Below are 72,089 nucleotides of genomic sequence, written 5' to 3'. Positions count from 1 at the left end.
AATTATCTGTCCATGCAGCAAGATAATTTTATTCTGGTTTTATGTGGTTTGAACTGGTTTTATTCTGTTTTTAACTGGTTTTATTTAAGAAATCTCTTGGTTTTATTCTGGTTTGAACTGCTTTTATTCCATTTTTAAGTGGTTTTAACTGGTTTATTCTGGTTTTAACTGGTTTTATTCCGTTTTTAAGTGGTTTTAACTGGTTTTATTCTGGTTTTAACTGGTTTTATTCTGGTTTTAGTGTATATAGTTCAATTAAAAAAATAAAAAAAGTAAAGTAAAGTTAGATTTAATGAACCTCTTACATGTTAATGGTGAGGAAAAATGCCAGGATATAGTAATGCTGAGGACCGAGTGCGAGCATGACGGCTGCCATCGCTGCCTCCATGTAGAAGGTGTAGAGGATGATCCTGTAGTAGCCGAGACTCTGGAGCAGATTCTGACAGCACAACACCAACAGCTGGGAGGGAAACAAGGGGACAGACACAACACATAGTCAGGCCGAGAACTTAAAAGTTTCTTTATTCAAAGAATGCAGCAGGGTAAGTCCTCACAGAGTGAAAGAAAAGGGCTATGAAACACCTGACTCTGAGTAAAAACTAGACAAAGGAAAGTTGCTCAAAAGGAGGATAAACACTGAATCTATCTACACTAAAAACTAAATATATCTAAAAATCCTAATCTAAGATAAGGGGGGAAAACTAACTAAACTCTCTGGGGGAAAACTATTAAATAATAACACCTACAAACTAAAAGCGCTCCAAAAGGGAGGAACAAAATCTGACAGGAAAAATAAAAGAATCTACTTAAACAGTATGAAAAACTGGATCAGGACTAAAGGGGGGAAAGAACACAAAATCACTCCACAAGGAGGAAAAACAAAACAGTTGACTCAAAAAAACTAAGAACTGCGCTAAACTAATAAATTACAAAGTAAAATCATAGATAACTGGCTGGTAAGGTGGAGTTTGGAGTCAAACACTCTGGACCAAGACAAGGAAACACAGACTATTGGAACACATGGATATAAAGCATTTCTTGTTAGTGCATTAAGGTGCTTGTACAGAATTCTGACAACTGAGTGAGTTTTGAGAGTGAGTGCTGTTTTCATGTTGTAAGTAACAATCAGTATGGTCCTTTGAGGTTATGGGAGGACAAAAAGACTCAAACCACTGAGGAATAATACCTGTGGGCAGATGAATCCGGCTCCGAACATGACGCTCTTGGCCAGTGATGGAAATGCATCTGGTGGAATCAGCTGCTCAGCAAATATGATGGTAAAATTACTAAAGAAAGTCAAAATGAAAACCTGGAAGAAGTTCATGAAAACAAAACTCTGGAAGTCCCTGTTTGTCAGAATTTGCCACATCAACGTTTTGAACGTGGAGGTGGAGAACGCTGGTTGATGAGGAGTCTGGTCAGCTGACTCCAGTGCATCAGAATCAGCCAGTTTGTTATCAAAGCGAGTCTCGACGTGGAAGCCTGTGTAGAGCATGCAGCCACAGCTGAGGACAGCGATCAGCACGGTGAAGGCTTGGAAGGAGGCAAAGTCCTCCATGTTTTTAGACAGCACACCACAGAAGAGGACACTGGAGGAGCCAATGAGAGACGCCACCTGGGAAATTAAAAGAAAGGGATATAAGAAGGATGGACAGTTACCCTGCTGTATGGTTTTCACCGTCGCTAACTGTGCACAACGTCAGCAGCTGATCATAAACAAACCAGCATGGCTAATTATGCACAGCGTCTCCACTGATCATGAACATAGTGATGGTGAATTAACCGGCATCACTAACTGTGCACAGAGTGTCTGGTGCTTGTTGTAAACAAACAGAGATCGCTAAGTGAACACCTCCTGCAGCAGCAGCACATACACACTGTACTGCTACAGAGCTAACTGTTAGCCTGTTAGCACATACACACTGTACTGCTACAGAGCTAACTGCTAGCTAACTGCCGCTAACGGCTGTTAAGAAGAGTAAGAATCTCTGGATTTGTCTCCAGTCGCTTTCTTGAAAAATAGTCGCTAAGGGGGTCTGAAAAGTCGCTAAATATGGCAACAAAGTCACTAAGTTGGGAACATTGCTTCGCCGGCTTTTACAAATGGCGCGTGTTGTTGTCGTGTAGAGCAGACATTCTCAACCTTGGGGTCCTGACCCCAATTGGGGTCGTGAGGGGATTTCTGGCAGTCGCCAAGTCATTTTGGAAAAAATATAAATGCAAAAGATGAATATTAAATTACATAATTTCAGACAGGGAGATGTTTTAGTTGTTGTCTGCTTCATTATTTGTCCAAAATTCATCGTATCAACTGAGTTTGTATGATCTGAACTGTGCGTGTGAGATTCTGTTATAAAAGAAATAAACAAAAAACTGGCGCGTTGTTGCTTTACCGCAGCTACAGTTTGCTAGCAGCTAGCTCTAACTGATGCTGGAAAAATGGCAAACGAAAGCTTGAAACCAGTAACATAAGTGATGCACTAACTTTTAATTGCTCTCAATTGTTTTGTTTTTTCTTTTCTTTTGTTATTCTATGTTTTAACTGCATTCTCAACTGCTGAATGTTTTTAATGAAATTCTGTATCTTTACGGTGAGCCAAAGGCAAATTTCCACCATGGTGGATAATAAAGATTTATTGTATTGTATTGTATTATTGTAAAACTGAAGAGACAAGAGGGGGTGGGGGGGGGTTCGTGGACAACATGGCTGTTAAATTGGGGGTCATGATTCGCCTCATTCTGGGTATTGGCTGGTAATGGAAATAGCCCTTTTGTTTTTGGTGTACAGTGTACTTACCTGGTTGTACTTTACAAGTCTCAGTCGGCTCTGATGGTGGCTGGAAATCTCTGCAAACAGCGCAGATTGTGCCAGCAGCACAAAAGTCAGCATGCCGTCAAAAGCACACAGCGCCACCATCAAGTGTAAACCGCTCAGCCAGTCACCGGGGGCGTACGTCTGCCACGGGAACCACGCCAGGAGGAACGTGAGGCAGTAGAGCGGAGCGCCGTACAGGATGGAGAGACGACGCTGAGAGCAGCAGCGAACCCTGGAGTTGTCTTGCAGGTAACCAAAGAGAGGGTCGTTGATCGCGTTCCACACCATGTACACCACCTGGAGAGAAGGTTCATCATTCAAATGATTCAAGTAGTTCTGAAACAATTAATAGATAGGTCAATCAACAGAATGTTATTGAAGCATGTCTAGGGCTGGGCGATATATCAATAGAAAAGAAATGTCGATATATTTTAAAATGTGATATGGAATTAGACCATATTGTATATATCGATATAGTTAAAAAAATGTTCTTATATATTTTTTTCTTACATTTATAAATATAAATGCTGCCCTTACTAGGGTTTGTCATATTGAGCTCTTTTGTAATGTTCGTTATTCTTTTCTCAAATCTATTTATTTCAGAAAAAGATTTGGCTATTTTATTTCATAGGCTATTTTTATTTAAGATATTTTTTTATTCAAATGTGCGCTTTATGGAGCTTTGATTTAAATAAAAAGGTTCTCCTGTTGTTATACAGTATTTATGTTCACTTAAATAAACAGTTTCAATAAAACTACTTGTGACATGTTATATTTGACTTATATTTGACTGATATATATCATATATCGATATTCAGCCTAAATATATCGGGATATGACTTTTGGTCCATATTGCCCAGCCCTAAGCATGTCCAGCTTCTCAAATGTGAAGATTTGTTGTTCTTCTCACATTTGCGTGACTGTAAATTGGGTATTTTTGAGTTTTTCACAGTAATAACATAGACTTTGTAAAGTAATAAGACAGATTAATTATCATTTTTCACTCATTTTATTGACTAAACACTTAGTGAATAATAGCGAGAATTGTAAGCGACACATTAGATAATGAAAATAATAAGGATGCACAATTTATACCTGTACTGAAAAATCATGGGCCAGTAATGGGAAATGTACATTATTATTTATTATAGCCGATAAATCACTGGCTGATAATACAATGCCATGTACAAATGTGCAAAAGGACAAGAATATTGTACAAATATGATATATAATATCAATATCATTTATACACATATCACATATGATGTGAAGTAAATGTTCCAGTATTTGGAGTGGAGTGTTGAACAGGTGCACAGTGCAAAAAGTGACAGTAGATGAAAAGCAGGTATTTCTCGTTTATCAGTATTGGCTGATGTAAATCCATCCCTAAAAATAATAACTTGCAGCCCCAAAGATGTCATGTTTCCTCTTGACTCTACTGATATACATTTGCATACCAAGAAAATCCATATGTCAGGATAAAATACTCACTTGTGATTGGTGGAAAGCTGCCTCTGATACCTTGTATTTATTGAGAAAGAGTTTGACATAGTAGAAGCTGAATATGTTGTTGATCATGCCAGCTCCCAGTGAAGTCATTGAATAAGCCACAGCTACAGGGTTGAGCCCAAAGTGTCTCAGATGTGCGACTACATTCATTCTTCCGGGGGTAGTTTTCACCTCCATGGCCGTGACAGCTCAGGTAACCGCTCACAACCAACTCACCTGTCGGTCTCACGAGCTGTAACGAGCAAATGCTGTCACTTAATAACCATGTTACGCTGTTGTTGTTTAGTAGGATTGCTAAAAGCAACAACAAAAAAGTTGGTAAATATTCCAGAGCAGAAAAATATCCGGTATTGAGCTTATTCTTGTTCCAGCGGAGTCCACATATCACGACGTTAGTTCCGTTAAAATGATTTGGTAAATGTTTTGTCACATTTTACAAAACTCAAAAACAGGAATCCTGTCAAACTCGATTTTTTTGTGTGGCTGTGTAGTGGGGGCGGGGCAAACATCTGATTGGCCAGAAGACTTATTTCCTTCAACCTACTGCTTCGTGATTCGTTAATAAAAATATCTGTCACCAGAAGTAGGAAGTTACGACAATAATGATATTCAAAACATATTTAACTTTTTTTTTTAAATGTAGACCCTTAGGTTATAAATAGTAATAAAAGTTAATTTTAATATATATATTTTTTTATTTAATTAAAAGTCATTTTCTTATGGTGGTTTAATGTGCCACCTGCCGGTTGCTAGGGTGTAGCTGCCACGTTGCTATAGAGACAAAATATTCGGTATTGAGCTTATTATTCTTGTTCCAGCGCTTTCATTTTCATTAAGTCCACATATCACGTCCGTTCAAATGATTTAGTAATTGTTTTCTTGAAGCGGTATCACATTTTACAATTAAACTCAACAGGAATCCTATGTACCAAACATGATTTTTATATCGTGGTTGTGTAGTGGGGCGGGGTTTCTGCGTAACAAACATCTGATTGGCCAGAAGACTTCTTTCATTCAACTTGCTGCTCCGTGATTCGTTAATAAAAATGTCTGTCACCAGAAGTAGGAAGTCAGGACAATAATAATACTCTAAACATTTTTAACATTTGTTTTGTTTTTTTAATATAGATCCTTGGATTATAAATAGTAATACAAGTTAATTTTAATATATTTTTTTTATTTATTTAATTAAAAGTAATTTTCTTATGGTGGTTTAATGTGCCACCTGCCGGTTGCTAGGGTGTAGCTGCCACGTTGCTATAGAGACAAAATATTCGGTATTGAGCTTATTATTCTTGTTCCAGCAGTTTCATTTTCATTAAGTCCACATATCACGTCCGTTCAAATGATTTGGTAAATGTTTTCTTGAAGCGGTTTCACATTTTACAATAAAACTCAACAGGAATCCTGTCAAACTCGACTTTTATTTTGTGGCTGTGTAGTGGGGGCGGGGTTTCTGCGTAACAAACATCTGATTGGTCAGAAGACTTCGTTCCTTCAACTTGCTGCTTCGTGATTCGTTAATAAAAATGTCTGTCACCAGAAGTAGGAAGTCAGGACAATAATAATACTCTAAACATATTTAACATTTGTTTTGTTTTTTAATATAGATCCTTGGATTATAAATAGTAATACAAGTTAATTTATATATATTTTTTTTTTTATTTAATTAAAAGTAATTTTCTTATCGTGGTTTTATGAGCCACCTGCCGGTTGCTAGGGAGTAACTGCCACGTTGCTATAGAGACAAAATATTAGGTATTGAGCTTATTATTCTTGTTCAAGCGGTTTCATTTCATTAAGTCCACATATCACGTTCCGTTGAAAATTATTTAGTAAATGTTTTCTTGAAGCGGTATCACATTTTACAATAAAACTCAACAGGAATCCTGTCAAACATGATTTTTATATCGTGGTTGTGTAGTGGGGGCGGGGCTTCTGCGTAACAAACATCTGATTGGCCAGAAGACTTCTTTCCTTCAACTTGCTGCTTCGTGATTCGTTAATAATAATGTCTGTCACCAGAAGTAGGAAGTCAGGACAATAATAATACTCTAAACATATTTAACATTTGTTTTGTTTTTTAATGTAGATCCTTGGATTATAAATAGTAATACAAGTTAATTTTAATATATATTTATTTAATTAAAAGTAATTTTCTAATGGTGGTTTTATCTGCCACCTGCCGGTTGCTAGGGAGTAACTGCCACTTTGCTATAGAGACAACAGACTTGGTCAATATTCCAGAGCAGAAAAATATTCGGTATTGAGCTTTATTATTCTTGTTCCAGCGGTTTCATTTTCATTAAGTCCACATATCACGTCCGTTAAAATGATTTAGTAAATGTTTTATCACATTTTACAATAAAACTCAACAGGAATCCTATGTGTCAATCATGATTTTTATTTTGTGGCTGTGTGGTGGGGGCGGGGTTTCTGCGTAACAAACATCTGATTGGCCAGAAGACTTCTTTCCTTCAACTTGCTGCTTCGTGATTCGTTAATAAAAATGTCTGTCACCAGAAGTAGGAAGTTAGGACAATAATAATACTCTAAACATATTTAACATTTGTTTTGTTTTTTAATATAGATCCTTGGATTATAAATAGTAATACAAGTTAATTTATATATATATATTTTTTTGTTTAATTAATTAAAAGTAATTTTCTAATGGTGGTTTTATCTGCCACCTGCCGGTTGCTAGGGAGTAACTGCCACGTTGCTATAGAGACAAAATATTCGGTATTGAGCTTATTATTCTTGTTCCAGCGGTTTCATTTTCATTAAGTCCACATATCACGTCCGTTGAAAATGATTTAAAACTCGATATTTATATTGTGGCTGTGTGGTGGGGGCGGGGCTTCTGCGTAACAAACATCTGATTGGCCAGAAGACTTCTTTCCTTCAACTTGCTGCTTCGTGATTCGTTAATAAAAATGTCTGTCACCAGAAGTAGGAAGTCAGGACAATAATAATACTCTAAACATTTTTAACATTTGTTTTGTTTTTTAATGTAGACCCTTAGGTTATAAATAGTAATACAAGTTAATTTTAATATATATTTATTTATTTATTTAATTAAAAGTAATTTTCTTATCGTGGTTTTATCTGCCACCTGCCGGTTGCTAGGGAGTAACTGCCACGTTGCTGTAGAGACAGCAGACTTATTAACGGCTAACCGGGAGGATGAAGTTTACACTTCTCTTCAGTCGGTGGAGGAGGGCGGGAAACTTCACGCTGCCAGACTCACACACAACACCTGTGTGACAGCTTTCCTTCAGGTGGAGCCGCTCGCGGACTGTAAACATGTTGACTGACGTGATTTTGGAGGAAGAGTTTGACACAAATGGAGAGTGTTGGTACGACCCGCAGGACCTGGAGCACGGTGAGAGCTGCTGGACTCTGAGGTCGCACCCTAAACCGGGTCCGGCTGTCTGAGCTGCTGTGTTATTACCTTCCTAGACAGTCGTAAACAGACTTTTTATACAGTTTATGATACAGACAGGCAGCGGAATAATGTAACTGAGTTATTATCACATCAGCTGTGTTGCACGTTTGTTGTTGTTGCTTGTTTTTTTTTTTTTTTAAACAATATGTTTATTGATTTTCACAGCGAAAAACAAACAAACACAAAGAACAATCAAACAAATAAAATAGAATATATAAAAATAAAATAAAATAAAAAGAACCCACACTGGGCTATACTACTACACTACAACTCGGCTCACAGACACAGAGAAAAAAAATAAATAAATAAATGTAAAAAATAAAAAAAAATACATATCGACAGATGATTCAGAAATTATATAGATACAAAAATAACTGACAGTTAAGCACATGTTCCAGTCCTATGTTGTTGCTTGTTAATAAGTGATCATATGGGTTTTCTCTGGGGTCACAGAAGGGGTGAGATTGAAATCTATAGTCTATTCTTGTGGTCTAATCATCACACTAGTCATGGGATGAAAGCTGGTGTCCTGAGGCTGTTGCAGGTCCTGTGCTGACTGTTTTCTGGTCTTTAATGCATGTTGTTTTTGCGCTGCTGACAAGAGAAAAAGAGATGGATTTATTCTACATTCAAAAAAGTAGAATATTGTGAAAAAAGTTCAATATTTGAATCAGTTATTTAAGAAAGTGAAACTCGTATATTATATAGATTCATTACACATAGAGTGAAATATTTGAAGCCTGTTTTTCTTGTAATTTTGATGATTCTGGCTTAGAGATAATGAAAACACAAAACTCAGTGTCTCAGAAAATTAGAATATTACACAAGATTCATTTTTAAAAAGGATATTTTAAACGCAAATGTTTTTCTTGTAAATTTCTGAGTTTTTTTCTCATAAATTTGTCGTTTTTTCCTTGAGAAAAAAACCCTCAAATTTACAAGAAAAAAAATCACAAATTTAAGAGGAAAAAAATACAAAATTATGAAAAGAAAATCTAAAATGTATGAGAAAAAGACAAGTTTACAAGGAAGAAATGACAAATTTAGCAGAAGAAAATCACAAATTTAAGAGAAAAAAATCTCACATTTGTTAGAAAACAAAAAATACAAATTTGTGATTTAAAAAGATCTAAAAATTCATGAGAAAAATACAAATTTACGAGGAGAAAAAAATCTCAAACTTACTTGTAAAACAATATTCTAATTTTATACTGACACACTGAGTTTAGTGTTTTCATTCTCTCTAAACCAGAATCATCAAAATTACAAGAAAAACAGGCTTGAAATATTTCACTCTATGTGTAATGAATCTATATAATGTATGAGTTTCACTTTCTGAAATGATTGACAAAAATATTTTTCATGATATTCTATTTTTTTAGATGTACCTGTATAGTAGTAGTGTATGGCAAGGGCTTGGAATATGCTGATATACTGTATATAATCTAATGAAAAAGGTGCATATTATACATTGTTAGTATACATTTTGTATGTATGTACTCACAAATAGAGGCATGTTACAATACAAGGAAATTTGATAAAAAGCTAGATGTTTAAAAAATGTGATATAACAATGAACAGTATTGTAAAGATAAACAACAAATGCATTATATAAATATGGGAGGAAATTTTTTGAAATATATATAGTGCATGTGTGGGAGGTTTAAGTGGATGTGCCACTAAAAGGAAAGGTCCCTCTGTCCCAACTTTTCTTGGGACACCCAAAACATTTGCCGTTTTTTCTCCAAGCTGTTTTTTTCAATTCAAAATGCCAAACATTTTATGGTGCTAGTTTTTTTTTACTGTGGAATTTGTTGCTTTTGTTTCACACACATTAAAGAAAGTGAATTATTTGGGTTTTGGCTTGTGGGACAGATTAATCTGTTGTGGAAATTTTCCTTTGCTGCTGGTGAAGAATGAAATAGAGACTTCTGCCGGCCGACAAATGTTTTATTTCTTTGCAAAGAAAGGTCGATCAACACGCGAGCGGTCAAAGTGGAGAAAGACCCTGAACAGAGGAGAGATAGCCCAATTTATACCTGGAGAACGCCCACTAGGGTGTGGGGCGCACCTATATGCAAACCAGGGGTCTGGCTACGATATCCTGCCCCCCTCCCAGGGTGTAGGACATATGACAATTTACAACATAAAGAGGACCTTGCTAGGTGTGAGAGCTTCGTCTGGACATCCCATTTGAAATACAAAAGGGGACCCTTTCAGGTGTAAAATCTCATCTGCATATCAAATTTGAGACACAAAGGGGAAGTCAAAGTGTTGGCAGGAAAGGGGGAAGGGAGTATTGCATTTCAAATGGGCTGAGATGAAAATTACTATTACAATCCCTCCTTTTGATTATTGATTAATCACTAACAGTAAATAAAAAATAAAAACATAAAAATAAAACAAGGAATATAAAAAAAATAAATAAAATAAAATAAAATAAAATAACATAAGATAAAGTACATAGTCACAACTTAAATATCTGACACATTAATTCACCTAGATTTTAAAATGTATCATCATGGCAGTTGTTTAGAAGAGGAAGGAAACAAAATAAAAACAAAAATAAATAAAAATGAAAATAAAAATAAACATTATCAACATTATTTAAAAGATGTCATCATCAGAGTCCGATTCTGAGCTGGGGTAATGATGGGGATCAGAAATGTCAAATGAGTCTTTTGATTGTCATATTTGGTATAATACGAGTGAGTTTGTCCTGATAGCCAAATTTCTGGTTAAACAGTGCAGGAGAATGTTGCATTTTGTCCTTCTGTCAGGGTGGTGGTCTTGGTGGGTTTGTAGATGTAGGTTTCTATCAGCCTCGTCCAACATGATAGAATAACGATCAAGTGTTACATGGTGTAGTTTTGTTGGGGGGGGGGGGGGGGTCTGCGTTGTTAATCCTGTTGTCTAGTTGGTTGGAATTTATGGTGTTACTCCTACAGTTGTCCTCTCGCGCTGTCAGTCTCTGCATTGTTTGTCCTTGCGTTGTCTGCGTCTGGGTCGGGTGTTCCCGTGTCACCCGTGTCCGTCTACTTCTGGGGTCTCCTGACCCTGCGGTGGTGACATGCCAATGTCACTTCTGCCCTCTGTATCCTCCTTCGCCCTCGATGATAATGTATCCTTGTTATTCTCTGGTCGCCTGATGACCAGGGCTGGAACGGGTAGTCCGATGTTGGGGAATGCAGCCACGATCCCACGGCCAAGGTGTTCCTTCTGGTCCCGCTGGTTAAGCCGTCGTCTGGCTGGTCGAGGAGTCATCAGTACTGGGAAACATGGAAGCAGGAGTCCCTCTCAGCTACTGGGACAGCAGTTGGTTGGTTGTCGGTGGCACCTCATGGTCCTCTCCACCTGGGTTGGCACCAATGCTTCCTCCTGACCCAGTTTCCAGGCTGGATGTTGTGGAGTTGCTGGTTGGTTCTGGAAAGGCAGCTTTCATCTTTGGAAAGATAAACTTGCAGAGCATGGTTAATTGTACAAAAAAAAATTTTTGCATACCACAATCTATTGACAATATCCATCATCAAATGTTCAAATGGTCTGTCTGGTGGTGGGTGAGTAGCGTGTGTGATTGTTTTGGTTTTATCTGTGTTGTGTGTTGCGCAGACCATACATGACTGACAATATTTCTGCGCATGAACCGAAAAACCTTTGGTGAACCAATGTTGAGTTACTGCATCCAATATCCCCCCTTTTGACACATGGTCCAATCCATGTGTCAATTTTGTGAGGGAAGAAGTGGTAGGGAAGAAGGGAAGAAGTGTTTGGGTAGGCAAGGTTTTGTTATCTGGTCCCCGCCACACTGCTTCCATCTGTGTGGCTCTGCAGCGTCTCCACAATGTCTTTCCTTGTGGTGTGGCAAAGGACTGTATTGCTGTAAGGGAAGTGGGAATAGATACTGGAGTAGAAACAAACAAAGGATGGGTGGTGGGTTGGATGGTGGGTTGAAGAGCTGCTGTTTTTTGCAGCAGCACCAGCTCTTGCATTTCCTAGAGAGACAGAATCTGAGTTTTTAGTATGGGCAAGGCAGTTACACACAGCAACAGATGCTGGCAGTCAGGAATAATGCAGACAAGAGGTTAATGGTGAGAGGTTTATGAGCAATTGACTTTCCTGTAGATGTAAGAAAGCCACGGTTTTTCCATAAAGCATGAAAGTTATGACACACATTGAAAGCATACTGAGAGTCAGTGTAGACTGTGATGTTCTGTCCTGTTCAATGAAAGCATGTTAATGCAGATAATTCAGCTGCCTGTGCATCCACATACAACATAGCATCAGAATTAGGAAGGTGTGTTAGAAGAAATCATTGCATGGTTTTGACAGTGTTACACTCCTCCAGACAGGACTGTGGTCCTCATCAGGAGACTGTAGGAAGCAAAAATGATTGGTTTTTAAGAACAGTACATGTAATAATCACGTTTCTGAAACGAAAAGGGTTAAAAAGGTTTTGTCGGGTCTGGAAGTCTTTAAACAAAGAGAGGTAGACAAAGCTTGTTTAGGTCAGTGAAAGCAGCGCCCGCTGCAGTAGTCCAAGTCAAAAAAGTCAGTCATGGCCAAATGTTTTTCCCCATGTGTGATGTCACACAGGGGTTGGGAGATCTCCACAAAAAAAATGTTTTAAATCCATGGACGGCAATAGCCTGCTAAATCTATAGAATGCATCGTTTGTTTGTTTTGTTTGTTTTGTTTGTTTTGTTTGTTTTGTTTGTTTTGATTGTGATACGAGTCGCAACCTTTTGTTTGTGATAGTTTTGTAGTGAGCTCTATATTGTGGAAACTTCTCGAAGTTATCGGATGTGTAATGTATATATGTTAAAGCAATCTGTTCAATATGTTTGTGTGAATGAGGTGCAGTACCTTCTACTGGTCCCACAGGTTGGTTTGGCTCGTCAGCAGGAATCCATCTCTCTCCGACAACCCCCATCCATTTTCAGTCCGATTTGTCCATTGTGTTTGGTGAATTATTGGGACATTCACGTTTCCAATGTCCACGTTGACCACAGAGGGAACAGGTATCCCTTGGAATTTTCTCTTCCCATTGCCTGTGTCGGCCACGTCCTCCTCTTCCTTTTTGTCCATGATTTGGTTGTCCATATCCTCGTACTGTGTTGGGACATTCACGTTTCCAATGTCCATGTTGGCCACAGAGGAGACAGGTATCCCTTGGGAATTTCTCTTCCCATTGCCTGTGTCGGCCACGTCCTCCTCTTCCTTTTTTCTTTTTCTTTGAGAGCATTTGGTCATGTGCATGTATGGCGTGTCTGCGAAGTTCAGGCAGACGTGCATCATTCCAACCAATGCAGGAAATTTTGACAGCTGAAGCAATGTCTGGTTTTAGTCCGTTTAAGAAATGATTACAGAGATGAATTTCCCACACATCTGGAATGTTGGTTAATTCATCAGGCAGTTGAAGGCCACTGTAGGTGTTGCAAACCTCTGCTGTTGTTGGGTCAGGCAGATGTTGTGAGGCTGCTGTGATGTCAACAGAAGTACATGGGCGGAAAACCAACGTTACACCTTCTGGTCCTGATACTTCAACCATGGGCATGTTGAAAACTGCATCTTGGTTTGGATGGCGCAGTCTATGTGCTATTGGAGAAGGTGGGGTAGTCGTAGGTTGTTGTGGTGAAGCAGACACGTCAGTGGCACAGTGAGCTGCTCCTGGAATGGTCGTTGGAATGGTCATTTGTGGTGGCCTGGTGGAGTAGTCTTTCCTTCTTGAGCTGGTGGGTGTTCCATATGGTGGTGGGGCTGATGGATGAATGGAGGGATTGCCATCGAGGTCTGGATCCAGCTTCAAAGCCGCCAACTGTGGAAACAGAGAAGAAATCTGCGAGTCTGGTGTTCTTTGTCTGTGTGACATTTGTATTTCATTGTTTTCAACTTTTTCACATGAAAGAGGGAGTTGTACTGTTTTCCTATTTTGCGCCTCTGCTTCCCCCTTCCACAACTGAAAACATTCTTTCTGACCTTCCATATCTTCTAATTTTCTTACAGAAATCTTATTTTTTTTCTTCTCATTTGTTGTTCTTTTTCCTTTAGTTTTTCTTCTAATATCGATATATTTTTTAAACTGAGGGATCCACCTATTGGGAATCCAAACTCAGCTGTCCAGACGTTTAAATATTTTAGACTTTTAACCCCACATTTCTTTCTCATAATATCCACAATCACCCCCTCCATTTCCAATGGAGACCGCGCGACTATTGAACAATACAGACGTCTCTATATTGCTTCGCTCTGTTTATGCTACAAGCGAAGAAAAAAGCAGGGATATTTCGTAAGGAAAGAATCAGTCGCTTTATTTATGTTACAAGCGGCAGATTATTTCATAAGGAAAAAACCAGTCACTTCGAATTCCAGGGGACTAGTGATAAAAGAACCCAATCGCTTCGTTTTGATATGCTACAAGCGAAAAAAAAGCACGTATTGTGAATAAGATGAGAAACAAAAATGTTATGCCAATTTTAAACCCAATTTTTAAAGTCAAGATTCAATATTTCAGTGCTCACCAGATGAATTTAGCTGAATCGCGTTCTTGGAAATCCCAGCGGTGACGATCCGGGGCGTTTGCGGTCAGCTCTCCCTTCTCAGAAGATTTTTGAGGTTGGGGACTGAAAGTTTTTCTGCCAGGATGGCTCATCACTGTCCGCGTCCCGTCCCAGACGATCACACGAGGGATCCCGCTTCTGACACCAAATTGTTGTGGAAATTTTCCTTTGCTGCTGGTGAAGAATGAAATAGAGACTTCTGCCGGCCGACAAATGTTTTATTTCTTTGCAAAGAAAGGTCGATCAACACGCGAGCGGTCAAAGTGGAGAAAGACCCTGAACAGAGGAGAGATAGCCCAATTTATACCTGGAGAACGCCCACTAGGGTGTGGGGCGCACCTATATGCAAACCAGGGGTCTGGCTACGATATCCTGCCCCCCTCCCAGGGTGTAGGACATATGACAATTTACAACATAAAGAGGACCTTGCTAGGTGTGAGAGCTTCGTCTGGACATCCCATTTGAAATACAAAAGGGGACCCTTTCAGGTGTAAAATCTCATCTGCATATCAAATTTGAGACACAAAGGGGAAGTCAAAGTGTTGGCAGGAAAGGGGGAAGGGAGTATTGCATTTCAAATGGGCTGAGATGAAAATTACTATTACAAATCAATAACTAGAAAATCTCTAAAGAAATTTTGAGTATCTATCCATACATTATTAGATTACAATTTGATCTGTTTATGCCCAAACTATAACTCTGACAGCTTTACCACACCAATGTGAGTGAGAAGACCAATTTTCCTACGTTTCTATCTATAAATTATTTCTGTAGAGTGGTATCTGCCGCCTCGAGCACAGTTTTTTTTTTTTTTTTTTACACATTTTTCTCTCCCTCTGCACTCTAGCGATGATGTCATCCACTCTAGCCTCTCCATAGGGTAACATTGGGGGGATTTTTTGTCGTTTTTTGCCGAATAATTTGAAAACCGTTTGCCGAAACCCTTAGAAAAGTCACAGCACACTTGTCATGGCCGAGCCGGTCGATTTGACACCTCTTTACTGTATGTGAGACCAAAACTGTGTGAGGAGTGGTCGACCGAATAAGCCCGGTGAATAACATATAGTGTGCTTTTTCAAGCACACCCAATTAAAAGATTTCTTAGTTGCAGCCCTGTTGAATTACGATTATAAACAAAATGATGAATGTAGAAGTAGATGACTAAGTGAGCAGGCTGTGAGGGAAAAAAACCCTTTTGGTTTATGGACAGAAGAGCCTCAGTCTTGATCCAGAGGCGGCTCGTTCTACAGAGTGATGGCAGCAGGAAGGAAAAGCTTCCTGTAGCATTCCTCAGTGACTTCCTCACTGAATAAAACTGTTTTACTGCGTCTACATTTAGGTTTGTGCAGCATCCTCCTCTACAATACCAACTGTAAAGCAAGGTTATAATAGTTTTGGATTTTTCATTAGTTGTAGTTTTAATTTCGTTGTCAATTTTTGTTTCCAAATTCACTTAGTTTTAATTAGTTTGTATTTTTTGGAAAAGCTTAGTTTAAGTTTAGTTTTTATTAGTTGTAGTTGTTTTGTAATGGGGTATTTGTTGCGTGCCAGATTAAAAAAAAGTCACAATAAATGTTCCTTTATTTCCTTTGTCTGATCCATCTCAGCCCCAATAAGTTTATTAAGTCATAAAACCAGATAGATGAAATAGATTTCATATCAACCAAAAAGGTTTACGGATGAAAAAAGTTGACAAAGACGAAAACGAAGGACATTTTCACTATAATTTTAGTTAGTTTTAGTTGTTTTTACTTTTATTACACTTAACGAAAATGTTCATTCGATTCTAGTTTCCGTTATTTCGTTAACTATAATAACTTTGCTGTAAAGGGCATCAGAGTAGAGCTAAATGTCGTTATTTGGTTGCCACGTGTCATGTTTGAGTTAAAATTAAAAAAAATCACTGTGCATAAACTGCTTATTGCGTGAAACATGTTTTGTTTGGGTGCTTTGTTATTAAAGCTGCCCCACATAATTCACATCCAGAGGACTAGTTATCCCTGTTTCTGGACAAGATCCGGACTTTAAGAGACTTTAGTGGGAGAAAAGGTCACAAGGGGATCCCAAGGCATGCCTTACATTCCTCTGTGACTCACCAGAGCCAGATACTTAATACAGACACTTAATAGTGTGAGACAATGAGGTGTGTGTGTGGACATGTACCCTTTACCCACACCTAGTCCTACCCATTGCCTGTGTTTGGGCATAGAACTGTTCTCCTATCTTGTGTTTACATGTTTTACATGTTTTGACAGATCTCCATTTGGCAGCGGAGCTCGGGAAAACCCTCCTGGCCAGGAACCATGAGCTGGAGCAGGCGCTGCAGCAGATGTACTCCACCAACCAGGAGCAGCTGCAGGAGATAGAGGTGATAAATGTTAGGGAGGAACTAATGGGAGGACTGGAGCCTCTCTCTGAGGACAGTGGTACGCCTTCAGAAAAAGGCTATGTGTGTGCAAGGCATATCCATCTCAACATGCAAAACATCTACAGTCCTACAGTATGAACTCTGAGAAGCACTTTCACTGGAAGGGAGGTGTCATTGTGAATTTGTCTCAGCTTTAAATAGGATGGAGTAAAAGCTGATCCTGTAGAGTCTGGCCTAGTGAGCCTTTGGTGGATGGCAGGATGTTTAGACGTGTTTCCTTTAGGGGAAATGTGTCCAAGAGAAACACCAGAGTGGTTCTAGAGAAACACCACTACGCTTTGTGTTTTGCTACTCGGATATTAAACTTTGCCATAAGCAGACCGTGCTGATCTGTTTGAGTGAGAGGACTCGGCGTTCAGTAGGCCAACGAGATAAGAGCATTAATTTGTTTACGGTGTGAAGGCTGCAGCTTGAGGATTTCTAGAGGTTGATCTGGTTATATATGGTTATCTCCATACGTCTCTCTGACCCTCATCCTCATGCACATATATCCCCTCTACACTAATCACATTCACAGCTCTGTGTGTGTGTGTGTGTGTGTGTGTGATGCAGGGTTGTGCTGCTGCACAGAACAAATGGTTTCATCAATTTGCACCAGAGAAAAGTAATTCAGTAGAAAGAAGATAGTGAGCTATTGCAGAAATGTCTCAGTAGATAATGACTGCATCACACATTTCCGTGCCATGTTTTTTTAAAAATATTTTCCCTGAGTCTGGAATGTGTTGATTATTGGTCAACAAAATGTTCATTATATGTTTGTTTTTCATCCAGTAGATTGTGACAAGGAATATTTTGATCTAATTTATTTTATTATTATTTTTTTATTCATTTTTTATTTATTTATTTTATTTCATTTTTATTTTTTTATTTATTTTTTTATTTTATTTATTGAATGTACAGTTTTAATTGTGGAAGTGCCATAACATTGCAACATTGATCTTGTTATTTAGATTTTCTTAAATATAATTAATTTTATTTATTTAAATGTATTTATATATATATATATATATATATATATATATATATATATATATATATATAAATTTTTATTAAAAAAGGATTGATGTTTTTAAAGTCAACAAGTAATCACGTCAGATAACTATGATCTCATTATTTACCAAAATATTCCTAATTATGAATTCTGCCATATTCGAGCAGCCCTGGTCCAAAGAATCCTCTTCAAATTTCATATTTTTTCCTTCCAACAGCTTAAAAACCAAAAATTCAGTTTGCAATCGTCACATTGGAGAAGATGGTGAATACACAACAGTTTAACCAGCCCTTTGGACACTAATTCACCTATACACGTTATTTATTTAATTGTGCTGCTGCACGGAACAAATAGTTTCATCGATTTGCAGCAGAGAAAAGTAATTCAGTAGAAAGGAGATAGAGAGCTATTGCAGAAATGTCTCTGTAGATAATGACTGCATCACACATTAACATGCCACAATGTTCAGAGTCCTTTAAAGCCTCTTAATCAGCAGCTCGTTGCTACAAAGAAGCCTTTGTCTGTTGGCCGAGGTAGGAAATAAAACCAAATGTTAGAGTGTGTAAAACCTCTCTGCCTTTTCTATGGTTCGGATTAAAAAAAGAACATTTTAATAAACTTGCATGTTGTAATATGTGATAATTAAGTGCCTGAAACAAATATGCTACAGGAACTTAAGAGTCTTGTTTGTATTTTTCTTATGAAAATATGCAATTTTTTATTTTTATTTTCCCTGAGTCTGGAATATGTTGATTATTGGTTACCAAAATGTTCAGACGATGTTTTTTTATCCAGTAGATTGTGACAAGGAACATTTTGATGTAATTTATTTATTCATTTTATTGAATGTATAGTTTTAGTTGTGGAAGTGCCATAACATTGCAACATTGATCTTATTATTTCGATTTTCTTTAATATAATTTATTTTATTTATTTAAATGTATTTTTTTTTTTTTTTTCAAATTAGTTTTCGGGTATATATATATATATATATATATATATATATATATATATATATACAATATTACGCCGTTCGGTTAGCATTAGCTGACAATTAAAGTTGTTTTAATCACAAAATGCTAAACGGTGGCTAACTTTATGAATCACTTCCTGTCGCTAAACACATGCTGCTTTCAAAATAAGAGCACAGTGTGTTAACAGAATCCACCACAGAATTTACATGAAGACTGTCAAAATAAGATGCCTTAAATAAAACATACAAGAACCTTTATTCTCCTTTACAATAATTAATTATTTACTGATTAACATCAGTGTATATAATTGAATTGTGGCATTAGAATCTGCGAGACGGGCCACTAAATTTGGGCTTTTAATAAAAAAAAAAAAAATTCTCAGAGGGAGGGCCAACCCCCGGACCCCCCATCCAGCTAACAGCAGCACCGTTACAAGTAGGATAACAAAGTTAATTCTATTCTATTCTATGTCACGGTATCTCCTGACTGAAAATGTAATGTGAGGTGTTTGCTCACATTTAGCTCAAAGTGCACAAGATCAATGCATTTTACTTAAAAATGTACAAAATTTATGATATGTGGTCCCTCCCCAAAGCTGTAAACCTGGGGGAAACACTGCACGTTTTTTATTTAAGAGTCAGTTTAACGAAACTAAAAAACCCAAATGAAGCTTCATCGTTTGTGGTTTCCCTCTCTTGTTCCCCAGTACCTGACGAAGCAGGTGGAGCTGCTGCGACAGATGAACGACCACCACGCTAAAGTGTACGAGCAGCTGGACGTGGCCACCAGAGACCTGGAGCAGAGCAACCAGAGGCTGGTGCAGGGCAACCGGCTGGCCCAGCACAAGATCCACAGGTTGGTCCACAAGCTCTCACTGAATCTGACTTTTAAATGATGTTTTAAGTGCAGAAACTCATGCACTTCTTTCCCCTGCAGCCTGACAGAGACCATTGAGGGGCTTCAGACCTACATCGAGGACCTGCAGACTCAGGTGGACGAGCTGAAGACCGCCCAGAAAGAGAGGAACAGAAGAGAGCTGGCAGAGCAGCGACGCAACCTCGGAGCTCAGAGTGTTTCCTGTCTCAAAGAGCTGTACGACTTACACCAAGACAGGTATAGTAGATGAGGACAGCACAGTGACATAAAGTCATAGTGGTATCTGTACATTTGACACAGATTTACTGAAAACACATCCAGGTGTATCTGTCTGTTAGATTTTATCTTTCCTGGACCTTTACAGAAGTGTAGGGTAAATATCTGTGTTTCCTTTAGGGGGAAGAGTGGCTGCTGGGAGAGTCTAATTCCTATATGACAAAGAAAATACTCAGCCCCAAATTCCACCTCTCAGTCAGCCCAATACATTTAGTAAATACATTAAGTGTCATAAACAAACCAGCATGGCTAATTATGCACATTGTCTCTGCTGATCATAAACATCGTGATGGTGAATTAACGGCATCACTAACTGTGCACAGAGTGTCTGGTGCTTGTTGTAAACAAACAGAGATCGCTAAGTGAACACCTCCTGCAGCAGCAGCACATACACACTGTACTGCTACAGAGCTAACTGTTAGCCTGTTAGCACATACACACTGTACTGCTACAGAGCTAACTGTTAGCCTGTTAGCACATACACACTGTACTGCTACAGAGCTAACTGTTAGCCTGTTAGCACATACACACTGTACTGCTACAGAGCTAACTGTTAGCCTGTTAGCACATACACACTGTACTGCTACAGAGCTAACTGTTAGCCTGTTAGCACATACACACTGTACTGCTACAGAGCTAACTGTTAGCCTGTTAGCACATACACACTGTACTGCTACAGAGCTAACTGTTAGCCTGTTAGCACATACACACTGTACTGCTACAGAGCTAACTGTTAGCCTGTTAGCACATACACACTGTACTGCTACAGAGCTAACTGTTAGCCTGTTAGCACATACACACTGTACTGCTACAGAGCTAACTGTTAGCCTGTTAGCAATTTGCAGACTGGACGCTAAGGGGTTAACATCCCCTCCGGCTCTGCAGCTGGGAGAGACTGCTGTAGGAGGACTGTGCCGATTCGACTCGTTCTTACTCTTCTCTCCTCTCGGCGGCTCGTTAAGAAGAGTAAGAACGAGTCTCCAAGAGTCTCCAATAACATTAGAAAGAGTCGCTAGATTTGTTGCTAGTCGCTTTCTTGAAAAATAGTTGCTAAGGGGGGGGGCTGAAAATTCGCTAAATATAATATAGCAACACTGTTTCTCTGGCTTTTACAAATGTTGCGTGTTGTTGTGGCGTAGAGTATAACGTCACATCCTGCTTAGTATTCTATCCAATCAGCAACCAGGCTTTTTACAGGGGAGAAAAAAAACAAAGACCGCTAGGACGGCTCATATTCATATTAGGGGCGTTTCGGCGAGTGAGACCCGCCTCATTACGGCCTTAATAACTGCCTTCTGAAGTGTGTGTTGTCTGATCACCTCTTACCCTCGGTGCTCTGCTGTCTCAGCGTCTTGTGTGCTGACTGGACACATCCAGGTCACCCAGAGACAGACCTCCTGCTGGAGACATAATCCAGAGGAGGAATGAGTTAATCCTCCTCCTTTGTGAGCAGAGTGAAAATACATACGCACAACTGTCGGTTTAACTCGCTACGTGTCATTGGAGTAAAAGTAAATTATGACATTCTAGTTTCCATCTATATTTAATAGAAAATCCTCCTTAATTTTTCATTTTAAAAATAGATTTAAAACATTTGGAGGAGGTGAATTAGTTTTTTCAGCCCAGAGTAGTCTTCCTCTCATGTTGCACGTGACCTCCACAAACTCAAAATGATGTGGTAAAAATCTAAGTTACCTGAAAAACACAGGAGAAACATTAACACAAATTACTAACTACTGCACTGCAAAAAAACAGATAAAAACACTAAATCATCATTTTGTGATCAAAAGGGAGATGTTAAAAGACACAAAATGACTGAAAAAAGACACAAAAATTACATAAATTGACCAAATAAGAAACAAAAGATGTAAAATCACAAAAAAGACATAGAAAGACAAAAAAAGACCAAAAAAAGACACAAAAGATGTAAAATCACAAAAAAAAAGACATAAAAAGACAAAAAAAACACCCAAAAAAAAGACACAAAAAGTTTTTTTTATCAAGAAAGAAACAAATAATTGTCGGGTCACTCTGCTAGTTCATCGCTGCTGGCAGCTTTAATTTATCTCTTTTGTACATTTTTTTTTCTTTTTTGGTCATTTTGTGACCAAAAGAAGATGTAAAAAGACACAAAATGACAAAAAAAAGACCAAAACAAGACACACAGCTTTAATTTTTATCTTGTTTTAAGAGATAATTTCTTATTTTAAGTGTTCAACATGCTTATTTCTAGATTTAATAATCTTAATTTAAGAAATCTTGTCAAGGAAAATTATCTGTCCATGCAGCAAGATCATTTCCCTCAGATTTACTGTTTGATCTGGTTTTTAGACTAAACACCTTTTTTGCAGTTTGTGCCTTATTTAAATAGATTTTAACGTGTGATGTCCACATCCCCAGGGAACACGTATCCCCTCTCTGGACATTTAAATGCTCCTATCTATGTATTGTTAGTTAATTTAATTCTAAAAGTGCTTTTATTTCCACCCATGTACTGATATTTCTCTCCCTGGCTCAGACATGCAGCCCCTGATGGCGTGCGCGTGGACGGCCTGTGGTCCCCGCAGGGCTCTCTGTGTGAGCGGGACCGAGGCCAGGACCCGGAGGAGGAGAATGCGGCTCTTCAGCGAGCCATTCAGACGCTCCAGAGCCAAGTGGCTGCAGAGAGAGGCCGGCGGGAGGCGGCGGAGCGTGAGAGCCAGCTGACATTGAGGGAGAACTCGGGCCTGGAGCAGCGTCTGGCCCTGCTGGCCGGCTGCCGGACACGCCAGAAGGAGCTGGAGGCCGAAGTGGAGCAGCTCAGGCTGCTGTGGAGAGCCGACTGTGCCAACAGGTAGGCATCAGTTAGATATTTATACAGCAAAAAAAGGTGTCTAAAAACCAGATCAAACAGTAAATCTGAGGGAAATGATCTTGCTGCATGGACAGATAATTTACCTTGACAAGATTTATTAAATTAAGATTATTAAATCTAGAAATAAGCATGTTGAACACTTAAAATAAGAAATTAACTCTTAAAACAAGATAAATTATCTAAAACTTTTAAATCTAAGTTTGTTTTTTTATCTTGGTAGGAACCAAATAATCATCAGGTCACTCTGCTCGGGCCAGTTCATCACTGCTGGCAGCTTTAATTTATCTCTTTTGTAAAAAAATTTTGAATGCCATTTTGTGACCAAAAAAGACACAAAAAAGACAAAAAGAGACAAACAAAATGACAAAAAGACAAAAAAAGACACAAAAAATGACAAAAAAGTCACAAAAAGACACAAAAAATACACAAAAAAGACACAAAAAGACGTAAAAAGACAAAAAAAAGGCAAAAAAAAAATTCGTGCTTGTAACTTTAATTGTATGTCTTTTGTAAATTTTTTGTCTTTTTTGGTCATTTTGTGACCAATATAAGATGTTAAAAGACACAAAATGACAAAAAAAAGACACAAAAAAAGACAATAAACAACAACAAAAAAGACACAAAAAAACAAAAGACGCAAAAAGACAAAAAAGGAGACATAAAAAAAGACAGAAAAGACAGAAAAGACACAAAAAGACGTAAGATGAACAAAAAAGACAAAAGAACACCAAAAAAAAGACACAAAAAGTTTTTTTTATCTTGGTAAGAAACAAATAATCATCAGGTCACTCTGCTCGGGCCAGTTCATCACTGCTGGCAGCTTTAATTTATCTCTTTTGTACATTTTTTGTCTTTTTTGGTCATTTTGTGACCAAAAAAAGACACAAAAAAGACAAAAAGAGACAAACTAAATGACAAAAAGACAAAAAAAGACACAAAAAAGACACAAAAAGACGTAAAAAGACAAAAAAAGACAAAAAAAAAATTTGTGCTTGTAACTTTAATTGTGTCTTTTGTAATTTTTTTGTCTTTTTTGGTCATTTTGTGACCAATATAAGATGTTAAAAGACACAAAATGACAAAAAAAAGACACAAAAAAAGACAATAAACAACAACAAAAAAGACACAAAAAAACAAAAGACGCAAAAAGACAAAAAAGGAGACATAAAAAAAGACAGAAAAGACACAAAAAGACGTAAAATGAACAAAAAAGACAAAAGAACACCAAAAAAAAGACACAAAAAGTTTTTTTTATCTTGGTAGGAACCAAATAATCATCAGGTCACTCTGCTCGGGCCAGTTCATCACTGCTGGCAGTTTTAATTTATCTGGTTTTAAGAGTTAATTTATTATTTTAAGTGTTCAACATGCTTATTTCTAGATTTAATAATCTTAATTTAATAAATCTTGTCAAGGTAAATTATCTGTCCATGCAGCAAGATCATTTCCCTCAGATTTACTGTTTGATCTGGTTTTTAGACTAAACACCTTTTTTACAGTGTACTAAACCTTGATTGTTCCCCTCTTTCCCTGTTAGTCTCTTTGGATAAAAGCGTCTCCTAGATGACTAAATAAATGTGACTTGTGTCTCCTGTCCCTTCCCCTCTGACCAGTGTAAGGAGGGCGGAGCAGCTGCTGTTGCCAGATACGATCTTCTTCCCCTCAGAGGAGAGAGCTGGTCAGGATGAGGAGGAGCAGCAGCAGGAGAAGGAGGAGGAGCAGAGGAGACGCAGCAGACAGAGGTCTAACAGCGACAGCGTCCTGAGAGGAACAAACCCAGAGGAGTTCCTCCGAGGACACGATCAGCTGTGTATACGGAGAGCAGAGGCAGTGAAACAGAGAGGAATCTCTCTGCTCAACGAGGTGGACGCTCAGTACAGCGCCCTGCAGGTGATCTCTCTATATTTAGATTTATATTTATATTTATAGCTCCTCTGGTACAGTTAATGCATAGTAAACATTCAGATAAAAGCTGCAGAATTCTATCTTAAAGGGACAGTTTGAAAGATTCGACGTGGGGTTGGATGCAAAAGGTAAATTGCACCCCTAACTGTCCAAGCACAGTGGCCCTCATTTATCAAACAAACCTAGAAACGAGCTCAGATCTGATTGTATATTTGATCTTACGACAGGGACACGGTCGCAGAGTGTATTTATTTTAAATTATGTTTTAATGATAAATAATATAGCCTAAACATGCTTTGGTTTGTCACCATTAAAAAACAAAACACAGCAGAGTTTTATCAGCTCCAAACTATAAACTATATAGTTTATAGTAGTTAGTAGTTTGCACAATATATATATAGTGCAAACTATAGTCTAAGATTAATTCTCAGACTCAGACGTGTGGACTTCACGCTGACTCAGATTTGCGTACACGAGCTGAGAGCAGACTGAGATCTGATCCTTCAATCACGTCCAAATTAATAAATGTCGAGCCTTGTAGAAATGATCGTACGCCCACTTTACACTCACTTTCTGTCGTACGCTCGTTTGATAAATGAGGGCCGCTGCGTCTTGGTGCACCAGTTCTATTTGCACATTTTAAAATGAGATAATATGCATACATTTGGTGCAAAATCGTCCCCTTCTATGCAATTCCAACTCAGAAACACCAGCACTAATAGCCACACGCAGTTAAAGTCAAATTATGACCATTTTCAGAGAGCTGGTGGTTAATGAAGCACAATTATAAGATCGACTCAAACTCCTTTATGTTGGGAATTAGTGACAGGATGGTCCTCTCCGTTCCCCCATGTGCCATTTTTAAAAATGCATGAGAGTGATTTTTTTATTTTTTTTTTATTTACTTTTTATTCGTTTTTTCTTAGTAACATACACATAAGTGCCAGTGGGCACAAGAACATACAACATAACATAAACATAAACATAACATAACAAGGGGAGGATTGTGCATTAAGTAAAACAGCAGAGTCGACATAAGCGCATCATACATAAAAATATAAGGATGCTGCTTGAAAATAGCGAAGTAATTAAAAAAAAAAAAGAGTGATTTTTTAAAAACTTTTTTTGCTGTCATCTAAAAATTAACAATGCTTTCAAAACACAAGTTTCACTAAAAGTTGACATAATCTACTCTGTGCATTCCCATCAAGAAATTATTATTTCACTATGACTATTGAAAAAAACATTTAGGTTTTCTAACTTTTTTTTCTCTTGAAATGAGGCCTAATTTTATTATATATATATATATAATTTTGTATATTTGGCTAAAATTGACCAATAATAATGAAAAAGATATGAAGATCATATATCAATGTGTTGGTCATGAGTTGCCTTAAAAGGTGAAAAAAAAAAGTTGTTCATAATTTTTTTCTACATGTCCTAAAACCAGTCTAATGTCATGAGGTCCTTTTTGACCCCTGAGGACCAGTACATAAGGGTTAAGACTTTAATGTTTTCCTTGACTGGTAATATAAACCGTTGTAATAAAACATATTCACGTCCCTCTTTAAAACGTGTTTGTCGTCCAGGTGAAGTACGAGGAGCTGCTGCGGCGCTGCCAGCAGGAGGACGGCTCCAGCCATAAAGCCGTGCAGACGTCCAACAGTCCGTTTGCGAGCAGCCGGACACGCCGCCGCCGCTCCTCAGCAGCCGCGTCTGATCAGACTGTTGTCCTGGAAGAGCGCCAGCAGCCGGAGTACAAGGCTCTCTTCAAGGAGATCTTCACCCGCATCCAGAAGACCAAAGAGGACCTCAGCAGCAACAGAAGTCCAGCCGAGGACAGAGACGTCTGCAGCGCAGCAACATGATTGTATTTTACATTTTCCTGGGACTTTCACTCACTTTGACAAAGGAGAAACCAGGAGGTTGTTTTAGTAAAAAGAGAGCAGATGCAGCATCTTTGACCTGCTGCAAACCTCTTGGAACGCCTGCCAATGTAATAATGCCCACGAACATAATAAACCATAAACGTAATAAAAATCTAAGAACTATATTTGGTAATTTCGGTGGAATATTTTGAGACAAAAGTTGGAAATTTACTAGATTAAAGTGGCAGATCTACAAGAAAAAAAGTTGGAAATTTACTAGATTAAAGTGGCAAATCTACAAGAAAAAAGTTGCAGATTTACTAGATTAAAGTGGCAAATCTACAAGAAAAAAAAGTTGCAAATTTACTAGATTAAAGTTGCAAATCTACAAGAAAAAAAGTTGCAGATATACTAGATTAAAGTGGCAAATCTACAAGAAAAAAGTTGCAAATTTACTAGATTAAAGTGGCAAATCTACAAGAAAAAAGTTGTAGATTTACTTGATTAAAGTGGCAAATCTATAAGAAAAAAGTTGCAGATTTATTAGATTAAAGTGGCAAATTTACAAGAAAAAGGTTGCAGATTTACTAGATTAAAGTGGCAAATCTACAAGAAAAAAGTTGCAGATTTACTAGATTAAAGTGGCAAATCTACAAGAAAAAAAAGTTGCAAATTTACTAGATTAAAGTTGCAAATCTACAAGAAAAAAAGTTGCAGATATACTAGATTAAAGTGGCAAATCTACAAGAAAAAAGTTGCAAATTTACTAGATTAAAGTGGCAAATCTACAAGAAAAAAGTTGTAGATTTACTTGATTAAAGTGGCAAATCTATAAGAAAAAAGTTGCAGATTTATTAGATTAAAGTGGCAAATTTACAAGAAAAAGGTTGCAGATTTACTAGATTAAAGTGGCAAATCTACAAGAAAAAAAAGTTGCAAATTTACTAGATTAAAGTGGCAAATCTACAAGAAAAAAAGTGGCAGATTTAGGAGATTTAAAGCAGCAAATCTATGCGAAAAAAGACGCAGATTTACGAGAAAAAGGTGGGGAAAAAGCAACTTTTTCTCGTAGATTCACCACTTTAATCTCGTAAACTTTTTTCTCAAAATATTAGCCCCGTCCCCCTGGTCCGTATGTTGTTTTTTTTTACACATTCTGGCTGTATGTAATATCCTCCAATGTTCTCTGGGGTTGAAATTTGGAATTTGCAAGTATTTTAATGAGTGTCCTATTAAGGGTTAATGCAATATAGGCAAAAAACAACAACTATTATTCTTTGCGTTATTACATTTGTGGGAACTTATTACAATATTAAAAGTTGAAGATTTTCACTTCCCCACGAACCCACAAATCCCACAAATAATTATTACATTTGTGGGAAATCGCGTATTACGTTTATAGTGGGCAGCAGCTACTACGTTTGTGGAAAATGTATCATGTTTGTGGGATTATTGCATTAAAAGCTGCAGATTTTAATTACGTTTGTGGGCATTGGACATTGGTAATAACACCTCTTATCTCCTCTCGTTTTTATGCTTTTGTTAGTCAGCACTGTTCCTTTTATTCCGTCCTTTTCAAAAAGTGTTACATAAAACTGCTTTGTGATTTAAAGAATGAATTCCAATGTTCAACAACAAAATTTGACATAAAAGATGGCAAAAAAATGATATTTATGCTAAGAATAACACATACTATCATAATAAATACACATCAGGTATTCTGTCCACCTCTAACAGTATTTAATGTTTATATTATTAATGTTGACCCTGTGACCACTTGATCATTTGGTGTTTAAGAGAGAAATACACACATGGAATATTGTTTGTGTGCTGATATAAGATGGAGATGTAGCGGTTATGTTTGACTTATGTAAACAGAAATGTTGGAATGTTGTAATAGGATGAAAACTGTATTTATGCAATAACTAAAGTCTGAGGAGTTTATGATAATTAGCTTAACGGCTAATGCCGGTTGGTTCGTGTAAGTCGGTAAAAGTTTGTTCACCAGTTGAGGGTCGTTGGAAAAGTGTTTAAACTAGTCTGTGCACTTTTTATTACTGAATCATATTTTTATTTTATTTATATTTTTTGAAAGAAGTTTAGTAAAAACTATAAATTATATTTATTTTCCTTGTTAAATATGCAGCACAAGATTGGTCCAATGAGAGGAAGTGGAAGTAATTGTACACTGGTGATTGGAGGAAAAAAAAGCAATGTTTCCTTGTTTATAAACAATCTTCTTTGCCTCAAATTGTCGTAATATTTCTTCTGACTTCTTACAAAATAAGTGTTTGTCAGTTCACAATTTTTCACTGCAAAAAAGGTGTTTAGTCTAAAAACCAGATCAAACAGTAAATCTGAGGGAAATGATCTTGCTGCATGGACAGATAATTTACCTTGACAAGATTTATTAAATTAAGATTATTAAATCTAGAAATAAACATGTTGAACGCTTAAAATAAGAAATTAACTCTTAAAACAAGATTAGCTTTAATTTATCTTGTTTTAAGAGTTCATTTTATCATTTTGTCCTTTAAATGGTCATTTTTACATCTATTTTTGGTCAGTTTGTGTCTTTTTTGGTCATTTCACGTCTTTTTTGTTCATTTTGTGTATGTGGAATGGTCATTATATGTCCTTTTTGTGTCTTTTTTGGTCAATTTGTGTCTTTTGTCATTTTTACATATATTTTTGGTAATTTTTATCTCTTTTGTTTGATTTTTTGTCTTTTTTGGTCATTTTGTGACCAAAATAAGATGTAAAATGACAAAAAAGACACAGAAAGACGTAAAATTACCAAAAAAGACATATAAAGACAAAAAACACCACAAATAAAAGGATACAAAAGACGTACAATCATCAAAAAAAGACACAAAAAGTTTTATCTTTACCAAGTTTATCTTGGTAAGAAACAAATAATTGTCAGGTCACTCTGCTCGGGCCAGTTCACCACTGCTGGCAGCTTTAATTTTATCTCTTTTGTTTGATTTTTTTGGTCTTTTTTGGTCATTTTGTGACCAAAAGAAGATGTAAAAAGACACAAAATGACAAAAAAAAGACCAAAACAAGACACAGCTTTAATGTATCTTGTTTTAAGAGTTAATTTCTAATTTAAGTGTTCAACATGCTTATTTCTAGATTTAATAATCTTAATTGAATAAATCTTGTCAAGGTAAATTATCTGTCCATGCAGCAAGATCATTTCCCTCAGATTTACTGTTTGATCTGGTTTTAGACTAAACACCTTTTTTGCAGTTTAATAAAGTGTAATTTTACTTTCACTTTCCTTGTGATGTGATTCTCATGTGGAGGAAGATGCTTATGATGTACTAATATACAGTGTAGTATGGCAATTAGCAATATGCTGTTTTGAAACTGTGAAACTTTTCTTCTAACTGATTATTAAAAGCAGTGATCCAAGAGCCTGTTAAATTTATCGGTGCCCTGATGTCCAAAACACCAACTCCAGCATCATCAGTGCATTCATGCATTCACTCCTATAACAGATCATTACATTTAATGTGGAAGCAAGCAGCAACAGTTGCCTTTTCCAGCTGCAGTGTCTGTGTTGTGGAGGGATTAAGATGGCCACCATGCATTTCATTATACAGAGTTGATCTGTAATCTTTTATTTTTACACTTTCCACTCTCTAGATCAGGGGTCTCAAACTCTAATTACCTGGGGGCCACTGGAGGCAGTATTAAAACGACTGAAAAAAACACTAAATTACTTTAAAAAAGACACAAAATGACAAAAAAAGACACAAAATTACAAAAAAAAATACACAGAATTACCAAAAAAGACACAAAATGACAAAAAAGACACAAAATGATTTTAAAAAGGCACAAAATGACCCAAAAAAGACACAAAATGACCAAAAAAAAGACACAACATTACTAAGAAAAGACACAACATTACTAAAAAAGACAAAATTATTTTAAAAAGACACAAAATGACCAAAAAATACACAGAGTTACTAAAAAAGACACAAAATTACAAAAAAAAGACAAAATTATTTAAAAGACACAAAATTACTAAAAACAGACAAAATTATTTTAAAAAGATACAAAATTACCAAAAAAAATAATTACCAAAAAAGACATTAATTGTTTAAAAAAGACAATTATTAAAAAAGACACAAAATTACCCCCCCCCCCCCCAAAAAAAAAAGTAATTAAAGCATACAACAAAGCAGTAAAATGCCCCAAAAAATAAATAATCTTTAAAAATGGTCAAATTTTTAAATGCCTAAAAATGATAGAAATAGCCTATTAATACTCTGTTGATACATGGTCTAGTATAGTTTGTCCAAAAATAGCGGAAAAAACACCATATTATGGGATGTCCAAAAATGACCCCGTCAGAAAAAAGTCATACTATAGTATGTCGATTTTTGTGAAAAATGGTCAAATTTGAAAATGCCTAAAAATGCTTAAAATGGGTCAATTATAGTCTGTTAATACATATTAGAGCATAATGTATAAATATGCATAAACATCTTTTGGGATGCACAAAAATAACCCCCTCAGAAAAAAAAGTCATAGCCTACTATAGTAACTATAGTATGACTTTTTTTCTCACAAAAAAGGTCACACTTCTTTTCTTCAGTTTTTGGACATACTAAAATATGGTGGGTTTTTGTAAATATATATTAGACAAAAATGACAAAAATGATGACAAAAAAGACAAAAGTATGACAAAAAAGACAAATTATGACAAAAAACAAATTATGACAAAAAAGACAAAATAATGACAAAAAAGACACAAAATTATGACAAATTGTAACAAATAAAGACAAAAAAGACACAAATTGTAACAAATAAAGACACAAATTATGACATAGAAGACAAATTATGACAAAAAAGACACAAATTATGACAAAAAGGACTGGTTTCCACAGCAACTGGTTTCCGTACGCGTGCGTGCGTCAGCAGATTCGTCACATATTTATAAACATAATATCTGGCGTTTTACGAGTCGCATCTCCTATCTACTGTGGGGAACATCATTGAATAAGTGAACACTACATCACAGCTGCCTATAAAAAACAGAAATGTATGAAAATAAAATGTTTATGAGATCGGTCAGAGCTGGATTCGAACTCACCTTAACATATTGTGACATAAATACTTTTTGAAAGTGAAGTTCTAACGAGGCAAAGCTCAGCGCTACTTCTCTGGCCAAAACACTCTTACTTTTAAATGCCCATGCTTTTCAAATGCACAATGTCCACGCACACTTTAAAAATGATGTTTATTCTATTAATCATAAACAGGATGGAGCAATTAAGGAGCTAATCACTAACATTAAGCTAGGAGAGTATAAAAGAAGCATAGAGCAGGTGACACTTTTTTTGCTCTGATGCTAAAATAAAGTAGTTTAACGTTAGTAATCGAACAATTAGAAACGAAAGAAAAAATTTAAAAAATTTAAATAAAATGTTTGAGAGATCGGTCAGAGCTGGATTCGAACTCACCTCAGCAAAAGGAAGTAGCACATTGTCCATCAACTACACGTCAGTGTCCAGGTAACATTTTGTTATGGGTCGATCTAAAACAACTGGTTACCTTGAGCTGAACAAAAAAAAATACCGAACATATTTATCAAGTTTCTCCCTCTCTCTCCGAGGCTACTGTCACATTAACCACTTTATGAGTCCCATATGAAACATATTGTGACAAATAAATACTTTTTAAAAGTGACGATTTAACGAGGCAATGCTCAGCGCTGCTTCTCTGGTCCTGTGTGTAGGTATCTTATGAAAATGTTCTACACATAAAACAAAGGCATGGACATAATGATCTACAGTCATTGCCCTTTATGTAGCTATATTATATTCCCTAATATAAGCTTCAAATAAGGTACAAAATAATAATAATAATAATAATAATAATAATAATAATAATAATAATAACTTCCTGTCCTTCGTTTAAGTACATAACGCTGATTTTTTTTGTTGCTTCTGGAGGGTAGATATTTTTTAGCTTAAAATTCAAAATTCCCTCAACTTTCTGAGGGTCCATCGTTTCTTTGGGGGGTTTTTAAAAAAAAAAATTTTTGTAGGTTTTTTTCGTTTCTAATTGTTCGATTGCTAACGTTAAACTACTTTATTTTAGTATCAGAGCAAAATACGTGTGACCTGCTCTATGCTTCTTTTATACTCTCCTGAGCTTAATGTTGGTGATTAGCTCCTTAATTGCTTAATTTATGATTAATAGAATAAACATCATTTTAAAAGTGTGCGTGGACATTGTGCATTTGAAAAGCATGCACATTTAAAAGTAAGAGTGTTTTGGTATTTCTTTATGTTCAGCTCAAGGTAACGAGTTGTTTTAGATCGACCCAAAACAAAATGTTACCTGGACACTGACGTGTAGTTGATGGACAATGTGCTACTTAATTTTGCTGAGGTGAGTTCGAATCCAGCTCTGACCGATCTCGCAAACATTTTATTTTCATACACTTATTTTTTTTATAGGCAGCTGTGATGTAGTGTTCACTTATACAATGATGTTCTCCACAGTAGATAGGAGATGCGACTCGTAAAACGCCAGATATTATGTTTATAAATATGTGACGAATCTGCTGACGCACGCACGCGCACGGAAACCAGTTGGGATTTAACACCGGAAATCGGTGGATATATATATATATATATATATATATATATATATATATATATATATATATATATATATATATTAAAGTTTTCACATTTCGGTCTATTAAATTGTGTATTATGGCATCCAAAAGTCTACGTTCCGGCACCTTAACCTCTAAATTTTGCCAACTTCAAGTGAAGTTTTGAGTTTTCCATAACTCGACTAGCTTTTGTTTCCACATTTGCACTTGGATCCTGGCTGCATTCTGATACAATAATATTAATAAATGCTCATTATGACCTGTTAATAATGTGTGAAGGCTAATTTAGACTTAGTAGGCAGTTTCATCTTCATTGTAAGGCTCAAAATAAGGTTTGTGGCTCCATTCCAACATGTTTTCTCTCTTTTTGGGCAACAATAGCTCTTTTGTCACTATATTATTACATTTATCAACGTATTATTCTGGCATAAAACCGTGACCAAGGACGTTTTTAGGTCTGGACATTGGTGGGAAATCACTAAAGTCAGCAGGCTGCTTTACAGTATTCAAATACAGGTGTTAACATGCTAAAACATGCTAATATTACTTATTTTAGTCGCAATCTAAACCGAAATACAAAGCGTACGGTACTACTGATATATATGTGAAGTGTTTCGTCTGCACACTGTGGTAGCGTGGCCGAGTGGTCTAAGGCGCTGGATTTAGGCTCCAGTCATTTCGATGGCGTGGGTTCGAATCCCACCGCTGCCAGTAATCTTTCGATTTTTGTTCATTGACGACCATTATATTCACCCATCATGAGTCAGCAGAAATTTACATACTTCTTTGAACACACCACGCACAAACGCCTGTCAGGTTCATTTTGCTGAGACAGATCCCCACATACCAACACCCACCACCGTCTTTCTCAGTGCAAGCGCGCCCCCTTGTGGCAGCATGTAGCATTTAGCTGAGTCCTCAGATGTGACTGTGTTGGATCCATAGACTGTAACTCTCTGGAATCCACGAAAGCACCGGAGCAAGACTCCTTCATGACGTTGCGACGTAAAAACCAAGCAGCATGGAGTCCTGCTGTCAGCTTTTTACAAGTTTCCATGTCCAATTTAGTGCATCAACCTTTTTTCAGCAAAGGTTAAAAAAAAAAATCTTTTGAATATTTTGTCTTTAATGTTTTTTGTGCGATTTTTGTCAATTTTTGAGTGTGTTTTATGTGTGTGTTTTGACATTTTTTGGGGTGTTTTTTGAAAAAAAAAAATTTTTTATGTGTTTTCGGTGTGTTTTTATGTATGGCTTTGTCATTTTTTGTGTGTCTTTAATGTGTGTTTTTGTAATTTTTTGCGTGGTTTTTGTAAAAAAAAAAAAAAAAAAAAAAAGTATGTATTTTCAGTGTTTTTGTGTGTTTTAAGTTTGTTTTTTTATGTGTGTTTTTTGTTTTTAAAAAAGGAGAAAAAAGTTTTTGTAATTTTTGTGGGTTTTTGTGTGGGTTTTTTTGTGTTGAAAATGTTGATCCAGTAAATAAAAAATGAAACAAATAATAATCAGGTCATAACGGTGATGTTGTGCTGAAAACAATACCAACATTGCATGGTGAACACTTAAGTCTAGTTTTATACAGACAGAATGAAAAGGAGTCAAAAACCAACAGATTAGCCCCAAACTCCAAAGGGTTAATGTAGTTCATGGAAATGGATTTTCAACTAAAAGTGATGCTTTTCATTAAAGAAGAGGAAAGAGGGAATTTATAAATGAATTTAGGCATTCATTGTTAATGTTTTTATTTCTAAAAGCGTACAAAATTACTAATTAAATACTACATCAACCACAACAAATCTTTATCATAGAACCTGGGAACATGCATACAATCAGAGTTCAAATATTTGCCATACAGAGTAAAATATTTCTTCATTTTAATGAAATTATAGTAATTTCAAACTATAGAGAAATTACATTCACACAACTCGGGTTTTTTTTCATCATCTGGGAATTAGACACACATACACCAACATCAACAAGGTGGAAGAAGCTGTGATATAACCTGATTTTAGGGCATATTTTATTGCATAATAATGGTTTCTATAAACTTCACATAGCTTATTGTGCAGGTTTCCATCCAGGACTTTCCAGCGAAAAATGTTTAATTTTGACAGAATATGCAGGACAGCATGAGCAGGCTGAGGCCCATCAGCAGCAGGAGGAGCAGGAGGAGGTGCTGAGGCAGCTGGGAGGTCCAGGAGGAGCTGAGGAGAGCCGATCTGGATCGAGGAGGTCTGGTCTTCAGGAACTGGTCCACGCAGTCGGCCAGGCTGTAGGTCTTGGGGCAGTAACCCAGCTCCCGCCGAGCCTTGTCGATCTTGAAGGTGTGGCTCATCGCGATGGTTCTCATCTGGAACAACGGAGAAGATATTTATGTTAAAACCTTCTGAGAAAGAAAGAAAGCAGCGGAGCAAAAACTTCTTCATGATGTTAAAAGGTAAAAACCAAGCAGCATGGAGTCCTGCTGGCAGCTTTTTACAAGTTTCCATGTCCAATTTAGTGCATCAACCCATAAAAAACACCTCGACCAAGTGTACGTTTTTGCAGGTTTTTCAAGTTTTGCAGTTTGCATTCAGCATTTTTAATGCAATATTTTGTCTTTAATGTTTGTTTGTTTTTCTGTACTTTTTTGGGTGGTTTTTGTAAAAAAAAAAATGTATGTGTTGTGTGTTTTTGTGGATTTTTATGTGGGTTGTTCTGTAAAAACAAAAGTGTTATTTTACACGTGTTTTTGTAATTTTGTGTATGTTTTTGTTTTAAGTGGGTTTTTATGTGGGTTTTTTTGTAAAAAAAAAATGTTTTTTAAGTGTGTTTTTATGTGTGTTTTTGTAATTTTTTGTGTGTGTTTTTTGTAATTTTTTGGGTGGTTTTTGTAAAAAGAAATTTGTTTTTTCGGTGATTTTTTGTGGGTTTTTATGTGGGGGTTTTTGTAAAAAGAAATGTGTTGTTTTTTTTGTCATTTTTTGGGTGGTTTTTGTAAAAAAAATGTTTTATGTGTTTTTGTGTGTGTTTTTATGTGTTTTTTTTGTCATTTTTGTGTGTGTTTTCTTTAATTTTTTGGGTGGTTTTTGTAAAAAAAATGTATGTGTTTTCCATGGATTTTTGTAGATTTTTATGTGGGGTTTTTTGTAATAAAAAAGTGTTTTTTATGTATGTTTTTGTAATTGTGTGTGTGTGTGTGTTTTTGTGTGTTGAAAATATTGATCCAGTAAATCAAAATGAAAAACATAATAACCAGGTCATATCTGTGAGGTTGTGCTGAAAACAACACCAACATGACATGGTGAACACTTTTTAAGTCTAGTTTTATACAGGCAGAATGAAAAGGAGTCAAAAACCAACAAAATAGCCTCAAACAAATGTTTCATCAGGACATAAATAATCTCTTAAAGCTCCTATAAAGCTGCTTTAGAGAAGTCGGATCCTAAAAGACGGAGTTAAAGGTTAAAGGTCACACTGTCGGACTAATAGTTCACATTAACCTCCGTTTGGTTTTACATTCTGCTACCTGAGGACTGATGATGACTCTGATTACTGCGTCTTCTTACCGTGTGGGATCAGGTTCAAACAGACACCACAGAGACAACAAGAGTCCTTAAACGCCTCCTACCGTCTCTTCCTCCTCCCACAGGAACCAGTTCTTCTTCTTCTTCTCTTTAATGACGTCATTCAGCAGAACACACCTGTTTCTACAGAAGTGTTCCTCTCTATGACTCACCAGCTGGTTGTGTATCGATCTACGTGTTTATTATCACAAACTGCTGAGTCCTGCTCGTCCTGTCTGACCTGTCAATCATAATGACTAAATCTATCTCCGTGTGAAGGATTGATGAGACTTTTACTGCCTTCAATCGTTCCTCACTACAGATGAATCAGAGTTAGAACCAATCCACTGCTGCAGCACGCTGCAAAAAAGGTCTAAAAACCAGATCAAACAGTAAATCTGAGGGAAATGATCTTGCTGCATGGACAGATAATTTACCTTGACAAGATTTATTAAATTAAGATTATTAAATCTAGAACTAAGCATGTTGAACACTTAAAATAAGAAATTAACTCTTAAAACAAGATAAATTATCTAACACTTCTAAATCTAAAATGCACTCTGCTCGGGCCAGTTCATCACTGCTGGCAGCTTTAATTGTTATCTTTTTTGTACATTTTTTGTCTTTTTTGGTCATTTTTTGACCAAAAGATGTAAAAAGACACAAAAAAGATTTTAAAAAAGACACAAAAAGATGTAAAATGACCAAAAAATAAACAAAAGACTATTTATCTTGTTTTAAGAGTTAATTTCTTATTTTAAGTTGAAGATGAATTTAAATAAATAAAATATATTGTATTGTAAAGAAAATCTAAATAATAACATCAATTGCACTACTTAAAACTATACATTCAATAAATAAATGCCATGATATCTCTGTCTTGCTTTTTTGCTATATATATATATATATATATATATATATATATATATATATATATATATATAGCAAATTATACATGTATATTATCAGGTTTCAGTAAATATTCTCAGACTTTTAATATATATTCTCATGTTTCAATATATATGTATTCTCAACTTTCAATAAATATATATTCTCGGGTTTTGAATCCATATATATAATAATTTCCTGAACGGCATGCCATTCATGCCATTTTCAGCTGTAATAAACATTCAAAGTTGTCGTGTTTATTCACAGCAGCAGGGCGGTGTAGTGATCTAATCATTATAATGAACATCATAACAATAACAATGGAGCTCTTGTTTGTTGTTCACATGTCACCAGATTTATCCATGAAGCGTATTAATCAGTTTTTCTCAGTCACTTTGGTGCATTTCTCCCATCACTATTTACATTTGTACAACAGTTAATGCATTTCTCAAAGCAATTAGTACAAACTGCAAAACCGAGTTGATAACCTGCAGAAGCGTGTCACTACTGTCTCTAAAGGGATCAAAGCTCAATCCTTAAAAACAAGTATTCATGTCAATCAAAGTGACATCAAGGTTAAAAATTGCTGACACCATGTTAATGAACCAGATAGTCAAATGTCTCTGTCATGTTTTCATTATGACAGTTTACTCTGGAAATGTTTTCAATGCAAAAAAAGTCAGATCTTGGTGAGGCTACCTGAAAATATTCCAGACAGACTATATACTATTTGCACAGCCATTTAAAAACTACAGTAAAGTTACACATTACTGTATTTACATTATTAGGGCCTTGGGGCAATCTCCCCAGCACTGGTCCCATCCAGCAATAGCTGTAGGGACCAGTGCTGCTCTACTGTTATACTGTGGATTTCTTCTTCTTCCTCTTCCGGACGCAATTTCGTCCCGCTACTAGTCCTACAACTTGAAGAGTTGCAGGACAAATTATATATCAAAACGTGCGGTTTGATCGGGATCGGTGTGCTATTACTTTTTTCTGCGGAATACGAATTTTTTGCGACGCTCAAAGTGAAGTCGGATCAATGATAGGTATTATGGTTTTGCCAAAAATGCTTTCTGTTCGAGGCCAGAAATTCCAGTCTGTCCACCTCTGGCTGCTGTCACTGTTCAGGAACATTCAGGTGGCAGTTAATTCTGTTGCCTTTGATCTTTGCTCTGATTACAGTTACAGATACACGCATAAGCGCGCACACTCCTCCAGATACACATGCTTCAAACACACACACATGCGCGCACACACACGCACAAACACACACACACACACACACACACACACAGGTAACTTTATGCAATTTTCGTTACACACACACAAATGCGTGTAAGTGCGCACACTCCTCCAAATACACGTTTCACACACACACACACACACACACACACACACACACACACACACACACACACACACACATTTTGAGGTTAAAGTAGCCCCTGTGGCCCTTTCAGGAGGAAATTTTCTAGTTATCTGAGTGAAAGCTGAGGTTTACCTGAGTTTACCTCCAAATTTTGGGAGACGTTTTCAGGAGAAAAAAAAGATTTAGAAAAAATTTATAAAATTTGCTTGACAGATTTTGACAACTAGTTCAACATGTTTGTATGTAATGACTCAAGCAATGAAATGAGGACTATATAGTTAGTATAGTTCATTTTGACTGACATGACATAAGTAATGATAATGTTATAAAACAACAGAGAGTTGTATGAAATCACTTGATGACTGTGTAAAAGCATTTGTAATGTGTTGTAAGGAGAAACTGCTACTATGATGAGCACAAATGACTAAATGTTGTGGAGGTTGAACTAACTGTTGTGTAAATGTTAATATTAACGTTGTTGCAGCTCTCTGCAGTGTTTCCCTTGACTTCACATCAGTAAAATCATCTTCTCTCTGTGATCAGACCTGGAATTTATGTGCAAGAGGAAAAAAAAACAACTCGTCAGCACATCACGCGATGTCTGAACCTGAGAGTTGTCGGGATCATTTGAGCCCAGCGGAGAGGCTCCCCGGCTCCCGTCGCTATGGCAACAGCCACTGTACTGACGTCACTTCCTGCACACTTCATGTTGAACTTCCTGTTCTGATGCACAGAAGTTTATATTTTATTCACAGGACCATCAGCGATCCCAGCTGCTGCCTGACAGACTGCAGAACCACAGAACCAGCTTTGGTTTCTGTCTCATCACTCATTCATGAAGCTCACAGATCCTCCAGACGCTCCCTGAACGTCTCACCAGGCCGGTCACTGCAAGATGCAAGCTCGTCTTCATCAGTTCTACTGTCTTATCTTCTTTATGGAGCATCAGATAGTGTTAAAAGGCTTCCATCAAAAAAAAGTCAGGTAAATTCGCTCGGGCCAGTTCATCGCCGCTGGCAGCTTTAATTCAATTTCTTTTGTACATTTTTTGTCTTTTTTGGACATTTTATGACCAAAAAAAGACACAAAAAGACATAAAATTACCAAAAAAGAAACAAAAGACATAAAATCACAAAAAAAGACACACGAAGACAAAAAAAAGACAAAAAAAGACACAAAAAGACACACAAAACACACAAAAGACGTAAAAATCACAAAAAAGACACAAAAAGACAAAAAAAAAACACCAAAAAAAGACAAATAAAGTTTTTTTTTATCTTGGTAAGAAACTAATAATCATCAGGTCACTCTGCTCGGGCCAGTTCATCACTGCTGGCAGCTTTAATTCAATTTCTTTTGTACATTTTTTGTCTTTTTTGGACATTTTATGACCAAAAGAAGATGTAAAAAGACACAAAATGACCAAAAAAGACACAAAAGACGTAAAATCACAATAAAAAAAGACACAAAAAAGAAAAGAAAAAACACCAAAAAAAGACACAAAAGACGTAAAATAAAATAAAAAAAGACACTTTCTTTCTTGGTAAGAAATCGGACCAGTTCATCGCTTATCGTTTAATTTATCTTGTTTTAAGAGTTAATTTCTTATTTTAAGCGTTCAACATGCTTATTTCTAGATTTAATAATCTTAATTTAAGAAATCTTGTCAAGGTAAATTATCTGTCCATGCAGCAAGATCATTTCCCTCAGATTTACTGTTTTATCTGGTTTTTAGACTAAACACCTTTTTTGCAGTGCAGTGACTAAGAAAAACGTTGTGATTTCGTTATTTGTCGATATTTTACATTCATTACAGGCTCACGTTGGTTTTTAATAATTTAAAGAGTTCAGGCGAGGGAGGGGGAGAGGGGGGCGCCGATCGGAAAATACCGCCATCATGGAGTCTGTTTTCACTGAGACTTAAACAAGAATCTACTCATGAGAGAGCACGTCGTCTCTGACGCAGGACACAGGTGCATGATGGGATATTTGAACAGAGGGGGCGAAGCTGTCAGCAGATGATTTAAACTCAATGAGTTATTTTTCCACTCCATGCCTTAACCAAAATATGTTTTATTTAAACTTTTTTTAAATGAACTGTAGTGGAAACAACAACCAACATATTTACATAAATAAAAATAAGTTTGTGCATGAAATTCCCAGTGCAGCCAAACAAATTTACTGACTTGAAGCTGACTCAATGAAGGACCCAAAAACATCTCTCCTCCTTTATTACTGCTGGGGGATTTCTTATCTGTCCAGTCTGTCAAGCCTTTAGAACAGGTGTCTCAAACTCAAATTACTTGGGGGCTGCTGGAGGCAGTATCAGAATTACCAAAAAAAGACACAAAATTACAAAAAAAGACGCAAAATTACAGAAAAAAACTAAAGTACTTAAAAAAGACACAAAATGACCAAAAAAAGACACAAAATAAAAAAAAAAGACACAAAATGACAGAAAAAAAGACACAAAATTACTGAAAAACAACTAAATTACTTAAAAAAAAGACAAATGACCAAAAAAAGACCCAAAACTACTATTAAAAAAGACCCAAAATTACAAAAAAAGACCCAAAATTACAAAAAAAGATGCAAAATTACAGAAAAAAATTAAATTACTAAAAAAATGACACAAAATGACCCAAAAAAGACACAAAATCACTATTGAAAAAGACACAAAATGACCCAAAAAAGACACAAAATTACTGAAAAAAAAATTAAATTACTTAAAAAAGACAAAATGACCAAAAAAAGACACAAAATTACTATAAAAAAAACACAAAATTACTATTAAAAAAGACACAAAATTACTATTAAAAAAGACACAAAATTATTTTTTAAAAATGCCTCTCACCTCTCTTCCATCTTAATCATTGCATTTTTTTTAATGAATTATTGTAAAGGAGAATAAGGATTCTTATATGTTTTATTTAAGGCGTCTTATTTTGACATTTTTCTTCTAAATTCTGTGGTGGATTCTGCTAACACTTCCATGTCCTCTTATTTTGAAAGCTACATGTGTTTGCTTTTATTTTTGAAGGCGGGTCTAACACGTTCCTACGTAACGCCTTATGGTGTGTTATATTAACACAACGTCGACAGTTCTGACATTCGTGTAGACCTTGAACGCACCATTAGCCGTAGCACACAAACGCTGGACTCTCTATGTGCTGCAATGTGAATAAGTCTCACTAATGGACATTAATCCTCCATGACAGACACACATACTGTAAGTTCCAGAGGTACAAACGAATGCATGTGATCACACACAGCGCCACAAGTGTTGTCATTTAAAACACTATAGACACGTAAAGTTTAAAAGGAAACAGAAGAGACAGAAAGAAGAAGAATTACTAACCTCACTTCTGGTGAAGAGGACAGGCACTTCTATCACAGGTCTCAGGGCGACATGCAGATACTCCACCAGGGTGGCTGGAGACAGATAGGGGCTTCTTGTTAGTAAAAATGTAAAATCAAGGGATATTTATGAGGTGGACAACTTTTAGAGAAAGAGATGATCTACCTGCTGAATAGACGAGTGAAACAGGAAGGTTTATCAAGGGCCGGCTGTAGCCCAGCTTCTCAATCTGACACAGAAACACACAGAAGTACATTACACTTAAATGTTGATAAAAGTGCATTTCAATTAACCTTCTCAAGTCCAGGAGATTTTGGTTAAAATGTGTCATCTTCCTCTGCATTAATTTCTGTCTCTGTCCATCATCTTCCAGTCTGTCCTTACATCACATGCATGGCTCCTTTTTCTCCACACAAACTTGGCTATCAGTCAGATTTTTCATTTTATTTTAATGAACAAAGTATAAAGCTGCCAGGAACCCAAAATACAAACAAAAGACACAGGTGGTTTTGTGTCTTTTTTTAGTCATTTTGTTTCTTTTTGTGTCTTTTTTTTAGTCATTTTGTGTCTTTTTTTTCTCTTTTTTTTTTACATTTTGTGTCTTTTTTAGTCATTTTGTTTCTTTTCGTGTCTTTTTTTTAGTCATTTTGTGTCTTTTTTGGTCATTTTGTGTCTTTTTTGAGTAATTTTGTCTTTCTGTATCTTTTTTTAGTCATTTTGTGTCTTTTTTTGGTCATTTTGTGTCTTTTGTGCAAATTTGTCAACTTCCTCTGCATTAATTTCTGTCTCTGTTATCATCTTTCAGTCTGTCCTTACATCACATGCATGGCTCCTTTTTCTCCACACAAACTAGCTATCAGTCAGATTTTTCATTTTATTTTAATTAACAAAATATAAAGCTGCCAGGAACCCAAAACACAAACAAAACACACAGGTTTCTATGTACCTTTTTTTCTTCTTCTTTGTTTTTTTTTTTTTTTTACCATTTATACACACAAAAACAGCAGAAAAAATAATAAATATTAAAACTACGAAACAGTCTATTTGCATGTAAATTAAAAACAGTAATAGTTTTCATTGTAGAAAGAAAATTCTCATTTTAAAAATGGTCTAGAAACATAAATGTCACACTGTGAAAGCTCCTATGATTGAACTTTAACTGGCTTTCTCAGCTTGTCAACATATCAGATATAAATGAAGTTATTACTGTAAATAAAACGTGTGTATTTTCAATAAATAGATGGACTCCAGAGGGTTAAATGATGAAGACAGAAGTCTTTTTCTTTTGTTAAGTCATGTTTTAGACAACAATGGAGCTCTATGCACATAGAGACTGTTATATTGTTATAAGAATTAATTTATTGTTAGTTTTTAAGAAATTCATTGACAATAATACAAATATGAACATAATAACATCACCAAAAAATATACATGGTCACCCATAAAGTTGAAATAATTTTGTTCTCAGACAGAATTCTCTGTTAATTGTGGTTTCATGTTCATTGTGATAAAGTTTTGACACTTTATCTGTCCAGAATAAATCACATTGTGCAGAATATCACCAACATTATTGTTGAACTCACCAAAGGTGTCACCCACTCGAACACATTGACTGAGACTCCATCATTAATGAAATAGGCCTGTCCACTCTGCAACACAACAGAAAGCAACCAGGTCAATATACATTATGTTTATTTAAACCATTTATTATTACAATTATCTGTAAAGTGCCATTGGACTCCCTGGACAGGTCAGCAGGCTAACACAGGGTTATTTGGTCAATGCTAAATTCTTGCATTCTTTTTAAGCACCTCTAGGGGGCGACTCCACTGGCTGCAAAAAGGAGTCTGAATAGTCGTGTTTCCTTTAGGGGGAAGAGTGGCCACCGGGAAAGTCTCAGGTCACGCCCTCTCAAAAGTCCTCTCACTCTGCATGTCTGCGTGTCACAACGCTAGCAGCTGATCATAAACAAAGCAGCATGGCTAATTATGCACAGAGTCTCCACTGATCATAAACATAGTGATGGTGAATTAACCAGCATCACTAACTGTGCACAGAGTGTTCGGTGCTTGTTGTAAACAAACAGAGATCGCTAAGTGAACACCTCCTGCAGCAGCAGCACATACACACTGTACTGCTACAGAGCTAACTGTTAGCCTGTTAGCACATACACACTGTACTGCTACAGAGCTAACTGTTAGCCTGTTAGCACATACACACTGTACTGCTACAGAGCTAACTGTTAGCGTGTTAGCACATACACACTGTACTGCTACAGAGCTAAATGCTGCTAACCGCGGCTCTTCTTAAGAAGAGTAAGAAGGAGTCTCTGGATTTGTATGAGAAAATTACCCTACTTCTCACATGATTAATTTCCTTAGTAATCATTTTCCTAATCAGTTTATGGTCTCAATTTCTCGTTTTAACCCTCTATGGTACGGCGTTGCCCCGTTTTTGGCCTGTCAAATTTCTACAATGCATGTTTTTGAGTGATGCGATACTTTAAAAAAGAGGGAAGAGTATAGGGAACCAATAGCAATGCTTTAATTTGTCACATGACCTCCAGGAGGCCATATTGAAACACTATTTTGGAGACTTTTCCAAAGGAAACAGCTTTGCCATTTTGCGCCACAAAAAATCACTCAAAACATAATTTCCTGGCCCTTTTATATCTGGAAAAAATATATTCCTACAAATAGCTGAGTAAACCTTCATTTTCGATAGTTTCATGCAATTTATTTTCTAATTAAATAATGGAAACTTGTTAAAATGCAACTGTTGCCTTGAGGCATTAGTTTACCATTATGAAACCGGCATGGCAGCATGAGATATTGCAACACACTCCAAACATTTTTTCCTAACTTGCATCATATTGCGAACCATGGAGAGTTAAGACTTGCATGATGCTCATTTTGTACGCTGTGTTCTCATTTAGAGTCAAACAGAGGACAGAGCAGGGTGTGCCTTTCAGGGTTTGGCTACCTTGTTATTGTTGCTGACTTGCCAAACAGAATAAAGGCTCAGCAATGTCTATCCATGAAACTGTCTGCATTTAAATACAATCAATACCCAGAATGAGGTGGTCTCACTCGCGAAACGCCCCTAATTTGAATACGAGCCATCCGGAGCGGACTTTTGTCTGGACTTTTTTTGTCCCTGTAGAAGAGCAGGGTCTTTTTTCTCCCCTGAAAAAAGCCTGGTACTTGATTGGATAGAACACTAAGCAGGATGTGACGTAGTACTCGACGCAACAACAACACACGACATTTGTAAAAGCCAGTGTTGTCGGCTCTTTTGAATGAGCCGGGGGGGCCGAAGTCGCACATTCCTCCTGCAGCAGTCTCTCCAAGCTGTAGTAACAGAGCCGGAGGGGATGTTAACCCCTTAGCGTCCAGTCTGCAAATTGCTAACAGGCTAACAGTTAGCTCTGTAGCAGTACAGTGTGTATGTGCTAACAGGCTAACAGTTAGCTCTGTAGCAGTACAGTGTATATGTGCTAACAGGCTAACAGTTAGCTCTGTAGCAGTACAGTGTGTATGTGCTGCTGCTGCAGGAGGTGTTCACTTAGCGATCTCTGTTCAGCACCAGACACTCTGTGCACAGTTAGCGATGCTGGTTAATTCACCATCACTATGTTTATGATCAGTAGAGACTTTGCGCATAATTAGCCATGCTGGTTTGTTCATGATGTTAGCGACGGCGGCCAGAGTTGAGTCTCCCGTGTTTAATCCGTTGCGATGATCGAAAACCATACGTGACCTCTTTTAGACTTTAGAGAGGGCGTGGCCTGAGACTTTCCTGGTGGCTACTCTTCCCCCTAAAGGAAACACGGCTATTGTATATTTAAATGTAATTAAATCTAAGGAATAAATTAATAATTGACACAAACAACAGTAGGTTTGGAGCCATTCCCAGTCTGTCTCCATACAAATGTAAGACAAAACAAAAGATGTCTAAGGTTTAAAATGAATCTTCAGGTGTTGTGCATTGCGTCATTAGTGTGATGACAGTAGTGGGTGGGGTGTGTGTGTGTGTGTGTGTGTGTGTGTGTGTGTTGTCAGTGTGTAGTGACTCACAGCGACGCAGCTCCTCTGAGCTGTCAGAGCCTCGGCTGCCAGCCTGTGAGCCAACACCAGGTTGTCTACGTGCACCCAGTTCATCCTGGCCTGAGGGTCACCAAACCTGAAGATGAGCAACCCACGCTCCACGTTCAGCTGGGAGAGAGAGAGAGAGAGAGAGAGAGAGAGAGAGAGAGAGAGAGAGAGACAGAGAGAGAGAGAGAGAGAGAGAGAGAGAGAGAGAGAGAGAGAGAGACAGACAGAGAGAGAGAGAGAGAGAGAGAGAGAGAGAGAGAGAGAGAGAGAGAGAGTTTTGAAACCACCTCTGACATACAAGACTGAGAACTGAACATCACACTGCAAAAAACATGAAGTTTACCAAGTATTTTCTTCTTCTATCTATCAATAGTATCTTAATTATATTGTTTTCAGTATAATTTACCTACTGACCATAGCTTTATGTGCTTATTTTAAGAACATGTGTCTTTTTGTAACAAAAAATGAGTGAACAACCTCTTCACAGGGATTTCAGTCTTGTTGTTACACATTAAACAATGGATGGCAGATATAATTTACAGCTCAAGGACAAAGCCAAAGTTTTAACTATCGGTACTGAAGCACAGAGAGAGAAACTAACCATGAAACTCCAGATACTGAATTTTAACCCTTCTCAACCAGTTAAAAACCTGGGAGTTATCATTGATTGTGATCTTAGCTTTGAGACCCATATTAAAAATATTACTAAAACTGCCTTTTATCATCTTAAGAACATCGCCAAAGTACGACCATTTCTCTCTCAAGCCATTACAGAGACATTGATGCTTTTATTTCCTGTAGAATTTACTATTTTAGCGCTCTACATTCTGGTCTACCTAACATAAAATTTGATTGATTACAGTTGTAACAAAATTCAGCTGCTCATCTGTTGAAAAAGACCAGAAAGAGAGTTCGTATTAAACCTATTTTAAAGTCTCTGCATTGGCTGCCTGTGTGCTTCAGAATCGATTTTAAGATTCTTTCACTGGTTTATAAATCTCTTAATGGTCTTAGTCCAGCCTATTTATCTGATTTACTTTAATCCCATGAACGCTGGAGGACCCTCAGGTCTTCTGGCCTTTTAATAAAACCAAAAGTAAGAACTAAAACCCACAGCGAGGTGATGTTTTCTCTCTGTGGTCCACGTTGGCCAACCATTGAATATGGTGAGTTTTTATTTAAAATATTGGCTCCAATTGAGATTTTAGTTGCATGTAGTTTGAATGTTATTACAAAAGCATTTTCTATCACCAGTATCTACCACAGATACTGAAATGAGAAAAAACATGCTTGTTAGTAAGTATTTCTGGCTTATTTTAATGTTACAGTTGGACTTTTCAAGTGTATAAAACGTTGCAGCCACTGGGCCGACAGTAAACCAGTAGTGAGCTGCAGCTCTGCGTCTGTAACTGGACGCCTGCAGACCTCCATCAATAATGGAAACACATTCTGCAGGGAGGCTCCACATATTTCTCCCAGCACCGACACAAAAAGAGACGACTCTATACGTTTAAAGGAACACTCCACCTTTTTTTCATATTAAAACATGTTATTCGGGTAAGTAAGACGAGTTGATACAGACCTCTTGCGTCTCAATGCGTGCACTCAATCGCCCTGGCGCGCGGAGCTACTTGGCTAGCACTTAGCTTAGCCCAGTTCATTCATTAGGATCCAAACAGATGGACAGTTAGAAGCGACCAAACTCCTCCATGTTTTCCCTATTTAAATACAGCTACACGAGTAGTTAAACGACCAAGTATGGCGACACAAAATATCAGTAATCAGGCGCAGTAATATCATCACTCCTGACGGAAGTGAGAGGGAGCGGAAGTGATGATATTACTGCGCCGAGTCGAAGTGCTCCCAAGTGCTATTCCGCCATACATTATAGTTATCCTTTTTATCCGCTTAGAAAAGCGCCACGTTTTATTTTGTGTCGCCATACTTGGTCGTTTAACTACTCGTGTAGCTGTATTTAAATAGGGAAAACGTGGAGGAGTTTGGTCGCTTCTAACTGTCCATCTGTTTGGATCCTAATGAATGAACTGGGCTAAGCTAAGTGCTAGCCAAGTGGCGCCGCACGCCAGGGCGATTGAGTGCACGCATTGAGACGCAAGAGGTCTGTATCAACTCGTCTTACTTACCCGAATAACATGTTTTAATATGAAAAAACGGTGGAGTGTTCCTTTAACATGTGTCGTGTCTCACCATCATCCTGTGGAGGTGTCTCCTCTCCTCGGGGCCGTAGATGCCGCAGGGACGCAGGACGCAGGTACGAAGCAGGCCGCCACCTTCAAAGAGACCAAATACACCTTCGCTGATACATGACAACATTACTGTTAATAACACTTGAAGGGCAGGGCCGAAAAAATAAAAAGGGCAACATTCTGCACAACATGGAGCCCACCAGCAGCAAAAAGCTCTGATGCATCATGTATGATGAAATTGTCCAGTAACCCAATAACCAACTAAATAATTTTTATAGATGGTTTATAGACCAATTATTAACTGCTATTATTAAGTGCTATACATATTTCATCCTTGAATGTTTTAAACCAATTTCTTAAAGGTATATGAATCATTTCAAAATCATTATTATACTTAATATGGTGTTAAAAATGTTAAAATGAGTGCAAGTAAAACTATTAATAAACTATTAATTATAATTTAATTGTTTGTAAATGGTAAAGTAACTATAAACTTACATTAATATACCATCTATTTGTCATTTATAAATGATTTAGTTAGTTAAACATTAATAAATTATGTATTTACCGTTCTAAATGGCCTGTATACGGTTTATAAATTATGATTAAACATTAATAAACTATCTGTTTACCATTTAGGAATGATGGTTATTGTAAAGTGTTACCAATAGTCCTTATTCTTGATTATGATTAGCATTAAGTTAAAGGAGATCCAGATCAAAGTAATAAATGATATGGTACAGAACCAAACCGAACCATCTAGGGGGGTCCAGGGGCATGCCCCCAATCTCTTCAAATCCATCTTCCATGCTTGCTAATGCTCCCTAAACATCAGAAGACTTTAAAAGATTTGTTAAAGACTGGTGTAAAACTCTGGTGTCCCACCTGGTCCCATCTAAAGACATCTAGTGTTTCTAGTTTCTAGTCTCACACTGAGATTTTAGACAGACTGTCAATCTATCAGGAAACTATTTACAAGACTACAACTAGATTCTTTTAGCAGTTTTTCCATCATCTCTTAGTAAAAACTGACTAAATGGAGGAGGAGAAGCAGCTTTTGGCTCCAGCCAGAAAAAGGGAAAGGAACATTTAGAAATGAATTCATGATATATATTTATGTCCTATTTAATTATAATGTGTTTAATTGAATAATTGTATTTATCAGCCCCATCAACTTTCATTTAGTTAATCATACATTAATCATCCATTATTTATCACTTACAAAGTTATTAATAAAATATATATTTTATTATAATTATTATTTTATTATTACTTAAGTAGCAGAACAGAAGTACTATCAGCTAAATGAGTTCCACTTGAAGTATCCAAAGTAAAATCCCTGAGAGATGATTAGGTGAGAATAACGTTAAAGTGATTTAAATAAATGTGTTTATTTTTTAATGTATTTCTATCTTTGCCCTTTTATAAAATACGGTATAATTGTAGCAGCTCACAGCTTTAAGCTTAATTAAATGTAAAGTGATGGTCAGTGATGGGTTGTCGGGTTACACTGAAGGAGGAAATGAGACACTTCACATCTCTTAATGTAAAGAAGGAACTCGAAACCCGTTGGAGTGTATGAGAAAACCAGCCACCGTCGTTCCTACCTTTGAGGGAGCAGCCGTCGGCGGAGAGGACCATCTGCTCTGCTATGGTTTTAGTCCTGGAGTACTGGTCGATGTGCTGCAGCAACAAAAAAATAAAGAAACATACTGAAAATGTTTTATTGGGACATTGATTTGAAGCGCTGCTTATGATGATTTTCGGAAATGTTGTAAAAGACACCCAGTTCATAATACTGCAAAACAATAGATAGATCAGGGATGGGCAACTGGAGGCCCGGGGGCCGCATACGGCCCGCACCCTCACTTGAAGTGGCCCTCAGTACAACTACATGCATTTGAAAGTAAAAATGCACAAAATTACTTCTTGTGATTAATGTTGGTCTGCTGTTCTTGCACTGAAAAAAAGAATAAATCACAGTAAGTGGTTATTTTTTATTTGCTTTAAACCTTTTGTATTCCTATTTATACTGTTAAACATGCATTTGAGCATGAAATATGTTAAGTTACTGCACTGTAGACATATTTAAAATGTCAGTTTCATCATATCTGGTTAAGTGCACGCTCCTATATGTGGCCCTGTGGTCGTGAACATGAAAAATTGATGGATGGATGGATAGATGCACACGCATGGCATTGTGTCCTTTTGTTGTTTTTTGTTACTGTTTGCTTCTTTGGGCCAGTTTGGTAATCTGCCATGACTATAAGTTTACTTAGTTAACTTAATTTACTTAGTTACATTTTCCCACTGCAGTGTTTTTTGTACTCACCTGGTCTGGGGGGACACACGGCACCGAGGTCTCGTCTCCGTCCTCAACCGGCTTCTGACCAAACACCACGTTGACGGTGCTGGTGTAGACCAGTCTGGGGACGCCTCGCTCCTTACACACTGACACACAGCACATCCCCCACACACACACACACACACACACACACACACGTATAGAGATATAGAATATCAAATACATCTCTGCTGTAGCAGACATTTATGGCACTTTTAGCTGAAAAAGCTATGAAAATATTAATGAAAAAAGACAACAGAACAAAAAATTTTCACAGCTCAAATGACCTGACATTATCTACCTATCTATAAAGCAAGAAGCGCCTGTGTGTGTGTGTGTGTGTGTGTGTGTGTGTGTGTGTGTGTCTAGGACAGGGATGGGCAACTTAAATGCTGGAGGGGCCACACTACCACAGGGCCACATATAGGACTGTTAACTTAACCAGATATGATGAAACTGCAATTTTAAATATGTTTACAGTGCTCAAATGCATGTCTAACAGGATAAATAGGAATACAAAAGGTTTGAAACAAATAAAAAATAACCTCTTACTGTGATTTTTTTTTTTCAGTGCAAGAACAGCAGACCAACATTAATGGGTTCATTAATTGGGTTCATGTTAACTAACAAGAGCATTACTGCACTAGTGTCATTAAGATAAATAAGGTCATTGTGATACGACTTACCATTTATGACATTATTGGTCCCTCCAACATTGATTGACTCCACCTGCTCTTTCCTCAGCTGGCAGACAGACAGACAGACAGAGAGAATAATAATAATAATAATAATAATGATAATAATAATAATGAAGTTAAACATCTCTTTTCTTTCTGTGCTGTAGAAGCAGCTTGTGTACACTTCAATTAAAACCAGCTTTGTTGTGTCATCATGTTGGCTGACAGCTCCTGATAGATAATACAAAACCTCTTTCAGTGCACACTTCATTTACACTCAATGGCCACTTTATTAGGTACACCTGTTCAACTATTTGTTAACGCTGCAGCAGCAGCAGACCACACACACACACACTTTAAAACAGGGGTGTACAGTTTGTGCAGCTTTCATAGTGACGAATGCACGCACAAAACTGGAAAAGTACGTACACAAAGACAATCCCACATGTATCAAACCGTGCTAACACCAGGTTCTGCAGAACCTTTCTTTGATGAATCCCAAATCAACTTGAAATTGAGCGCATATGCACGAACCACCGACCCAGCCCCGACTATGCAAATGACTATAAATACGTTCACCGACAAAGGACAATGGCTGCCAAACCTGCAGCGAGGAACACTTTTACTGCTGATAACTGAGGTCATGAAGCAATAAAATAAAGCTTTTTGAGGCCTCAGCAACATGTAAATACAAAGGGAACAGTAGCCGACAGTGGCTGTAGTTTAAGTGGCCATAAAGGAGTTTTTACATTTTAAATCTGACATTACACGAAAACTAAAAATGCATCAAAATCAATTTTGTTCTTAATCTTTGACATATCCAAGGCTGTGATAAAAACCAATGCCCCAGCCAAAAATGATTTATTATATGGAAAATAACTCAATTTTTGTGCTGTTGTTTTTTTTTCCATAAAAAACATCAGTGACATTGTGCAATCAAACTGGCATTTAAAGGGTTAAAATCTTCAAAATATTTGAATGTGTGGTAGTTTTGAGCAGGGTGGAAGTTGTTTAAGAGGTTTATGCAGAAAAAGTAGAAAAAAAGATTAATCTGTCAAGTTTTTATAGCGTTTTTTTGGAAGTGGACATGGATCAAAGTATGTTGTTTCTTAATCATTTTGTGAACATTCTCACTACTGTACATACAGTTTCTGTTTGTTTGTTTTTTTAAAGATTTAGGTGTTGTAAAGAGGTTAAAGAAGATATGAAGAGAAGTCACCTGCTCTGGTCCAGACATGCCATAAGACGCTGTGTGGAATATACAGTCGACCCCTTCACAAACCTTATAGAGGGAGGAATAGTCCCGGATGTCACTCTGGAAGACACAAGGAAGAAAAATTTAGTCATTTAGTCAAAAATGACCTCATGAGGGCTGTTAGATGGCAAGAATCTGCTGATTTGATATGTATCATGATACAGGAGTTACCATTCAATATATTGAATCCAAGCAACAACAAAAAAATACAAAAAAATACTGTTTTGGCTGATATATACGTAAAATCTACAGCCATTTTTAACAGTGTATTATACATAAATACTGAAACAAAATATGCAATGAAATGTATATATTTCTATGTCTTAGTGTAACAATAAAGCTAAAAATCAAAACATTTCAATAAACATCACAGCACTGAGGTAATATTTGAGATAAAGCCTGCTATGCACTGCAAAAAAAGGTGTGACTTTTTTTTTTTTTTACAGTGCAGGAGCACGGAAATTCGTTTTTTTGGTCGGTTAATACCTCACTTATGAAGAGAATAAAAAAGATGGTTGCTAACAAGTGACTAAATAAGATTAAAAAGTTACTTTTTAAGTGATCTCATTTTAAAACCAGCATTTTATGCTTATGTTTAGTGTATTTCACTTATTTTGGGGGTGTAAAAAGTTAATTTTTAAGTAATCTCATCTTAAAACCAGCATTTTCGGCTTATTTTTATGCTTATGTTTAGTATATTTCACTTATTTTGGGGTTGTAAAAAGTTACTTTTTAAGTAAGCTGATCTTAAAACCAGCATTTTATGCTTATTTTATGCTTATGTTTAGTTTATTTCATTTATTTTGAGGCTGTAAAAGGTTAATTTTTAAGTAAGCTGATCTTAAAATCAGCATTTTATGCTTATTTTATGCTCATCTTTAGTATATTTCACTTATTTTGAGGCTGTAAAAGGTTAATATTTAAGTAATCTCATCTTAAAACCAGCATTTTCATCTTATTTTAAGCCTTCTAAATGCATCTGTAGACATGCTTATTTCAAGATTTAACAATCTTAATTCAAGAAATCTAGTCAAGTGAAAATATCTTGCTGCATGGACAGATAATTCCACTTATTTTGAGAACCTTTTCCCTCAGATTTAATGTTTTTATCTTGTTTTTAGACACTCCTTTTTTGCAGTGCGTGTTTGTTCTCAACATCAATCGATATATCTGAAAGGTCGGGAGCTTTGCAGTATGTGTAAGTCAATATTGAAAAGACAGTTGTAATTAAGGTAAGTGTGCCATGAGGCCTGCAGGTGTAACCTGAATCATGTCTCCACACTCTGTGACCCAGTCAGCAGCTGGTGCTCTGAAGTGGATCACTCACCTGTGTCTGTTTCCAGACTCACCACAGAGACACACCGAGGCAAGAAGATACTGGAGTTCATCTTTTTTTTTCTTTTGTTGTTGCCTGTAGCAACGTAAATGCTGTTTTGGAAAAACACATTATGTGTGCTTTAATATGATGTGTAACCTAAACCAGAGCTGAAGGAAACACCTGCAGGTTCCAGGCCTGATGGGAACACTGAGACCAGGGCTGGAAAGGGACAAAATTTTGCATTGAAATGAATGGGACGGCTGAAAAAAATGAGCAAAAAAAGAACAATAATTGGAGATTTTTAAACGTCTACTTCTCCGGCATAATTTCACCTAGAGACTCCATTTAAACTTTTAACAGTAGACACAAGTCTTGTGTATCGGTGTATTAATCCACGTTTCGATAGGTCATATAGTTTTTTATCAATCCCTGTTCAATGACCATGATCATTTTTGGAGAAATTCTGAGATTATAATGGGTGTGTATTGCACGGAATGTTCGTGTCACAGTGTGTGACATCATCACCAGAGTGTAGAGGGAGAGAAAAAACTGTCAAAAAATACATTTTAAAACTGCGCTCCAGGCCGCAAATTCCACTCTACAGAAATAATTTATACATAGAAACGTAGGAAAATTAGTCTTCTCCCTCACAATCCTCTGGTAAAGCTGTCAGAGTTATAGTTTGGGCGTACGACGCACAGATGTGCCACCAACACGCACCAACAGCCTCATTGCCTCCCATATTAAAGAGGTAGGAAAAGCATAATTAACAGTTTTTCAGATCGCTCTAACAAAGCTATTTCTTCATTTTTCTTTAAAAAAAACCATATGTAAACGTTCAGGAAGAACTCAGGACGCTCAAAGTGAAGTCGGATCAATGATAGGTATTATGGTTTCGCCAAAAATGCTTTCTGTTCGAGGCCAGAAATTCCAGTCTGTCGACCTCTGGCTGCTGTCACTGTTCAAGGACATTCAGGTGTCAGTTAATTCTGTTGATTGCTCTGCTCTGATTGGTCGACCCCAACCTTTGATCCTTTGATGTGATTACAGTTACAGATACACACACACATGCGCGTGTAAGCGCACGCACTCCTCCAGATACACATGCTTCACACACACACACACACACATTTTGAGGTTAAAGGGCATAGGTTGCTGTATAAATAAATACTTGAAGAGGAATGCTTGTTGTAGGTGTGCTCCTTGTATATTATATAGTAATATAACATTACTAGTATTAATTGTTTGAAATCTCTGAAGAATCTCATCATAGTGTACACACACCGGCAGTAGCCCCCGGGGCCCTTTCACAATTTACCCAGAGGAAATTTTCTAGTTATAATATTGTTATTATTATTATTATTGTTATTATTATTATTATGTTGTTGTTGTTTGTTAGCCTGTAATGGGCAGTGGTTGGTATAACGTGCTGCGATGTTACAATCTATTTTTAATATGCAAATATTAATTTGCATATTAGACACCAGTTGGGGCTGCATGGTGGTGAAGGGGTTAACACTCTTACCTCACAGCATAAATTAACTCTGAGAAAACGCCGGAACTCGACTTCTTCATGACGTCATGACGTAAAAACTTCAGCAGCATGTTTCCTGCTGTCAGCTTTCCTCTAAAGTTTTGGCTTTTTAGAAGTTTCCATGTCCAATTTAATGCATCAACTCTTTATCAGCAAAGGTAAAAATCACCACGACCAAGTGTAGTAACATGATTTTCCTTTTTTTGCAGAGATTTTTCAAATTTTGCAGTGTGCATTTCAACATTTTTAATGCAATATTTGTGTTAACTGATTTTTTTGTGTGATTTTGGGGTGTTTCTTGTCATTTTTTTGTGTTTTGGATGTGCATGTTCTGTGTGTTTTTATGTGTTTTTTTGTGTGCAAAAACTATTATATTATATTATAAATATTTATTGGTTTGTTAATAGTAAACTAACTTATATTAATATATCATCTATTTGCCATTTATAAATGACTGAGTTGGTTAAACATTAATTCAAATATGTATTTACCATTATAAGTGGCCTATATACACAGTAAAATCAGCATACCCAAATTAAAAATGTAAGAGTTGATCTTAACACACTCTTAACACTAAGACATTAACACAAGTGTCTTTGACTCTTTTTGGAATTAAAATCTAACACCAAAACGAGTCAAATTTACACTAACTCAGTATAAAGGTAAAAAGTAAAGGTAAAAAGTGTTACATTAACACTCTGAGGTGTGGACCCATATAGACACTTTAAAAGTGTTAAGATCAACTCTTACTGTGTTAATTTGGGTATGCTGATTTTACTGTGTACACATTTACAAGACATAAGGCACGGAAAAAAATAATGTTAGTTGTTTTCATGTCATTGAGGGAACTTGAAGTGTCTCCCAAGATGAACCATATGACACTTAATAATATAACTCCCTCTCAAAATAATAGTGATATTTCGGTGTGACCCAGAAAAAAAGACAAGCTCACAGTAACATTAGCAGTCTGTCCAAAACCGCAATTTCACGGTGTGTGTTTGTTACTGACAAAAAATGTATTATACTTCACTAAGAGCTGTGTTATTTTCGCAACAACAAAAAAAATGTAGAAATGACTTTGGACAAAGGGCTTGCTAGCGTCAGCACCACTTTAGCACGCTAGCTAGCGTCAGCACCACTTTAGCATGCTAGCTAGCAACTCCGAACGATAGCATCATCTTATCACGTTTTATATCTATGGTTACAAAGTGCATTACTCGTCTCACACAGCCAAAACGTCAAGCCAAACTTTCCGTTTACTGCCGTTACTCACTTTTTATGTTACAGTGAGACCAGCATGCATGCTAACCGCTAGCTAACTGCTAGCTAACCGCTAGCTCATTAAGCAATTAAGCAGGTGTTCCGGTGGTTAGTAACATCGTGACGAGTAAAGTTACCGTGGCTCACCACTGCAAAATGACCGGGTGCCCGAAGAGTAATATTAATATTAAAATACAATATTATCAGATACTTTATGTATTTTATATTTACTGAACAGTGTAACCGTTAAAAGTTGAGATGTAGCTCTATCTACGGCAGGCCGATAGACACGCAGCAGAGCGGTGTTGTGACGTTAACACTCGAGGTGTGACATTCAGGATCAGAGTTTAGAGTAAGAAGTTCAGAATTAATATTTAAACATTTACACTTACAGGTTTGATTTAGTGACACTTCCTTTTTACACTCGGTTTTGACAACAACTATTTATCTACTGAGAGATAATTATAATTGATTAACTCTATCCAGAGTATAATTAACTCTACTAGTGTATGTCTAGTTTAACACCAAGAATTCTAGTCTTCTCAATTTGCTCGGTACGGTTTATAAATGATGATTAAACATTAATAAACTATCTGTTTACCATTTATAAATATTGGTTATTGTAAAGTGTTACCAAAAGTTTCACCATATTTATTGCGGTAAAGTTCTGTTCTCTCTTTTTTTTACAGTGTATAATTCAGGGTTCGTACACTTTAGCAGTGGTCAAATTCAAACATTTTTCAAGGACTTTCAAGGTAAATTTTCAAGCTTTTCCAGCTCTTACACCTGTTGTAAATTGTGAATGTTTTAGATGAGTACTTACAAACTAAAAGGGGGAGATTTCACTGAACCATACCAACAGTGATGGTGTTACACTTTTAGGAGGAACGGTCTTCATTTCAGATAGGCTACTCATTATTTTTACATTGAACATGTGATTATCTATAGTCTATAGATGGGTATAGTCAGATTGCAAGAGAAATACAGTAAGAATTTCAAGTATTTACAAGCACTTTATCCAAAATCCAAGCACTTTTCAAAATCCTTGAAAATACAACATTTAAATTCAAGCATTTTCAAGGATTTCAAGCATCCATATGAACCCTGATAACAGCAGGAGAAGCTCCTCTCCACTCTCTTTTCATACCTGACAGAAGATGACTCCATCAGGGATTTCACAGGGAGGTTTGTTCATGTCCAGCAGGATGACGTTCATCCCCTGACTGGCCAGTTCTCTCACCAGTCTGAATCCAAAGTATCCTCCTCCACCCGTCACCACCACCCTCCCAGTGGAGCCCCCCGGGGCCAGCGCCGCCTCCTCCCCCAGCCTGGAGCCTCCACACTCCGGGTCGCTGCAGCCGCCCGCCACCATGGCCTCACTGGTCCGGTGGCGGAGGGCCGCGGACGGAGCGGAGGCGATGGCCGGGGCGGGGGGGGCGACCCAGGGCTGGTGGGGCTGGTGGGGCTGGTGGGGCTGGTGGGGCGGGGTCCTCAGGTGGTGGCCCCCGGCCTGCAGCCGACAGAGGGGGGGCAGCCGCTTCACCTGGCACAGAGAGCCTCCATTCTCACTCATGTTGGGACCACACAGCTCCATAGATGTCCTGCTGGGGGGACATTCAGAGTTTAGCATCATTAACCCTCTGGAGTCTTATATGGCTGTTTTGTCCATTTTTTAATCTTTTTCATGTCTTTTTGTGTCTTTTTTTGTAATTTTGTGTATTTTTTTGGGTCATTTTGTGTCTTTTTTTTTTTTATAATTTTGTGTCTTTTTTTTTATAATTTTGTGTCTTTTTTTTGTCATTTTGTGTCTTTTTTGGTCATTTTGTTTCTGTTCTTGTGTCTTTTTTAGTAATCTTGTGTATTTTTTGGGGTCATTTTGTGTCTTTTTTAAATAATTTTGTGTCTTTTTTAAATAATTTTGTGTCTTTTTTTAGTCATTTTTAGTCTTTTTTGGTCATTTTGTTTCTGTTCTTGTGTCTATTTTAGTTACTTTGTGTCTTTTTCTGGGTCATTTTGTGTCTTTTTTTAGTCTTTTTGTGTCTTTTTTGGTCATTTTGTTTCTGTTCTTATGTCTTTTTTTGTCATTTTGGGTATTTTTTGGGGTCATTTTGTGTCTTTTTTTTATAATTTTGTGTCTTTTTTTTATAATTTTGTTTCTTTTTTTTGTCATATTGTGTGTCTTTTTTGGTCATTTTGTTTCTGTTCTTGTGTCTGTTTTAGTTACTTTGTGTCTTTTTCTGGGTCATTTTGTGTCTTTTTTTAGTCTTTTTGTGTCTTTTTTGGTCATTTTGTTTCTGTTCTTATGTCTTTTTTTGTCATTTTGGGTATTTTTTGGGGTCATTTTGTGTCTTTTTTTTATAATTTTGTGTCTTTTTTTTGTCATTTTGTTTTTTTTTTTGGTCATTTTGTTTCTGTTCTTGTGTCTGTTTTAGTTACTTTGTGTCTTTTTCTGGGTCATTTTGTGTCTTTTTTTTGTCTTTTTGTGTCTTTTTTGGTCATTTTGTTTCTGTTCTTATGTCTTTTTTTGTAATTTTGTGTATTTTTGGGTCATTTTGTGTCTTTTTTAAAATAATTTTGTGTCTTTTTTTGTCATTTTGTGTCTTTTTTGGTCATTTTGTTTCTGTTCTTGTGTCTGTTTTAGTTACTTTGTGTCTTTTTCTGGGTCATTTTGTGTCTTTTTTTTAGTCTTTTTGTGTCTTTTTTGGTCATTTTGTTTCTGTTCTTAAGTCTTTTTTTGTAATTTTGTGTATTTTTTGGGTCATTTTGTGTCTTTTTTTAGTCTTTTTTGGTCATTTTGTTTCTGTTCTTGTGTCTGTTTTAGTTACTTTGTGTCTTTTTCTGGGTCATTTTGTTTCTTTTTTTAGTCTTTTTGTGCCTTTTTTGGTCATTTTGTTTCTGTTCTTATGTCTTTTTTTGTAATTTTGTGTATTTTTTTGGGTCATTTTGTGTCTTTTTTTAATAATTTTGTGTCTTTTTTTGTCATTTTTTGTCTTTTTTGCTCATTTTGTTTCTGTTCTTGTGTCTGTTTTAGTTACTTTGTGTCTTTTTCTGGGTCATTTTGTGTCTTTTTTTTAGTCTTTTTGTGTCTTTTTTGGTCATTTTGTTTCTGTTCTTAAGTCTTTTTTTGTAATTTTGTGTATTTTTTGGGTCATTTTGTGTCTTTTTTTAGTCTTTTTTGGTCATTTTGTTTCTGTTCTTGTGTCTATTTTATTTACTTTGTGTCTTTTTCTGGGTCATTTTGTGTCTTTTTTTAGTCTTTTTTTAGTCTTTTTTGGTCATTTTGTTTCTGTTCTTGTGTCTATTTTAGTTACTTTGTGTCTTTTTTTTGGGTCATTTTGTGTCTTTTTTTTAACAATGTTGTGTCTTTTTTGGTAATTTTGTGTCTTTTTTTGGGTCATTTTGTGTCTTTTTTTTGTCATTTTGTGTCTTTTTTGCTCATTTTGTTTCTGTTCTTGTGTCTTTTTTAGTTATTTTGTGTCTTTTTTTTTGGTCATTTTGTGTCTTTTTTTTTTAACAATTTTGTGTCTTTTTTGGTAATGCTGTGTCTTTTTGGTAATTTTGTCTTTTTTAGTAATTTTGTGTCTTTTTTTGGGTCATTTTGTGTCTTTTTTGGGTCATTTTTTTTTTCAACAATTTTGTGTCTTTTTTGGTAATGCTGTGTCTTTTTGGTAATTTTGTCTTTTTTAGTAATTTCGTGTATTTTTTGGTCATTTTTCATAAATGAACGTAAACCAATGACGCTGAGCCCTTGGAGAGGCCAGAGCAGGACATCCTCCCCCAGAGGATCATAATTCACTATCTGACAGTTAGTAATGAAGTTCAAAGAAGCTGATAAACACTATCAATCATTATAAGACATTGATCAGCAGCATTCATGTACAGAACATCTCCATAATCCAACACAGGTACAAGTGTTGCAGTGACAAGACGCTTTTTTACATTTAAAAAAACACTTATTTCGAAATTAAAAACCCAATTTCAGCCTCAGCTTCTTCACAAGACTTCCTATATGTGGCTTGAAGGTCATCAATTAAGACTCCTTATACATATGAACCAGCTCTATTTCGCCGGTGCATTTATACGCTATTTCCCAATGTTTAACCAGCAGATTTTATACATTTGGACACTTTTGGATCTCCACTAGGATTAAAAAAAAATATTTAGCCTCTTCCTATTAAAGAAAATTGAAGAAAATGTTGATTTGTTGTTGAGCAAACCCACAATAATCGCAATATTCCTCATGATAATAACTCCATGAACACTTTTATAACAACTATTATAACATATAATAAGTAAAGTCACTGTAAAGTCACTTGAAGTCATGAATATATCTATAAATCCTATAACTCCTGAACTAAATGTTACAGATCGTCTGTATTTTGATCCAAACCGAATCAGCTAATGAGACATTTAGCAGTTTAAATAATCAATAAACGCTCCGCGGCTCCGGTTTCTGAACACTTTAAACTTTCCTGATGCTCTAATTAATATATTAACTTTCCTGAGTTTACCTTAATATTCCTGTCGGCCTCACGCATCCAGACTGGAGCCGGCTGCCTCATGAAATAATCCGGTTTCTTCCCGTGCCTTTTCCTCTCTGGAGCCTCCTGACGCGTCACATCTCACCTGTCAACCCTTCACCTTCACCTGAGGACTCCTACCGTAATGTCTGCAGGAGAAGCGCACCATCAAGTTTCCAGGAGCACCAGGGGCCGGATTCACAAAGTATTCATAGGAAAAAAATGCTTCTTGAGTGCCACTTTTATTCTTAATTTTGCTCTTAAGACAAAATTTAAGAAGATTTGGTATTCATGAAAAAATTCTGATCTTTTCTTTAGTTGTTTTCTTAACTTTCTTCTTAAGTTTTTTCCTAAGATAGAACTTGAGAACAAAGTTCTTAGATTTCTTTTCAAATTTCTTCACAACTTTAAGAGAAGCCCTCACCACACTGTAAAAAAAAATGTCAAATTGCATCGGAAATAGGGCGTGAAATTAAAATGGCATATCACCATAGTAGATGCTTTAATTACCGTAAATCGTGGAATAGTAGACAACTTTTAAACTGTAGAAAACATACAGTTTTACTGTAAAAATTAATGAAGAAATACCATAATGTCACAAGGACATAATTACCCTTAAAAAAGGGAATATTCTAAATAGTCTAAATCACAGTTTTAAATGACTAAACTTATGTAGAAAACCCACTCACTGTGTTTTTTATTCGGTGAAGTTCTGGCAACCATAGCTGCTAGTATATTACCGTAAATTAAACATATTTTTTTTTTACAGTGCAATCTTAAAACAGCTACAAGAAAAAGGTAAGTCTTGATTTGTATTTACTTGAACAAATTTGAATTGACATTTAATTGATTTCTTTAATATTTAGTTTAGTCCTAGACAATGTGTTAAACATTTTGTTCATTGAAGTTGGTCAGAGTAGTTTTTTTGTGAATGTATCACATAAAGTTTATTTTGGCAGTTGACATATAATTTAAATGTCCTTTCAGTCTGTGTGACATGTAGGTTTATTCCTAGATTACACTACAATGTTCTTTTAGTAAATGACAGAGGCAGCTGTTGTATTTGATACTACTTAATTAATGATCTAGTGATCTCAAGTTAAAAATCTATGAACTTCCTAAGATAGAAAACCAAGAAGTTCCTAAGACATACGACAATTCTTAAGAAGAAAATGGTTAATAACATTTAAGAACATTCTTAGGAACATCTTATTTTTTTCTTAAGAATTTCAGAAGAATTTCAAAGGCTCGTATTCAAATTAGGGGCGTTTCTGCGAGTGAGACCCGCCTCATTCTGGGTATTATAGTGGAAACAGCCCTAATAATACAAGCCGTAGCAGGGACCGTCTACAAAGTGCTACAAAAATAATAATAAAACGTTACCAAGGAAAGGTGTAGGGTAAAAAAAATATCCATACACATAATCCCAGCTGGTTATACTATACGTATTGTTTTTGGAAAACATGCTTTTATGTAATTTATGTGAATATTTTACACATACAGTTGTAATAACTACGCTATTAAAAGCTTTAGTATAACTAAAATCCCCTCACATATAAAGGAGCTCCTCTTGGTTATACTACAAGTATTGTTTTTGGAAAACATGCTTTTATGTAATTTATGTGAATATTTTGCATGTAAAAGTTGTAATAATTACACTATTAAAAGCTGTAGTACAGTACTAAAACCCCCTAATACATTAATGTGCTCCTCTTGGTTATACTACAACAATTATTTTTTGAAAAAACATGCTTTTATGTAATTTATGAGAACATTTCTGTCATAAAATATGTAATAACTACACTATTAAAGGCTGTAGTACTAAAAACCCCTAATACATTAATGAGCTCCTCTTGGTTATACTACAAAACATGCTTTAATGTAATTTATGTGAATATTTTACACATACAGTTGTAATAACTACGCTATTAAAAGCTGTAGTAGCACTAAAATCCCCTCACATATAAATTAGCTCCTCTTGGTTATACTACAACAATTATTTTGGGAAAAAATGCTTTTAAGCAGGGGTCTCAAACTTAAATTACCTGGGGGCCGCTGGAGGCAGTATCAAAATGACCAAAAAAAGACAGAAAATGACAAAAAATGACAAAATAACCAAAAAATACACAGAATTACCAAAAAGACACAAAATTATTTTTAAAAAAATACACAGAATTACCAAAAAGACACAAAATTATTTAAAAAAAGACACAAAATGACAGAAAAAAAACTAAATTACTTAAAAAAAGACACAAAATTATTTTTAAAAAAGACACAAAATGACTAAAAAAAGACAAAGAATTACCAAAAAGACACAAAATTATTTAAAAAAAGACAAAGAATTACCAAAAAGACACAAAATTATTTAAAAAAAGACACACAATTATTTAAAAAGACACAAAATTACCAAAAAAGACACAAAATTATTTTTAAAAGACACACAATTATTTAAAAAAGACACAAAATTACAAAAAAAGACACATTTTTTTTTTAAAAGACACACAATTATTTAAAAAAGACACAAAATTACAAAAAAAGACACAAAATTACCAAAAAAAGTAACCAAAGGTGGGGGCCACAAAATATCGTCACGAGGGCCACAATTGGCCCGCGACCCATGATTTAAAGTAATTTATGAGAACATTTCTGTCATAAAATATGTAATAACTAAGCTATAAAAGGTTGTAGTAGAACTAAAATCTCCTCACACACTTATTAAAAAGAGTTGCTGGTTATTATAATCCAAAGGCAATAATTAACTGTAAATAGGAGAAAAAAAACTGACAGTGAGGATTTTTACATGTGAAATCTAAATGATAAGTGATGTGTGTTTGACATGACACCAGGCAGGTAGCAGCAGGACTCCCTCCTAATTTATGTGAATATTTTACACATACAGTTGTAATAACTACGCTATTAAAAGCTGTAGTAGAACTAAAATCCCCTCACATATAAAGGAGCTCCTCTTGGTTATACTACAAGTATTGTTTTTGGAAAACATGCTTTTATGTAATTTATGTGAATATTTTGCATGTAAAAGTTGTAATAATTACACTATTAAAAGCTGTAGTACAATACTAAAACCCCCTAATACATTAATGCGCTCCTCTTGGTTATCCTACAACAATTATTTTGGGAAAAAATGCTTTAAAGCAGGGGTCTCAAACTCAAATTACCTGGGGGCCGCTGGAGGCAGTTTCAAAATTACCAAAAAAAAGACACAAAATGACTAAAAAAGACACAAAATTATTTTAAAAAAATACACAGAATTACCAAAAAGACACAAAATAACCAAAAAAATACACAGAATTACCAAAAAGACAAAATTATTTTAAAAAAGACACAAAATGACAGAAAAAAACTAAATTACTTAAAAAAAGACACAAAATTATTTTTTAAAAAGACGCAAAATGACACAAAAGACACAAAGTGACTAAAAATAGACAAAGAATTACCAAAAAGACACACAATTATTTAAAAAAGACACACAATTATTTAAAAAAGACACACAATTATTTAAAAAAGACACAAAATTACAAAAAAAGACACAATTTTTTTTTTAAAGACACACAATTATTAAAAAAGACACAAAAGTACCAAAAAAAGACACAAAATTACCCAAAAAAGTAATTAAAGGGACCTTCCACACACACAACACAGTAAAGTGCCATTCATATAAAACTCACATTAAACTTTCATATCAAGGTGGGGGCCACAAAATACACCACAAAATTGGCCTGCAGGCCGCGAGTTTGAGACCCATGATTTAAAGTAATTTATGAGAACATTTCTGTCATAAAATATGTAATAACTAAGCTATAAAAGGTTGTAGTAGAACTAAAACCTCCTCACACTCTTTTTTTTATTTTTTTTTTTTTATTTTTTATTGGAAATTAGCATTCATAAGCATCAGTACAAGACATAACTTATTCCACAGCTGTTTTCCACATTTTTGTTTTTTAAAGGGTACATTAGAACAAAGAACCACAAAAGAAAAATAAATACAAAACAAAACAAAAAACATAGTATTATAATAATGTATAATAATATATAGGGAGGCAAAAAAGCAGAGAAACAGAAACATTAACAATTATGCTAATAACACCAATACATAAATAAACACAGGATGCCAAGTATGCTCATTAAAAAAAATAAAAAATAAAAAAAGATTTTAAAAAATACCTTAATAAAATAAATGAAAATTGGATGCATCTGATCAACTCAGTTGGGGAAAATCTCCTCACACTCTTATTAAAAAGAGCTGCTGGTTATTATAATCCAAAGGCAATAATTAATAAGAGAAAAACCTGACAGTGAGTATTTTGACATGTGAAATCTAAATGATATGTGATGTGTGTCTGACATGACACCAGGCAGGTACAGCAGGACTCCCTCCTCCTCTCTGAGTGTTTCAGAGGACAGAAATAGACGCCTGATGTTTTATTTAGCAGACAGCAGACAGACTGCCAAACCTGAGCTGACACTTAAACGCACCGCACGTAATTAAATCTAAAGCAGACGAAGCCAAACGACTGGAGCTCTTCAGGGTGGAGGCAGTTTGAAAATAAAGTGAAATTAAAGAAAGAGGCTGAACTGCAGCGCACAATGTTTGATGTATGTTTCTTTTCTTTTTTTTTTAACATTAATGATGTGTTGATAGTTTTTCTGTGTGTTGAAAAGAGACATTTCCAGTCTGTACAATAACCAGTCTGTTAAACTGTCTGCAGGAAAATAAAAGCACACAGGCAGGTTGACTGGATGACAATGTTTCTAGTTAAATTAATGCCAAATGTTTGTATAATGTGACTCAACTAAGGAAATAATCCTCAAAAACACACACAAAAACACACTAAAAAACACACATCGAAACCACACACACAAAAATGACAAAAACACACTTAAAAACAGACAAAAAAATGACGAAACACACATAAAAACACACATAAAACACACACAAAAATGACAAAAACACACATAAAAACACACCAAAAACACACTTAAAAGCACACAAAAAACACATCAAAAACACACACACAAAAATGACAAAAACACACATAAAAACACGTCAAAAACACACTTAAAAACACACAAAAAAAATGACAAAACACACATAAAAACACACTTAAAAACACACATAAAACACACACAAAAATGACTAAAAACACACATAAAACACACACAAAAATGACAAAAACACACTTAAAAACACACAAAAAATGACGAAACACACATAAAAACACACATAAAACACACACAAAAAATGACAAAAACACACACATAAAAACACACCAAAAACACACTTAAAAACACACAAAAAACACATCAAAAACACACACACAAAAATGACAAAAACACACATAAAAACACGCCAAAAACACACTTAAAAACACACCAAAAAAATGACAAAACACACATAAAAACACACATAAAACACACACAAAAATGACAAAACACACTTAAAAACACACATAAAACACACACAAAAATGACTAAAAACACACATAAAACACACACAAAAATGACAAAAACACACTTAAAAACACACAAAAAATGACGAAACACACATAAAAACACTCATAAAACACACACAAAAAATGACAAAACACACACATAAAAACACACCAAAAACACACTTAAAAGCACACAAAAAACACATCAAAAACACACACACAAAAATGACAAAAACACACATAAAAACACGCCAAAAACACACTTAAAAACACACCAAAAAAATGACAAAACACACATAAAAACACACATAAAACACACACAAAAATGACAAAACACACTTAAAAACACACATAAAACACACACAAAAATGACTAAAAACACACATAAAACACACACAAAAATGACTAAAAACACACATAAAAACACAAAACACACATTAAAAACACAAAAACACACATAAAACACACACAAAAATGACTATAAACACATAAAAACATATAAAACCCACATCAAAAACACAAAAACACACAAAAAAACATTAAAGACAAAATATTGCATTAAAAATGTTGAATGCAAACTGCATAATTTAAGAAACCTGCAAAAACGTACACTTGATCGAGGTGTGTTATTTTTTTTTTTACCTTTTCTGAAAAAGGGTTGATGCATTAAACTGGACATGTAAACTTGTAAAAAGCTGACAGCAGGACTCCATGCTGCTTGGTTTTTATGTTGCACTTTGACTTTCTGAAAGAAATAAAGAAATAACAAGCCAACAGAGAGGAGTGATGGGCAGCAGGGGGCGCCAGACAACAGCATTTGAACGCACCATGACACACTGCAGATTAATTAAAGGTCAGAGATGGTTTTGTTCACTTTAAATCCAGGTCAGTTCATCAGAGTCAGGACACGAGATGGTTTAAATACCTGATGATGATCAGTTCCTCCTGGTCTCCTGCAGAGCTAAAGCTGCAGAGGGTTTTATTATCATGCTCATATTCTGGATGTTTCTGAACCATTTAAACCGAAACATAAACAAACAGAGAATGGAGGTCAATGGGCCCCTTCATGCTGCCATAAATCAGGGAAAAAAGGCTTTAGGGTTAGTTTTAGTGGGCCGTTACAGCTCAATATATCATAACAATCGTTCTTTTTTTTTTATATAAAAGCATCAAATTTGGCAGATTTGTTGATAATTATATTGGGAACAAAACTGGATATTGGGCCACCACAAATTCAGTCCCTGGTTGCCATGGCAGCCATTTAAAAAAAAGAAAAAGTAAACGTACTGAGTGAAGACAAGATTCAAGAAATTCCCTCATAGGCTCTTATGGGAACTGACATCATCCAACATGAATTAAATAAAGTCATACTCGTACATTATATAGATTCATTACACATAGAGTGAAATGTTTCAAGCCTGTTTTTCTAATTTTTATGATTCTGGCTTAGAGATAGTGAAAACACAAAACTCTTTTTTGGTCATTTTGTGTCTTTTTTTGTCATTTTGTGTCTTTTGTTGTGTCTATTTTAGTTATTTTGTGTCTTTTTTTGGTCATTTTGTGTCTTTTGTTGTGTCTTTTGTTGTGTCTTTCTTAGTTATTTTGTGTCTTTTTTTGGTCATTTTGTGTCTTCTTCTGTGTGTTTTTTTGGTCATTTTGTCTTCTCATTTTGTGTCTTTTTTTGGTCATTTTGTGTCTTTTTGTGTACTTTATTTGTCATTCTGTGCCTTTTTTTAGTCATTTTGTGTCTTTTTGTGTCTTTTTTTAGTCATTTTGTGTCTTTTTCGTCATTTTGTGTCCTTTTTTAGTCCTTTAGTCCCCTTTAGACCACTTTGAAAATCGTCATGCAAAATTGCCTAGCAAAAAAAAAAAAAAAAGCCTCATTTTGCAGCCTTATTACATGCGATGGCCCAATATCCAGTCTTTTACTAAATATATTCATCTATATCTATGTACCAAATTTGGTCCTGTTATCATAAAATGAACAATAGGTTAGCTATGCCGCTCCACTATTTTTGAATTATACTATATCAATAAACCCCCTTTCACAAAGATGTTTCATTCGTGTATTAAAGAAATGAAACAGACAGATTTACATCCTCCAGAATCCAGTGACACCTTCAGTGGGGATTCATGGCAGATGAGTTGAAAATACTTGGAGGGATGAATTAAAGCGGAGGAAGCGTGTGAAGTTGGATTCCTGACAGCTGAAGGAGCTCTCGAGGAGACGCATCGAAGGAGGAACTGCAGCGAAAAACTGTCAGAAGCAGAAACACACACAGAAACACACAGAAACACACAGAAACACACAGAAACACACAGAAACACACACAGAAACACACAGAAACACACAGAAACACACACAGAAACACACAGAAACACACACACTTACACAAAACACTTTGCAGGCATAATTCATCATCATCATTTTGGGTCTTTTGTTTGTCATTCTGTGTCGTTTTTTGGTCCTTTAGTCAAACAAAAAATGTGATTTTGAATCTTTTTTTGGCTACTGCCATTTTGTATCTTTTTTTAGTCATTTTGTGTCATTTTTTGCTCATTTTGTGTCTTTTTTGCTCATTTTGTGTCTTTTTTTAGTCATTTTGTGTCTTTTTTGCTCATTTTGTGTCTTTTTTTAGTCATTTTGTGTCTTTTTTTGTCATTTTGTGTCTTTTTTTGTCTTTTTGTGCCTTTTTTTGCTCATTTTGTGTCTTTTTTTTGTCATTTTGTGTCTTTTTTGGTCATTTTGTGTGGTTTTTTTTGTCATTTTGTGTGTTTTTTTGTCATTTTGTGTGGTTTTTAGTCATTTTGTGTCTTTTTTTGGTCATTTTGTGTCTTTTTGTGCCTTTGCAAACTGATTGTCAGGCGTCAGGCTCAGGTGGGCGGTTAGGGAGGTTTCTGAGGTGAAGGAGCCACGTGATGTCATCCTGAAACACACCTGTCACAAAGAGACAAACCAGCAACAATGATGACTCAGATGAGTTCTTCAAAGGAGGAAAACAACCGAGAAATGCAATTAAAATGTAACAAAACCTTTCACACATTACAAATAAATGGCCCAGTCAATGCATTTATATGCATAGTTTAGTCTTTCTTAAGTCATTTTGTGTCTTTTTTTAATCATTTTGTGTCTTATTGCGTCTTTTTTTAGTAATTTTGTGTCTTTTTTGCTAATTTTGTGTCATTTTTTGCTCATTTTGTATCTTTTATAGTCATTTTGTGTCTTTTTTAATCATTTTGCATCTTTTTTTAGTCATTTTGTGTCCTTTTTTGGTCATTTTGCGTCTTTTTTGGGTCATTCTGTGTCGTTTTTTGGTCCTTTAGTCAAACAAAAAATGTGATTTTGAATCTTTTTTTGGCTACTGCCATTTTGTATCTTTTTTTAGTCATTTTGTGTCTTTTTTGCTCATCTTGTGCCTTTTTTGCTCATTTTGTGTCTTTTTTTAGTCATTTTGTGTCTTTTTTAGTCATTTTGTGTCTTTTTGTGCCTTTTTTTGCTCATTTTGTGTCTTTTTTTAGTTATTTTGTGTCTTTTTTTGGTCATTTTGTGTCTTTTTCAGTCCTTTAGTCCAACATAAAATGTGATTTTGAATCTTTGTTTTAACGCGACCAGCTAATGTGACCGGCTTTCTTGGATGTTGGAGAACATCAGTTGGACTAACACATTTACATGCACTTCAGTTGTCCTGTTATCGTCAGGCAATAATTAGTTTTTTTCAAGTCTGACTGTCACAGGAAATGAAAAACGGCACATAATTATGTCATCAAATACCCTTAAGTGTGTTTAAACTCGTCGAGTTACAAAACACAGCAATTACTGCAACACCCTTCAACACCCCTGCTTTTAACACCCTTCAGCGAAAGTTATTTCACACAAAAAAGATGTTGGCAGGTATAATTTTAGTTGAAATGAGTAATTGAAGTGGATTAGTCATCTCATTTCATGCTCATTTTAAGACGCGGGAGCTGTGAGGTCACCAACCTGCAGAAGGAACAGACAGCCTGACGAGCTAATGCACTGAGAGGATTTTAAGCTAAATCAATTAGTCTGAGTTGATGTATAACCTCCCCGAAATCACTTGTGTGATAAAGTGGGACACTCAGAGAAAGGATTATGTATGCGCGCATAAAATTAAGTTTTAACTGCTTTATAGAGACTTGAGCTATGATTAGACGTTAAGTCACTGTTTGGGTTCAGACGCTTGCTGATGGAGCTCAAACAGCTTAAACATTAACACAGACAGAACAAATATGGACTCAGTTATTATAGAGCACTATAAGTACCTGAGTGGTGTGTTCATAACGGTCAGAAAGACGACACCTCTCACCTCCAATAGTCTCCATCTTGGTTCTGCAGCAGAAAGGAGAGGAACGGGCAGAGAAGCAGGTAAATATAAAATCATGTTTTGTTTAACCCTTTATCGGGCAAAGAACCTTATTATTGCGTCTTTTTGTGTCATTTTGTGTCATTTTGTGTCTTTTTTTAGTCATTTTGTGTCATTTTTTGCTCATTTTGTGTATTTTTTTGCTCATTTTGTGTCAATTTTTAGTCATTTTGTGTCATTTTTTGCTCATTTTGTGTCTTTTTGAGTCATTTTGTTTTATTTTTTAGTCATTTTGTGTCTTTTTTGCTCATTTTGTGTCTTTTTTGCTCATTTTGTGTCTTTTTATAGTCATTTTGTGTCATCTATTTGCCCCTTTTTTTTGTCTTTTATAGTCATTTTGTGTCATCTTTTTGCTCATTTTGTGTCTTTTTTTAGTCATCTTGTGTCATATTTTGCTCATTTTGTGTCTTTTTTAGTCATTTTGTGTCTTTTTTTAGTCATTTTGTGTCATCTTTTTGCTCATGTATTTTGTAACTTAATATTTCGAGAAAAAAGTTGCAAATTTACTAGATTAAAGTGACAAATCTACAAGACAAAAGTTGCAGATTTAGGAGATTTAAAGTGGCAAATCTGCTTGAAAAAAGTTGCAGATTTACGAGACAAAAGTGGGAAAAAACTACTTTTTTCTTGCAGATTCACCACTTTAAATCTCATAAATCTGCCCATTTTTTCTCGTAGATTTGACGCCTTAATCTCGTATTCTTTTTTCTCAAAATATTACTTAAATATTATTTTTTTACACAT

General features: G+C 35.9%; 3 protein-coding genes, 1 long non-coding RNA gene and 1 other non-coding gene across 5 annotated transcripts in view; 3 read left to right on the top strand and 2 right to left on the bottom strand.

Annotated features, from left to right (window-relative positions):
* mfsd13al (major facilitator superfamily domain containing 13a-like) overlaps positions 1 to 4,795 on the bottom strand; it is a 7,839-nt gene extending 3,044 nt beyond the window's left edge. The window contains exons 1-4 of the mRNA XM_059347136.1: positions 4,307 to 4,795; positions 2,798 to 3,112; positions 1,187 to 1,615; positions 306 to 460 (exon numbers count right to left, since the gene is read on the bottom strand). Of these exons, the coding sequence (XP_059203119.1) occupies positions 306 to 460; positions 1,187 to 1,615; positions 2,798 to 3,112; positions 4,307 to 4,501 (1,094 nt within the window). The 5' untranslated portion in view covers positions 4,502 to 4,795. The remainder of the gene's footprint in view (positions 1 to 305; positions 461 to 1,186; positions 1,616 to 2,797; positions 3,113 to 4,306) is intronic.
* A 2,612-nt stretch (positions 4,796 to 7,407) lies between these two features.
* cdr2a (cerebellar degeneration-related protein 2a) lies at positions 7,408 to 26,990 on the top strand. Its single transcript, XM_059347137.1, has 7 exons — positions 7,408 to 7,709; positions 16,585 to 16,697; positions 19,429 to 19,577; positions 19,659 to 19,835; positions 22,393 to 22,707; positions 24,342 to 24,618; positions 26,223 to 26,990. The coding sequence occupies exons 1-7, from the start codon at positions 7,631 to 7,633 to the stop codon at positions 26,499 to 26,501; spliced, it is 1,389 nt and encodes a 462-aa protein (XP_059203120.1). The 5' UTR covers positions 7,408 to 7,630; the 3' UTR covers positions 26,502 to 26,990.
* A 143-nt stretch (positions 26,991 to 27,133) lies between these two features.
* On the top strand, positions 27,134 to 28,518 carry LOC131982648 (uncharacterized). Its single transcript, XR_009395409.1, has 2 exons — positions 27,134 to 27,433; positions 27,480 to 28,518. It is a non-coding gene; the product is annotated as an uncharacterized LOC131982648 (long non-coding RNA).
* Positions 28,519 to 33,773: 5,255 nt separating this feature from the next.
* trnal-uag (transfer RNA leucine (anticodon UAG)) lies at positions 33,774 to 33,855 on the top strand. The gene has a single exon. It is a non-coding gene; the product is annotated as a tRNA-Leu (tRNA).
* A 1,014-nt stretch (positions 33,856 to 34,869) lies between these two features.
* sdr42e2 (short chain dehydrogenase/reductase family 42E, member 2) lies at positions 34,870 to 58,587 on the bottom strand. Its single transcript, XM_059347160.1, has 11 exons — positions 58,138 to 58,587; positions 52,843 to 52,938; positions 51,633 to 51,690; positions 50,935 to 51,053; positions 50,210 to 50,285; positions 48,604 to 48,686; positions 46,378 to 46,515; positions 43,885 to 43,950; positions 42,467 to 42,530; positions 42,302 to 42,375; positions 34,870 to 35,488 (listed from the first exon to the last, which is right to left on the bottom strand). Exons 1-11 carry the CDS (start codon positions 58,582 to 58,584, stop codon positions 35,240 to 35,242), a joined length of 1,470 nt encoding a protein of 489 aa, XP_059203143.1. The 5' UTR covers positions 58,585 to 58,587; the 3' UTR covers positions 34,870 to 35,239.
* Positions 58,588 to 72,089: the final 13,502 nt, after the last annotated feature.

This window comes from Centropristis striata, chromosome 13, assembly GCF_030273125.1.
Source record: "Centropristis striata isolate RG_2023a ecotype Rhode Island chromosome 13, C.striata_1.0, whole genome shotgun sequence".
NCBI classification, from domain to species: Eukaryota; Metazoa; Chordata; class Actinopteri; order Perciformes; family Serranidae; genus Centropristis; species Centropristis striata.
The sequence above is the reverse complement of the archived record's forward strand: the minus strand, read 5'-3'. Positions and strand labels throughout refer to the sequence as shown.

Coding starts and splice junctions, on each gene's coding strand:
- cdr2a (XM_059347137.1), top strand. CDS start 7,631: ATGTTGACTGACGTGATTTTGGAGGAAGAGTTTGACACAAATGGAGAG. Junction 19,836..22,392: donor TACGACTTACACCAAGACAG/GTATAGTAGATG, acceptor TCCCTGGCTCAG/ACATGCAGCCCCTGATGGCG. Junction 24,619..26,222: donor CTCAGTACAGCGCCCTGCAG/GTGATCTCTCTA, acceptor TTTGTCGTCCAG/GTGAAGTACGAGGAGCTGCT.
- sdr42e2 (XM_059347160.1), bottom strand. CDS start 58,584: ATGGAGCTGTGTGGTCCCAACATGAGTGAGAATGGAGGCTCTCTGTGC. Junction 48,687..50,209: donor CGACGGCTGCTCCCTCAAAG/GTAGGAACGACG, acceptor GTCTCTTTGAAG/GTGGCGGCCTGCTTCGTACC. Junction 35,489..42,301: donor TCCTCTTCACCAGAAGTGAG/GTTAGTAATTCT, acceptor CCGTTGTTCCAG/ATGAGAACCATCGCGATGAG.